The 55,484-nt window shown below is 51.6% G+C and overlaps 1 protein-coding gene and 1 long non-coding RNA gene across 10 annotated transcripts; one reads left to right on the top strand and one right to left on the bottom strand.

Moving 5' to 3' along the window:
• Positions 1–9,621: 9,621 nt before the first annotated feature.
• Positions 9,622–45,213, bottom strand: FGD2 (FYVE, RhoGEF and PH domain containing 2). 9 transcript variants are annotated; one of them, XR_009597563.1, is made up of 18 exons: positions 42,282–42,505; positions 36,703–36,934; positions 34,263–34,343; positions 33,437–33,585; positions 31,544–31,700; positions 31,184–31,322; positions 30,601–30,659; positions 30,206–30,352; positions 28,719–28,811; positions 22,916–22,995; positions 22,796–22,826; positions 22,069–22,161; positions 21,265–21,396; positions 18,202–18,348; positions 16,932–17,078; positions 10,413–16,602; positions 10,251–10,285; positions 9,622–10,166 (listed from the first exon to the last, which is right to left on the bottom strand). XR_009597563.1 is itself a non-coding variant. In XM_027958941.3 (16 exons), exons 1-16 carry the CDS (start codon positions 42,347–42,349, stop codon positions 16,387–16,389), a joined length of 1,971 nt encoding a protein of 656 aa, XP_027814742.1. In that variant the 5' UTR covers positions 42,350–42,505; the 3' UTR covers positions 9,622–16,386. The 9 variants fall into 9 exon arrangements, 1 of the variants encoding a protein (XP_027814742.1); XR_009597562.1 differs by having other exon boundaries at positions 9,622–10,285; positions 10,413–10,565; positions 11,580–16,602; XR_009597564.1 differs by lacking the exon at positions 42,282–42,505 and adding an exon at positions 45,190–45,213 and having other exon boundaries at positions 9,622–10,285.
• A 3,781-nt stretch (positions 45,214–48,994) lies between these two features.
• On the top strand, positions 48,995–50,762 carry LOC105603679 (uncharacterized). The gene is made up of 2 exons (XR_001022939.4): positions 48,995–49,138; positions 49,923–50,762. It is a non-coding gene; the product is annotated as an uncharacterized LOC105603679 (long non-coding RNA).
• The last annotated feature ends 4,722 nt before the right edge of the window (positions 50,763–55,484 follow it).

Genomic DNA, 55,484 nt, shown 5'->3' with positions numbered 1-55,484 from the left:
CGTGCGTGCACAGAATGTGGCCTGCCCTCCCTCGGGGACCCGCCAGGTGGAAATTTATTTCCTCAGCCCTCCCAGCCGACATCCTCAGAGCCCTGCTTCCTAGGGGCTCTGCTGGGCGACCCAACATCTGACCCAGACCAAGACCCAACAGGTGACTCCAGCTTCTTGCTGATGCTGGGTCACGGAAGACCTCCAAACTTCTCTGAGGACACACTGTGGGAGCCCCAAGAACTGAGAGCCTGCCTTTTTTTAAGAAGGTTTGGCTTGGTGGCAAAGCAGAAGTCCTGATGTGATTATAAACAAGAGCCACCACTGAGGCTAAGCACTTAGCATATGCTAGCATTTTACATGAATATCCTCCTGTAACCCCCATCCCAGGGGGCAATCCCATGACGAAGACTCCTGAAGTTAAGCAACCTGCCCATTCACCCAGCCCACAAGCCCGTTCTTCCCAGTAGACTGCTTCTCAGAAAGGTGGGGAAGAAAGACTATCAGGCCCTCAAAGAAGCTGGCTGGGAAGGTGTGATCTCCAGTATCGCCGATCCTCAAAGCAAGCTCTGAGTGGTGACGAGCCAGCGATCTAGTTACTGCCGGCTTTGCAGCACAGCCACGGCTGGGGGGTCTCCCCAGGACATCACACACTCCTGTTGCCTCTTCTATTTTCCTCTTACAGGCATCGTGTTAGGGTTTCTGCTTTGCCAACACATGCGTTATGGGGACAGTGTGGGGATTCCCCCAAACCATGATGCTGCTCTGCTCAAAAACATTTGCCTAGAAGTCCACAACTGTGTGACTCACGCTGTTGAGGTGTCAAGAAAACTCACAGCTGCAGGGTGGAGGGGCCGGACCCAAACGGAAGGGGGCACTCAGAGGGTGAGCAGTTCGGCAAATAAAAATACAGGACACCCAGTTACATTTGAGTTTCAGATCAACTACAACATTTGGGATGCCCTGATACTAAAAAAAAAAAAAAAGTTTTGTTTATCTGAAATGAAAGTGTGTGTTAGTTGCTCAGTCGAGTCTGACTCTTTGCGACCCCATGGATTGTAACCCAAATCGGGGACTGAACCAGTGTCTCTTACATTTCCTGCGTTGGCACTCGAGGTTTTTTTATTTTTTTAACACTGGCAGCACCTTGGAAACCCCAAGGACCTCCTAGCCCTTGGTTTCTGGCCTCGTTGAAAATCTGCTAGAAGCAAGAAGAGGTGGGAAGTAGCCAAAGAACAGGTTTAGAGACAAGGAAGAGACAGCTCTGCTGGGAAAAGTGCTGTCCCTCCTATGCTACAGCACCCAAGGAGACTGGGGCCTGTGTGGCTGGAGGGGTCCTCTGGGGTCAGCCGACCCAGCTTTTCAAACACTCATGGCAACACCTGGGCCACAGCTGGGATCACTGCTAGCTCCCAAATTAGAAAAGTATATTGTAAGGATGAAATGGCTAAACGGTCTACAAAATATTAACTACGCAGTTGTAACTCAGCTCCTGTACTTAATGTAAATTATATGCGCTGTGGCACGTGGGTCCATTTGAATACATTTAGGGATGCTGTTCTTTTTCAGTCGCTCAGTTGTGTCTGACTCCTTGTGACTCCTTGGACTGCAGCACTCCAGGCTTCCCTGCCCTTCACTATCTCCCAGAATTTGCTCAAATTCATATCCATTCAGCCAGTAGAGCTATCTAACCATCTCATCCTCTGTCACCCCTTTCTTCTCCTGCCCTTAATCCTTCCCAGCATTGGGGTCTTTTCCAATGAGTCAGTTCTTCGTATCAGGTGGCCAAATTATTGGAGTTTCAGCTTCAGCATCAGTCCTTCCAATGAACATTCAGGGCTGATTTCCTTTAGGATGGAGTGGTTTGATCTCCCTGCTGTCCAAGGGACTCTCAAGAGTCTGCCAGTGATGTACCCTCCGAGAGTAAGATGCCCAGGGCTTTGAAACTGAGACCCAGCAGGGGCCTCGGGGCCAGGCGGCAGCTACCAGTAGGGCTACAGTCTTGGCAGGGAACTGGAGGTCACATCCTGGCGCAAGCCCTGGGTGCTTCTTAGGGGGAATGAGCACTGGGATTACTTCCTGACATTTGTGTGCCTGAAAGGCCAGGGATGCTCACATGTAGCCTGCAGTAGTGGCAACTAAGGGCTGGGGTTACTCGAGGTCCCCTGGTCACCATCAGCTCCATCTCTCAAAGCCACCACCAGAAGGTAATAGTCTTCGCTGTGGACAATGCACGTTTTCTCAGTCTTGTGTAAAAGTATATCTTTAGGAAAACTGATGAATTATAGTTTGTTCAGGCTGCTGAAGCACAGGACTCCTGCTGCAGAGGTTTCAACAACAGAAATTAATTTTCTTGCAATCCTGGAGGTTAGACATCTGAAATCAAAGTGTCAGCAGGGTTGATTTGTTTTAAGGTCCCTCTTTCCCACTTTGTCTTTTGTGGCCTTCCCCCTGCCTAGGTCCTAGTCTCCTTTCTTTCTTTTGGCTTTTTGTGTTTTTGACCGCTCCGCAGCTTTCAGGATCTCATTTCCCCAACCAGGAATTGAACCGGCGCCCTCAGCAGTGAGAGCATGGAGTCCGAACCACTGGACTGCCAGGGAATTCCCTAGACAAGGGGCTTTCTCTCTCTTTCTAATCTTTTCTTCTGATAAGGACACCAGTCATATAAGAGAAGGGCTCACCTGCTGACTTCATTTTATCTGGTATTTTGCTCAGTTGCTCAGTCGTGTCCGATTCCTTGAGGCCCCCTGGACTGTAGCCCACCAGGCTCCTCTGCCTGTGGAATTTTCCAGGCAAGAATGCTGGAGTGGATTGCCATTTCCTCCTCCAGGGGATCTTCCCAAACCAGGAATCGAACTCCCGTCCGTCTCCTGTGTCTCCTGCATTGGCAGGTGCGTTCTTCACCACTAGCACCACCTGGGAAGTCCCCATTTTACACTAATTATCTCTTTACAGACCCAGTATCCAAACACAGCCAATCTGAGGAACTGGGGACTGGAACTTCAACATACAAGTTTGGGGGAGGACACAATTCAGCCAACAACGCTCGCTGATTTTTAACTGAAATTGGAAGTGAAGACAGTGCTGGCTTTGGAAATGCAGGTTGGAGACTAGTCCCAAGACCACTCCTCAGAGATGACCACCTTTCCTTAGACATTCTGGGGCCTCCCCTGCCCACCCAGTTGCTTTGTTGCTGTTTTTTTACAAGCCTACCCAGTTATGATCCTGGTAGTTTGGGGATGCAGCTTCTGGATGTGGCCCCCACTGGCCAGTGGACTGGGAGGGGTCAGTGCTGCAACCAAAATGCTGGGACTTAGAATAGGGTGAGCGGCTCCCTGCTCTGTGATAAAGGTCTGGTAATCATTGTGCTTGAACAGATGTGGTCTTTAAAAACAAAGTTTCAAACTCTCTACCCTGAGCTGCTATTTATAGGATCATTCCAGAGTCTCTTTTAAAAAGAGATGAACTCTAAGTGCTCGTGTTTTCACAAAAGTTGTTTTTTAATTGCTAAGTCATATCTGAGCCTTTGTCACCCCCATGGACTGTAGCCGGCCAGGCTCCTCTGTCGGTGGGATTTCCCAGGCAAGAATACAGGAGTAGTTGCCATTTCTTTCTCCAGGATATCTCCCCAACCCAGGGAAGGAATGAACCCAAGTCTCCTGCTTGGCAGGTGGATTCTTTACCACTGAGCCACCTGGGAAGCCCTTTTACATAAGTAGTATGTGTTTATCATTAAAAACAGACAAAAAACAAGGAAAAATTAACGATAATCAGTAATCGGGCCTCCCAGAGATAATCACCGTTAACATTTGGGTTTCTGTATACATCTGTATCTATTGATGTGTCTTATTAATCTCCATCTTCATCTACATTTATATAGCTGAATTTAAAGATAAGAGTAAGCTGTACCATTTCATAACTTCGTATCCATTACTATATCATGATCACCTCACTAGGCATTGAATTGTTTTCTAAAATGCTATTTTATATGGTGGCAGATACACACCATAAGCTACTGAACAAATTTCTTATTGTTGAATAATTGGGTTATTTTACCATTTTCATGATATTGAATGAAACTGCAACAACATCTTCATAGTTAAATCTTTGCCATGATTATCTACTATGAATAAATTCCAAGAGGTGAAACTTCTGAGTCAAAGAGAGAGCCCTGTTTAAAAATTTCAACTTTATTTTTAAATAGATAGTATACTCACAAGGATATGGTATTATATCCAGACTTAAAAGGTATATCCTGTTCTGAGGTCAACCAGTTCCCCTACTCAGAGGCGATTGCTGTTACCAATGTCTTATGTTCTTTCCAGAGATATTTTACACACATATATATATATGCACACACACATACACATGTATGTAGTATGTGTTTATGTGTAGACACACACATAAAATAATATGCATATGTATCAAACCCAGGCTTCCTGCATTGCAGGCAGATTCTTTACTGTCTCAGCCACCAGGGAAGCCCTCTCTACATATACATATATGTATATGCATAATTTTTTTTTTCACAAATAGTAGTATCCTCTATGTACTACTTTGCACTTTGCATTTCTCACCTGAACCCTCTTGGAGGGCTGTCCCATATCAGAACATGAAGGACTTCCTCATTGTTTTGAGCGGCTGCATGGCTGCCATTATGTGTATGGACTGTAACATATTTAAATAATTCCCTATTGATGGACATATAGACTGTTTACTAATTATATATGACTATATAACAAATTACCCCCCAAATATACTGACATAAAACTACAACAAAAATTTATTTTCTCTTATGGTTTCTCTCAGTCAGAAATTTGTGAAGGACTCCGTTGGGCACCTCGCACTTGGGGTCTCCCACGAGGCTTTAGTCAGGTGTTGACTGAGGCCGAAGTCATCAGATGACTCAGCTGGGACTGGAGGATCATTTCTAAGGTCACTCACTTGTATAGCTGGCCAGTTAGTGCCACCTGTAGGCAGCGTGCCTCAGTGCCTGTCCACATGGACGTCTCCACAAAGATATCAGAACATCACTGCTGCCCTGTCTTGCTGGCTGAAGCAAGTCACCAGGTCAACCTAGACTCAAGAGGAGGTGAAATTGGAAATTCCATCCAGTGATTAGGACTCTACACGTTCATTGTAAGGAGCCCAGTTTCAATCCCTGGTTGGGGAATTAAGATTCTGAAAGCCAAAAAAAAAAAAAAAAAAAAGAGAGAGAAGAGGTGAAAGAGATTCCACCTTGTGGTAGCAGATGCAGCAAAGTCCAGTTGCAAAGAGGCATGAACACAGAGGTGGGGGTAATTCTCTGGGGCGCCATTATTGTAAGAACACTCCCTAGGGATGGTGCACAAAGTTCACACACTGGGTCAGCACGCCCCGCACATGTACCCAGAGATCTTCGAACTCTGGTCTCACTCTTGGCAACAGCCTGCTGCCTCCCAGCTTGCTCTTCACTCCCTTCTCAGCCCGTCCAGCTCCTGAGATCTGCCTGAGCATGCGCTGTGTCTCCGGTCTGGGGTCCTGAGATCTGCCTGAGCATGCGCTGTGTCTCCGGTCTGGGGTCCTGAGATCTGCCTGAGCATGCGCTGTGTCTCCGGTCTGGGGTCCTGAGATCTGCCTGAGCATGCGCTGTGTCTCTGGTCTGGGGCCCTGTTTATGCCCTCTGGCCTTGCTGATGCATGTGCGGACTTTGATTCAGGTTACCTGCCAGTCTTCCCGCTCAGCCTGGCCTCCACTCTGCTTCCTGGAACTCACGGCCCCACCCCGTCAGCTGTCCTCTGGCAGGGTCTGGTCTGCCTCCCCGCTGGGAAAGTTCATACACCTCCAGTGGATTCTTCTTGACCAATTTCCCAAGAAAACTGCTTAATACATCTGAAAGTACAGTACGTGTCTTTCACTCACCCTTCCATTCGCCCCAGCCCAATAAACTCCAGTAATTCGGACCATTGAGAAATTCCAGGATTTATGCTCCAAATTTTAGTCTTTTTTTTTTCCTGTCCTTTAGAACTCAGGAGTTACTGAGAATATAAACCCATAATATTATTTAATAAGAGCTATAAAAGGAAAAGATAATACCAATAAGATAGAATCTCACAAAATGGTTTATTGGTTGGACCAGGAAGTTAACATGAATCACATTTTCCTCATTGAATCATACTTTTTGATGTAGTAGCTGGACTTGTTGCCTAAGGACCCTCAGAGGGCTGTAAGACTGAGAACAGAATTATTTAGTAATCATAGTTCAGATTTTTTGTAAGGGGAAGCCTTTTGGTAAAGATATTAATTTGCTGGTTGTTAAAATGATTTTAGTGTTTCAAAGAAACAAGGTGTACAACAATTGCAACTTTAGTGAAAAAAGATACGTTTATTGTAAAAAGGGGGAGAATCTATACAACAAAACATAAAACATAATATGATGTGTGTGTATCTCCTTTCTTTGGAAATATCTATAGTTTCTTATAGAAACTGGTTTCTCAGTAATATTGACTCTTAGGAGAAAAAGAATGGGTGTGTGACAGCAGAGTGGGAGGAAGATTTTTAGATTTATCCTTGTTCCTTCTGAATTTCGTACAAAAATTAAACCAAAACTGTGGGAGCAGATATCACCTGGGAGGGGACACAAGGGAGTTCTCCAGGGTGCTGGAAATATTCTGGTTCTAGATGTGAGTGGTGGCTATGTGGATAAACACACACGAAAAGTTGTCAATCTGTACACTTAAAATCAAATGTACTTTATTATGCTATACTTTCACGAAAGCGATGTCTATCAGCGAAAAAAAAATATTACAAATAATTTTTTACTTTGTGTTTTTTTGGCAGGGCACATGACATGGCACGTGGGATCTTAGTTCTCCAACCAAAGGTCGAACCCACGCCCCTGGCAATGGAGGCACAGAGTCTTAACCACTGGACCACCGGGGAAGTCCCCAAAATAATTTTTTAAGAAGAAAAATAAAGCCAGACCAGGCAGGCTGCCAAAAGATAAAGTCAGACCTTGCCTTGCTCCACAAAAGTATGTTTCTGAAAATTTACTTCAGCCAGTTTCTATAAAGTGAAGCGTAAATTCCAGTTGGCTTCCGTGATAATGTCTGAGATGTGTTTGTGGACTTACTCTGGTGGTGGTCTTGATCTGAGCATTGGAATCCTGCCGTGGTAAACTCCCTACCCTCTGAGTCTGGGCTTGATGATTGTGAGAGAGGGAAAGGTGATGAGTCTCCCCGAAAGGCCTGAAGAACAGGAGCCCAGCAGAGAACAGAGGAAAAGGTTATTAACCGAGCGCCTCTGTGTCTGGGCCCTATACGCACTGGCACAACCAAGGCAGACAAAGACCGCTTCTGAGAGGCAAGAGAGAAAATAAAAACTGGAAAACAAAACCACATATGAATAATCCACTCACACGCTCCGCACGCTGACATTTTCAAAGTCCTTTGACACCCATTATTTCGTTTGACCCCGAAACAGCTCTATGAATGGACAGGGCACATGTTGGTCACCCTGTTTTATGAAGGAGGAAGGAAGCCAAGGGCCCAGAGAGCGAAGTCACATGGAGGCAACAGAGTCAGAACTCAAACCCGTGTTTTACAATTCTAAGTCCAATGTGATCACTGCCGCTTCCCAGAAAGGTCACAGAGCGTCCGGAGTCAGTTCCGGCTTCCCCCACTTACGGGCAGTGTGATTTGGGGTGAACTGCTGAATCTGCACCTCCCTATTCCCGTCTGTACAATGGGGCAGGTTTGCATTAAATGCACTGGCACCCTGAAAGCGTATAATAAGTGTTCATTAAAACTGATCCCTTGTTTTTGTTCCCAGAGATAAAGAGAGACACAATTAAAGTGCCAACAATGAGAAATAAGAGAATCACGGAGAGAAGAGGGTGAGGAGAAAAAAATCAGAGGCAGAACTGGCTCCAGCATGGCAGTGACAAATGGCTCCAGCGTGTCAGTGACTCAGGCAGTAAGAACAGGAAGGGCGAGACCAGGTGGAGGCCGGGGTCAGGCCAGGAGCACCAGCAGCTAGGTGCCCTCACCTCTACCTTGGCCTTCAACTTGCAGAAGCTCATTGTTTGCACAGGCTGAGGCCAGCTAGCAACTGGCCCAGGACAGAGCGTGAGGCCAGAGGAGAGAAGAGATGGCATCTGGGCCACCTTGAGGCTTGGGCAGGTGAGCAAGGTGGCTTCGTTCAGCTACTTCAGGATGCCAGACCCTGTGGACAGCGGTGTGCTGGCAAAGAGTAGCAACCAGATCTTTGTTGAGAGGTGAGGAGTAAGAGAGGGACTGATTTGCCAGTTTCCATGGTGGGAACGGTCCCACCATGGCCGATTGCATGAAGAAGTGGGGCCCTGGGGTCCAGTCATGGGGGAGGGACAGGCAGCCAGGAAGAAAAGGCAAAGGTGGGAGGCCACGGTCAGGGTTAGGAGACCTTGTCCTGGGCCCTAGGAGAGTTGGTGGACATGCCACACGACCTCGCACCCACCCATGGCACCTCTCCGACCTCCACTCACCTCGGTGGAAGAGGAATCTCACCTCTAAATGGCTAAATAAACCATGCTGGTGACCTGAGAGTGCTAGCGAATCCAGGCCAGAAGGTATTTCTTGGGCACTTACTAGGTGCTAAGTTCTGGGATACAGAGATGCATAAATGAGCTCTGAGAGGTGGCCAGGGCCCAGATCACAAAGGACCTGGTGGACTGTAGGAGGGAGGCAGCACAGGGATTCTAACCATGACGCCACCTCTGGAGGGTTGGGACCAGGCCCCTGGATTGGAGCTTCAGGTGGGAGAGAATTCCTATGTCTGATGTTTGGAGCATGACCACCAAGGCGCTTCCCAGGTGGCGCTAGTGGTGAAGAGCCCGCCTGCCAATGCTGGAGACACAACAGACGCAGGTTCGATCCCTGGGTCGGGAAGAACCCCTGGGGGAGGAAACAGCAACGCATTCCAGTATTCTTGCTGGGAAAATCCCATGGACAGAGGAGCCTGGTGGGCTACAGTCCACAGGGTCAAAAAGAGCTGGACACAACTGAGCGACTAACGCTAACGCTGAAGGCAGAAGTAACTAGACTCGCTAATGGAACGCGTTCTCCCAGGAATGTGGCTACTGAGCGGGCATGTTTACTCAGCTGTGTCTGACTCTTTTCCACCCCATGAACTGTAGCCCACTAGGCTCCTCTGTCCATGGGATTTTCCCAGCAAGAATACTGGAGTGGGTTGCCATTTCTTCCTCTAGGGGATCTTCCCGGCCCAGGGATCAAACATGGACAGGTGGATTCTTTGCCGCTCTGCCACCTGGGGCGCCTACACAAAGAGCGTAGTTAATCACAACTCCCAGCTATTGAACTCCTTCTGTGGACCAGGAGCTTTCCCTGCATCATCTTTGGTTTTCACACCAAACCTGCAAGGAAGGGGGCATTGCTCAACCTATTTACATAAATAATTTGGAAGCTCAGAGGGTGATGTGCCCAAAGTCCCACAGCAAACCCACCACAGAGCTGGGATCTGAGCCTTTTACACTGTCATGGTGCCCTTCCCAACATACCAGCTGCCCCTAGGACTTTGGAAGAATTAGGATACTGTCTGGCACATAATAGACACTTAAAATTATTATGTTTAAAAAATATTAATTATTACAGGCCCTTATTTCATTACATTTATAAACTTCCGCCAGCTTTATTGAGGTATAATTGACAGCAAATTGCCTAGATTAAGGATGTACAACATGATGTTTTCGATACATTCGTAAACTTAAAAAAAAAAGAGTTATAAATACTACACCCTCACCAGAATGATGAAAATTATAAACAAGCAAAAACCAAAAACCCTGACTGTGCCAAGAACTGGTGAAGATGTGAGCAAGGGAGGTCTTGCTGTTGATGATGGGAGTGCAAAATGATACAGGAAGGCAGCTTGGCAGCTTCTTTTTCCTTCTTTTCTATACCCCTTTTTTAAACTATATTTTTAAAATTGATTAGTTTTTTGGCCGCGCTGGGTCTTTGCTGCTGTGTGTGGGCTTTCTCTCGCTGTGGCGTTCGGAGGCTCTTCTTCATTGCAGTGCAGGGCTCCTCATTGCCGTGGCATCCCCTGTTGCAGTGCACAGGCCCCAGGCACCCAGGCTTCAGTAGTTGCTGCTCAGCTGCTCTGCAGCGTGTGGAATCTTCCCAGAGCAGGGCTCGAACCTGGGTCCCCTGCATTGGCAGGTGGATTCTTAATCGCTGGACCACAAGGGGAGTCCCGGCTTGGCAGTTTCTGAGAGTTAATCATACACTTACCATATGACCCCGTGATCCAATTCTAGGTATTTACCCTAGAGAAATGAAAATGTATGGTCACAAAAAAAGAACACAAATGTTTATAGTTCATAGCAACACTATTCATAATTGCCCCAAACTGAAAATAACCCAACTTCCTTCAGCTGGTAAAGGTAAACAAACCGTATATATCCACACGGGGGATTCTACTCAGCAGTGAAAGGGAACAAAGTCCTGGTCCATGAACAATGTGGGTGAGTCTCAGATGCACGAGGCCAAGTAAAAGAAGCCAGACTCAAAAGTCTCCATACTGTGTGACTCCATCTAGATGACTTTCTGGAAAAGACAAAGCGATAGGTCAGGGGACGGAGCAGTGGTTGCCAGGGGCCAGGGGGTGAGGGCAGGGGGTGGCTACAAAGGCGCAGCGCAGGGAACCTTCTCAGGGAGACAGAGTTGTTCTATGTCATTGTTTTAAAGGCCATGTCGTGTGGCAAGAGTGATCTTAGTTCCCCCACCAGGGATTGAACCCACACTCTGCGTTGGAATCGTGGCATCTTAACCACTGAACTGTCAGGGAAGTCCCTGTCCTATTAATAAGTCTTGATTGCGATAATGGTTTCATGACTCTACCTTTTGCCAAAACTCTTGGAACTATTTTATACAGGGTGGGTTTTACTGCATGTAAATTACAGCTCAATATATCCTAACTCACATAGTGCCATAGTAAGGCCACTTCCCACACACCCCACTCAGATTCACCATTGCTGGGAACACTTGGGGACCAGAGTCAGGGCTCCCGAGCTCAAGAACTGGTCCTGCCCTTTCTGAAGGGACTCTTCTTCAGAACCACTGATGAACTTTAAAAGGCTGATGTCACAGCCCAGTCTGAATCAGGGGATTCTCATTTAACAGCCTCGGGGTGCAGGCTGGGCACTGGGAGTTTTTCAAAAGCTTCCCAGTTGATTTAAATGACCTGGACACTGAGCTCCCTAAGAGTAGGGATTACAAATTATTCAACTTTGTATTCCCAGATTCTCCATAAATATGTGCATTGCAGCACGTAGAAGCAGACAGCGCAGTGTGACACGGTGAAAGTCTTGATAAGCACGTGTGGCCACCACTGCTCTGAGTGTTGGACACATAGTCATTCAGCTGACTCCCCCGAGCTCCCCAGGGAGGTAGGATTATGGTCACCCCCGCTTTACCCAGCCCAGAGTAATGAAGTCTCACCCAAGACAACACAGCCAGTAAGTGGCAGAGCTGTGTGGAGGCCTGGGCCCACTAACCACGGGGCATACTGCCCCCCAGTGTTGGCTAGGAGGAGACTCTGAGTCTGAGTTCATTACTTACAGGCTGGGTGACCGTGGACAAGTTATTGAGCCTTGACTGGTTTCACTGTCCTCATCTGTAAAATGCGGACAGCTGAACTGCTGCCAAAAGGCTGTTCCTGAATGAATGAAATGACGTGTGCCAGGGCTCACTGTAGTGTAAATACTCAGTAAGTTGAGCAATAATGGATGTGAGAAGCAATGAGTGAATGAATGAGTGGATGCCGTTCCCAGAGCCCTGGAGGCAGCCCCGGGTGCCGGAGGAGGACTCCCCAGGAGGGAAGGCAGGCAGAGACAACGTCTTCCATTGACCTGGGGCCCCCGAGGCCCGCCAGAGATGCCCCTGTCCTGGCCTCTGCCAGCCTTCCCTCCCCTTCCACCCTAGATCCTCTTCCACGATCAGGGCACATGGGTACTTTGAGCCACCAGGCTGCTAGGCAAGCCTCCAGCCTTTTAGAAGCAGGGAGCTTCAAGGTGAAAATCCGAATCCCTTAGAGTCATCCCTACCTGACGCAGCCCGTGAGCCTGGGACAAACAGGGTCAACGGGTGAGGGAAGCCAGAGCGAGGTCAGCCCGGGAAGGTCAGGGGCTCCCCCTGCGTCATAAGGGCCTCTCTGAGCTCTCAGGAGATGAGCTGTGGTGTCCCTGGCTTTCTGGTGGGACTCTGAGTTCTGCCAGTCCCAGCTCTCTTCTACTGCCTGGTCACTGCACATTTTCACATCTTCACACTCATTCATGGAGTCATAAGTGACTCCATTCCTGCCGGGTACTTCCAGCTTGCACTTCCTAGTGGCTGCGGGGGCCACTGGAGCATACAGTGGGGCACACAGCCTCTGGGTTCTGGCATTTCTGCCAAGTAACCCCAAGCGGTGGCAGATCAGGTACCCTCCCAGCGAGGAGGGCAGGGTGGGTGAGTCTTCTTTTGGGCCTCCCTTTATTTTCCCCTTAACACAGGAAAGTCACTTTTGTTCTTGTGATTATGGAATAATATCTCATGTTGAAAAAAAAAATTCAAACACCACAGACACAGCTAAAGAAGACAGCAGAACAATCACTTGTAAAATCCGTTGTCTACCCTTCAGTCGGGGCAGATGTAAAATATCTTCACCCAAGCAGGACCGGAACATTCCACCGCCAGTGATTTGGAAAGTTGCCGCTTCCACCCACTGTTATGTGACCACAAGCAAGTTCTACTCAACCACTGACGCTTCAGTTTCCTCATCTGTAAAATGAGGATTTGGATATAGTATCTACTTCTAATGTTACTAAGAATTAAGTGGGACTTCCGTAGTGGTACACTGGATAAGAATCTGCCTGCCATTGCATGGACATTGGTTTGATCGCTGATCCAGGAAGATCCCACATCTGAGGAACAACTAAAGCCACGCACCGCAACTATTGAGCCTTGCCTCAGCTGCTGAGCCCATGTGTCCTAGAGCCGGTGGTTGGCAACAAGAGAAGCCACCTCGTGCAATGAGAATCCCGAGCACCGTGATGAAGAAGAGTCCTCACTCGCCAAAACTGGAGAGAGGACGCACACAACAAGGAAGACGCAGCCGAGCCAAGAAGTAATAATAATAACTTTTTAATTGGAGAAGGAAATGGCAACCCACTCCAGTATCCTTGCCTGGGAAATCCCATGGATAGAGGAACCTAGTGGGCTACAATCCATGCGGTCGCAAAGAGTCAGACACGACTGAGCGATTGACACCTTAACTTTCCTTCCACTTAATGAACTACTATTACCTTTGACATTTTTACAGCAAATATGTTCAAAGGCCTTTTATATACTCATAAAACTACCTTCACAACAGAAGCTGCAGGACTTCCCTGGTGGCACAATGGACAGGAATCCGCCTGACATTGCAGGGGACACGGGTTTGATCCCTGGTCCGGGAAGATCCCACATGCCACGTGGCAACAAAGCCTGCGCGCTACAACTACTGAGCCCACACCTAGAGCCTGTGCTCTGAGCCCACACCTAGAGAAGCCACCGCGGTGAGAAGCCTGCACATCACAAGCCAAGAGCGGAGCCCACCTTCTGCAACTAGAGAAAGTGCGTGCAGTGAAGACCCAGGGAAAGCTAGAAATAAATTTATTTTTAAAATCCAGATAAAAAATAAATAAATAATTTTTTAAAAAAGAATTAAGCGCAATAATCTCCACCAAGGCCTTAACTCAGTGCCTGACATACAGTGAGTGTTTTAAAATGCTAGATCCTTCTGTAGCTATTGTCCATTTATACCTCGCGGGCATCTTCCCAGGTGAGCTTGTTAAGACGGAAGCTTCACTGAAGAGCCGCACGGTTCTCAACTGCGTGGACACAGCACTTTGCTAGTTCCCTCTCCACGGGCATAAGTTTTTTCGCTGTCTCCTCTGGATGGATATTTACATAGTTTCCAGTTTGGGGGACCACCATACATGACTTGCATGAGTGTTTTCTCACTGATCTGCCTCCTTGGGGTAAATCCTCAGAATTGTCTAACCTTCACTGCAGGTGAAGGTTAGAATGTGTGTGCAGTCAGGACGTCAGGGTGCTAACACCCCTTCCTTGTGTTTCACACACTCTTTAAATCCCATCTGTGGATGACCGCCCTCAGACCCAGTGCCTGGGCTCAGATACCTGACTGCTGGCCGAGGCTGTGAGCGGTCACCTCAGCTCTAACTCGTGCACGTCCCAACCTGCCCCTCCCGAGGCCTCCTCATCTCAGTTAGCGGCCAGGTCAGAGGCCGTAGAGTCACCTCTGGTTCCCTCTCTCTCCCGCCGTAGTCACTGTGGAGGGGAGTTTCCACTCTACCTTCAAAATAAACCCAGAATTCAATCCCTTCTCACCACTTTTACTGCTCCAGCCCTAATATAAGCCACCTCCCCTCTCACTGATACAGCTGTGACTGCCTCTCACCTGCTTCTGCCTTCATCCCTTTCAGTCTATTTCAGCAAGCAGCAGGACAGAGTCCGTTCAAACCAATCAGATTCCCCTCAAGACTCCTCATCTCATTCAGCCCTGACCCCACGCTCAGTTTAGTGATGGCCTGACGTCTTCTGCCCTGATCTCCTTCCTGCCCACTCCTCTCCGGCCACACTGACCTCCTCGCTGTTCTTTGCACGCACCAGGCAGGCTCCCACCGCAGGACCTTTCCACTTGCTGTTCCCTCTGCCTGGAATGCTCTCCCCCCACACCCGCTACCTGTGTGCTGCTCTCCCTTTCTTCTCCCCTTGAGCTTGTTTTTCAGACACTGACTTCTCAGTGAAGCCTTCCTTGATTTTCCTTTAAAAACGGACACCCCCCACCAAGACCCCTGCTCGTTTTCCCACTCCTTTTGTTGTCCTACCAGAATGACCAACCTTCCTGGTTTGCTTGGAGCTGAGGGGTTTCCTGAGACTTAAGGTTTTCAGTTTCAAAACTAGGCAAGCCTGGATGGTTTGTCACTCGTCAATCTAATATGATCTACATTTTATTAATATGTACTTACTTTGTTGAATAAGAACATAAACTCCATGAAGGCAGAAATTTTGTCTCCTTCATCGCTGTACCCTGGTATAGGAACTGCATTTGGCCCGAAAAGATGCTCAACAAATACTTGTTGAATGAAGGAATAAACTTACAGCCAGGCCAGGCTGGTCCCCAGAGAGACGGTGCCAAGTAGGTTTTCTTGGGCTTTAAAAAATACCCTAAAGGGACTTCCCTGGTAGTCCAGGAGTTAAGATTCCATGCTTCCACAACAGGGGCTGTGAGTTTGAGTCCTGGCTGGGGAACTAAGATCCCATGTGCCGTGTGACTCAACCAAGAAAATTTAAAAATACCCTACAGAAGGGAGGGGGCCTCAGATTGCAGAGGGAGGCAGGAGCAGACTGCTGGGCAAAGATGTGTGACTTGTCTGCTACGCGTGTCAGGGACCAGGGAGGGGGAGGCCCTGGATGTGGGCTGCTGGTCACTGCCACCCCCCGGTGGTCTCTTATGAAAAAGCAGCCTACCCCACCCTCTGGAGGGTGGGAGATGCTCCCCTGACTTCCCCTCCAGCTCCTATTGCTGTCTCCCCCTATTTTCTTCACTCTTTCCCCCCCTTCTCTGCTCAGCCAACTGCTCTGCTACCTGATGGATGGAGCTTCCACCTTAGTGCACTGTGTTAAAACCTGGTTCCTACATCCAGCAGCTGGGGGGACCTTGAGCAATGACTAACCCTCTCTAAGAGTCAGTGTCCTCATCTGGAAAATGGGGATTATAAATCCTGAGAGTAAAGCGAGATAATCCACATAAAACGAGAACAGTACCTGCCTCAGTAGATGTTTGATATTCATTAGTATTATTACTCTCATGATGGGCACTTGGCAGCTCGCTTGCTTTCTCCTTTATCCAGGTAACCCAGGCTGCACATTGGACTCTTGGGGGAACTCCTAAAATATTCATGTGCCTCCCCATCCCAGAGCAGTCAAATCAGAAATCTTTCGTGAAGGACACCAGCACTGGTATTTTTTTAATTTTTAACTTATTTTTATCTTTATTTTTCTGTCAGTTCATGCACAGCCCGGACTGAGAATCACCTTGGTGACCAACAGTCATGGGTTACCTGGGACTTTCCTAGCTTTAGAGCTGAAAGTCCCCCATCCCAGGAACCCCCTCAGCCCTGGGTAAGCCGAGATATACTTCTTCACCCCCTCCCCAGAGGAACGGACCCATGTTTTCTGAATCTCAAATCCAGACACACGGGCTGAACGCAGAATACTGAAGATGATTCTTTGAAAGCTCAGCTGTGGGTAGCGGGTCAGCCGCAGCCTCAGCCCGCGGGCAGGCATTGGGCTCTGCGGATGAGAGGGGCTGGCACATGGCTCAGTCAGACAGGTCCTTGTCACCGGGCCCCCCAGGGCTCCAGCCGCTGGCCGCCCGCTCCATGGCCTTCACCCAGCGGCCCTTCAGCTCCTCGCTTTCGGCTTTGAAGGTGTAGAGCTGGCCTGACTGCTGCAGCTGGAAGACCCGGGGGTCCGCCTGGGGCCCAGCGGTCACCTGGTAGCCCAGCAGGGGGATGGAGGTGTGGGCCCGCATGTCCTGGGGTGGAAGGGAGGGAGGGGGAGCTGTGGTTGCTGCCTCAGGGTTCCAGCCACACGCCCGCCTCTTGCCTCCCCCAAACACCCACGCAGTGGGGTGGGCTGGCAGGAGGAGCCTCAAAGAAGAAGGCTGGTCATCCCCCTGAGGCAAAACTGTCATGGCTTGGAGTCTGGGCCCAGCTCTGAAAGCTGCTAACCCTGTGACTCGAGGGAACCAGGGCCTCACCAAGCCTCAGTTTCCCCATCTGACTTATGGGACCAGCGGGACTCACCCTCACCCCCCTGCTGACAGACATACATACTGCGAGGAGGGGCAGGGAGTGGCGTTACCTGAGGGGCAGCATAAACGTAGAGCACGAGGGGGTCATCCCGGGGGATGACACACCAGCCCCGGGACCCACTCTTGCCCCATTTGTCCCCCAGAAGCTGCAGAAAGCTGCATATCAGGCTCTGCTCGGACCCCGCCACAGCTCCTTTCTGAAACCAGAGAGAGGGACCGTCAGGGAGCACAGCTCCCACTACCCGATGCTGGCCATCAGAAAGCACTCTTTCTAAACCTTACTGGCAACCCCGCAAAAGGAGAGGCTATTTGTCCCTGAGGCTCTGAGAGGTCCCATCAGGGACTTGTAGTCACATGGCTGGGCAGCCTGAGCTTGGGGTAGGGGCTGGGAGGGCGTATCCCCTGCAAGTAGCCCCCAGGGAGCAGAAAGGGAGCCAGAAAAGGGGCAGAGACCATTCCCTCTTCCAGGAGCAGGCTGTGCGGACCAGCAGTCAGGGAAGGTGTGGGCAGGGTCTGGGCCTAAAAGAACGGGGGAGGGTCGGAAAGCGGGCAGATGTGGCGGAAAGGATCAACTTGAACTTGGGAGCTGAATTCAGGTGGAATAGGCTGGGGTCTTCTCCCACCTCCCAAGGACAGTGGGATGTCAGCCTGGCTTTAATGAGCGGGGGGCATGCAGAGAGCGGTGGTGGTAACCAGTGGCTGGGCTGGGTACCACTGTATGTGGAGCACCAAGCTGAATACAGCTAGTGCCCCAGAGGAGGGAGCAGCCTGGGCAGCCCCAAAGGCAGCAGCGACTACCCGTAGCACAGATCAGAGAGCTGGCTCCTAAGTCGCCGTGTGACCTTGGGTGAGTCACTTCTCTGGGTCTGGGCCTCCCTGGGATAGAACCAGAGGGACCCTGAGGTCCCTTCCAACTAGAATGGAGTCTCAGTCTGCCTCTTCCCTGCAGTGGGACCCTGAGCCTCAATCTCCCCATCTGCAAAATGGAATCAGCGGCACCAGCTCTCTTCACCTCCTGGGACGGCTGGGGCATGGGGACGTGAACAGGAGTGCTCCGGGGGGTCGTGGGAACCACTGGATGGGGAGGCCGGGGAGGGGCAGGAGACCAGGTGGCAGCCTGGAGCCAGAAGTTGCTTCCACTGGGTGACAGGCCCAGCTCTGTTTTATTCGGCAGGGGTAGGGGATGTTAGCGGGGGTGTCCATGCGCAGAGAGAAGGTGGGGGGGTGTGACCACAGCAGGCTAGTTCTTCAGTGCCAAGGACAGCGCCCGCACTTGGGAGGCCCTGCACACGTCTGCCGAGCAGAGGCAGCAACCCTCACCTCCAGGATGCCCCGTCTCTTGTCCTCCTTTTCCTCAGGGAGCACGTTTCCGGTGAGGAAGGTGTAGCAGTCCAGGCAGACTCGGTTGGGCCTGTTGGCATCGTACTTAAGCTCCGCCCGGTAGTCCGAGCACCTGGCACACACCACCTGGGAGGACGGGCAGGGAGGGGCTTGGACGCGGTTCCTGCCTTGGCCCGGGAGCTGGGGACGCGAGAACCACCAGGGACCAAAGAAAGAACAGGCTTCAGGAGAGAGATGGAGATAGAGTGGGGCCTTCCCTGTCCTGTCTGCCGCCTGGGAGGGTTGGTGTCAGGCTCCAGGGCCCCCAGCTGGGGGGCTTGAGATGTGGGCCCCTCTGAAGGAGCTCAGCCTCTCTCCCTGCATGGTCCCCTTTGTGGGGGCAGCTCCTGATCCCGGGGGCTTGACCGGCACTCACCCCTTGCATCTCATCACTTCTCTGAATACTCTCTCTTTCCCTTCCGCCATCTCACCTGCCTTCCTGTGGCCCCAGCAAGGAACCAGCCTTGGGATTTTTACCCTCACTTTGCAATGAGGGAGCAGTGACTTGGCAAGGGCCACACCGCTCACAGGTAGCAGCCAGCCCTCCTCACTCGGAACGTGCCTTTACAGTCCTATGGTTGAGCGTTAAGTCATCCAGGTTTTGCAATCTACTCAATCTTAGAGTCAAGCATGTTCTGATACAAAAATGGTGGGCTGGCAGTTTTCGCCAGGAAGATCTGCCATGTGTAGTCTTTGGAGGGGGGCTGTCCCCCAGCCCACCACGGCTGCAAGAAGGCTGCAGCAGAGCAGGCTGGGGTGACCGGGTGAAAGAGGCATGAGAAAACTTGGGGAGAAACACAGGCACGGCAGGATGCAACTTCCAGGAAGACTAGGGTGTCACAGGGAGTCCAGGAAGTGGGACTGGAAATGGGGGCAAGAGAGTGAGCCTAGGAGAAAGGGTAACTCATCAGGGAGCCAGCCTGTGTGCCCAGCACAGCACGTGGCCTGGGAGGAACCGGTAGGAGAGGGCCTGGGCTTGCCCCACCCTTACCAGGATTCCCGTCTGGCAGGCGGGGAGGCAGAAACTGGGCACCCAACCACCGAAAGGATGACTCACAGAGTACAAAGGTTTGCACGGGCACGAGAAACCCCAGAATTGGGCCAAGGGTGTCTCACAAAGCCCTTACACACAGGGCTTCAGCCTTGGGAATATTTAACTAGATTTTTTTTTTTGAGATTTAATTTTTTTAAACATTATTAGAAACTTATTTTCTTCTCTCTCCTCTACCAACTTCTTATTTTCAAAACTTTCAAACCTGAAGACAAGTTGAAAGAATAATACAGATACCCCCACCACCAAATTCAGGGATTGTGAACATGTATTGCCACGTTTGATGTCTCCCTCTCTCCCTTTAGGAGAAGGCAATGGCACCCCGCTCCAGTACTCTTGCCTTGAAAATCCCATGGACGGAGGAGCCTGGTAGGCTACAGTCCAGGGGGTCGCGAAGAGTTGGACATGACTGAGCAACTTCACTTTTCACTTCACTCTCTCCCTTTCTGTCTCTCTCCCTCGATCTATATTTCCTTCTGAACCATTTAAGTTACAGTCATTGTGTGTCTTGTCACTCTTAAATATGTAGCTTGTAGCTCCTAAGAACAAGGACATTCTTCTCCCTACCCACAACGTCATGACCACACTCAGGAAATTTAACATCAATACAGTCTTATTAACTACAAATGCTTCATAAGCAAATATCACTCAATGGTCCCAGCAATGACGTCTGTATCTGGTTCTGTCTTTTCCCATCCAGGCTTCGATCAAGGATCATCTGTTCAGTTCTCAGAATACTTTATTTCTTCCTCATACCCGGAAGGCAGGTACACGGGTGTCACTGTATTGTTCTTTGGGCCTCTCTGTATTTCTTAACTCTTGTAAATAGTTTTTTAGAAACGACTTACAAAGTTACAAGTGCGAGTGGACTCGACTCTCATTTCCTGATGTGACTCACGGAGAAGGGAAGTTCATCCCCAGATCCTGTCTGTTTGGCTCTGGGATGGAATGCACATCTGAACACAGGTGTGTCCCAGTCCTGGAAATTTACTTTTGTTCTTATTGCAGTTTAACACATTTTGGGGACACCTCCCTGACTGGCCCCAACCTGCCCAGCTGGTCTCCTCCTGTTCCCCCCCCACCCGCCGCATCCCCTGCAAGGTCATTAAAGACTGAGGTCATTAAAGGGCTCCCTGTGTTTGCGGAGTGAATGGAGAGGGTTGTAATGTCAACAGAGAACAGCTCAAGTGCAGCAGGTGCTTAAAAAGCAAAGCAAGATCTGCCTCTGATAACTGGGCCTGAGCCGATAAGACGAAGGAGTGGCCTGGTTCCTTCCTCCATCAGCTGGCGGCTGCGCCTCTGAGTGGTGCTGCCCCCGTAACGGAGGAAGGGGAAGGAAAGGAGGCCAAGGAGAGGGAAGGGGTGAACCTTCCTTTGTTGAGGTCTCACTACCGCCCAGGTGTTATTGATTCCCACTGTACAGGTGAGGAAACAGGCCTGAACGTGGCAGGCAGAGTTAGCCCCAGAATGAGTAGGTGCTGCAGTGAGTGCTGAGGATCCACCAAGCAGAGGAGGGGACAGTTAGCTGAGGTCGGTCAAGGAGAGCGGACAGAGCGGGGTGGGGGCGGGGGCGGGTGTGTGTAGCAGGCCTGGGGCTGATGAGGAGGTGGGTTCAAGGCCTGCAAGGGGCTGAAGGGTCTGACACTAGAGGCTGTTCCCTGGTCCTGGGCCCTGGGGTCTTGGGAAACGGTGGTAAGGAAGCAGGGGAATGAATAGGGTCAGCTCTGGGGAATGTCTTGAGCTGGTGGCTTTAACCGGCCTGGGCCTCAGGTCGCATCTGCAGACAGGGGATTAGGGGTTGGGGGAGACCTGCTTCACATGTGGACGCGTGAGGTCCGAACAAGGTAACGCACATGTCTGGCCGGGTTAGCGCCCAGCGCTTCTGCACTGGCTGAAGCGGGCAGGGTGGGCAGGGCCGGGCTGGCAGATGGGGGCCGGGGGGCGGTACTCACATAGCCACAGGCCCGGCAGTGGTGGCGGCGACGCGTCAGGGCATTGAAGGGTTCCTGGCAGCGCATGCACATGGTCACCATCTTGTCCCGCACCCACTGGGGTGCCCGGAGGCCCAGCTCCTCGGACTGCAGCTGTGGGGCAGCGGGGTGGGCACCTCAGGACCCCCTGCCCACTCCCTGGGGCCCTGGGCCCTCTGCCCACCGGCTTGTGGCAGAGAGTCTGCGGGCTGTGCTTCCCAGTGGCTCCCACATGAAGGGGACCGAACGGATAAAGACCACACTTGGGGAGGTCAATCTCTCCACGTCCTGCATTACAAGTGAGGAAACTGAGGCCCAGAGAGGTCAAGAGACTCAGCAAAGACACCCAGCAGGCCACGGTTCAGAGCTCAGAGCTGAAATAGTCATAGACACTCTCTGTAACTGCCACCCCACCTGCCTTCCACTTGCCCTTGGTCTCGTGTTTTTCAGGCAGTTTCAAAACCCCAACCTGCACACACACCCACACACACACACCCCACCCCCCACAGCCAGAGTTATAGCCCTGAAATCCTTTCTGGGAGCAGCTGCACAAAGAGGCTCCCAAAGGACTTTCTTGCTAATGAGGGAGTCTTTGGCACTGAGTTTCTATGAGTAGGGTGATGCTGGGGTGTGGGGCTTCCCCTGATCCCTCCAAATTATTCGTGATGGGTGACATGCCCCCACCCTCCAAGCTACCTAGGTAGAGCCAAGAGAGGGAGTCATTCCTGTGTGAAGCTGGCAGCTCCATGCGGGGTCGGGGGGTAGAAATACAGAGCCTGAATTTACCTCCTGCTCTTGGGGGTCTCCCTCAGGGCTCTGGACTGCAGCCTTGAAGGTTTCATTCCGTTTCTCAATTTGGTCAATAGCGTCTTGGCAGGCCTGGTGCAGGGTAGGGGTGGGGTGCAGGGCAAAAGGAGGCGGTTGAGGGGGAGGCAGAAGGGGTTTGCTCATCTGTGAATCCATCCACACATTCCATAAGCACTGCTAAAAGCCTATTGGGTGTTGGCACAACATTTCAAGCGTCCAGTGTCTGATTAAAGGGAGGAGAAACTATTTGGCCACCTGATGCGAAGAGGCAACTCATTGGAAAAAACCCTGATGCTGGGGAAAGATTGAAGGCAGAAGGCGAATAGGGCGACAGAAGGTGAGATGGTGGGATGGCAGCACCAATGCAATGGACATGAATTTGGGCAAACTACGGGAGATAGTGAGGGACAGGGAGGCCTGGTGTGCAGCAGTCTATGGGGTTGCAAAGAGCCGGACACAACAGAGCAACTGAACATAGAACAGATGCGAAAACTGAGGCTCAGAGGTGATAACTGACTTGTCCCAGGCCATTCAGCGGCAAGATCTGAAGCTGTCTGACACCTACAACTACTACAGAGCTGAGGAAAAGCAGGTGGGTGCATGTGTGCTCACACGTCCACACACACACACGCACACGCACACACTCAGCACCCCTCCCTCCCCCACAGTCACAACCCTCGGGGCCCTGGAGCTTTTGTTCTGATACCTGCAACCAGGAGATCATTTCCTCCTGGGACCTGCTCAGAAAGAGAACACAGGTGTTGAGGGGAGCGGCCCCTCCCAGCTTTCCCGTCTCTCCCCTCCCCACCGACCCGCCCCTGCTTACCGGGCTTGCAGCTCCAGGGTTCGCTGCTTCCCGGACACCAGGAAGGAGTGGGGGAACTCTGCGTCAGTCAGCTCCCGCACCTGCTCCAAGGGGAGGGAGAGATGGCTCAGGCTCCCGCCCGCCCCCCCCCCCCCAGGCACTGTGGTGGGGAGGGAGGAGGATCGTGCCCCAGGGACAATTCAAACAGAGAGACAAGGATGGGGAGCTTGTTCAGTGGCTCCCCGTTCCGTCTAGCCCAGCAAAGGTGCCCCGAGCTGGCCTCGATCAACAGAGCAGACGGGACCTGGGGCTCCCAGAACTTCAGCAGATAAGCCTGCCCAGGGTGAGGCGGGGACTCCCGACAAAAGGGTCACCAAGATGGAAACTGGCTCACACGCTGGGTTTGGGGACACGGCTTTTCCAATAGCAGACATAGGGCCTAGGATGAGACCCTCTGCCCCATATCGTGAATGAAGGACTTGATCAACAGCTCGACAGATCGGACAGATCTCCACCTCCTGTCCTCCACCCCCCTCATATCAGAACTCCGCAGGTTCCGAGGCCGCTGTGAAGGCTGCCGGTCACAGAGCGCTTCGCTGAGCACCCGCACGTGTTCTCATTTAATGGGCACAACTGCTGAACCCACTGATCAGTTCTAACACTTAACGGCCACCGCGTGTCCCTGAGGGCACTGCCTGCCACCGGCTGCAGTCCTCTGGCACAGCTGAACCCGTGGTCATCTACCAGTTTCTGGGGAATATGGGGGCCCATGGGACACAGTGAATGACACCACTGGGGTGCAGTCAGCAGAATCCAGACTGAGAGCGACTCTGCCAGAGAAACGATCTGATTTTCAATTAATAAATGAGAGGAAAGTAGGAGAGGGAAGTATGATAGATAAAGGGCATGTAAGAAGCATATCAGAAATGATTCACACAGATCAGCTGTGAGAAGGCAATTACGACCCAGCCAAGGAGAACCAAGGGATCTGTTATTAAATAAGTATCATTAAATTGTTAGATGTAATCATGGTACTGTTGGCATCTTTTAGGGCAAAAAAAAAGAGAAAAGAGTCCTTGGGCCTTCACTGGAGGTACAGTCTGAGTTTCCACTGCAGGAAAGGGTTTGATCCTCAGCTGGGGAACTAATATCCCACATGCAGCATGGAATGGCCAAAAAATAAAATAAAATATCTTTTTTAAAAAAGAGTTCTTGTCTCTTACAAAGACATACTGAAGTATTTATAGGTGAAATGATTGTGTGTCTGAGATTTGCTCTTAAATAATCCATTGGAAAAGGGGACTAGAAGGGGGGTTGCTGAAGAAACCAGTTTTGAGTTGACAGTCATCATAACCAGGTGATGAATATATGAGGTACCATTTTCTCCCCTTAAAAGTGTCCATAATAAACAGATGTGAAAGAAAATTTTTGCAGCAATCTTGAGAGGCAGATATTATCACCCCTCATTTGGGAGATGAGGAAATGGAGATCAGAGAGGACAAGAGACCTGCTTGGGGTCACAGAGCATCTAAAGAGCAGAATGAAGATTCAGACTCAGGGTTTCGGTCCTCACGGGTAAGGTAGAAGCACGTCTCTTTCTACTCTACCCCAGAGCCCGGTAAACACAGATGTCTCCCAGGTCGGGTGAAGACAGGGTCATGAAAGGAAGTGAAGACACAGACCTGGAGCCCAGGGGCCTAGCATGGAGGGACGTGAGCCCACCTGACACTTGGCTCCTTTGCAGCTCCCTGCCGCAAGGTGAGCAGGCCTTGGCACACTTTCAGGCCGCCCACCGCTCCTGCAAGAGCATGACTTGCTCACGAGAGGCCTGGTCTACTCACTGGGCCCACAGAACCTGTCCGTTGCCTCTAGAAGGGGCTGGATGTGACCTGCTCTTGATACCCTTGACAATGCGGAGGCTCAAAGGGTCTATATCAGGAATCTGGCAAGACTCCATGACTGACTGGGGGAGGGAGAGGGACAAGAAGGGAGAAATCTAAGGCTTGGAGGCCAGAGCTGGGAAGAAACATGACGCTTTTCATAGTAAAGGGGAACTGGGGAGATCCCTGACCTGAGGGACCACCTCTGCAGGGGTGCAGGATGTAGGTTTCTGAAAGACAGTTCCCCGAGCTGGGCTGTGCCCAGGCTCAACCACCAGACTTGGCAGTCAGGTCCCTGCCAGCCCATGCAGCGCCTTTGTGCTAATTAGAAAAAGACACCTCTTCCTCAAAACACTTTACTGACATCTGTTGGCAAACTGATGTAATAGTCAAGAGTCTGGTTTGTTGAACCCGAGACTTGACTGCCATCTGCCGGACAATGAGAACTGTCCGTACGCAACCTGTGCTGTCTGCTGTGGCTGCAGAGCGCTCGTTTCAGCTGGGGGGTGCTCATGCAGTGCCCAACCTGCACAGCTGTCCATGGAGACACAGTTGTCTTGGGTCCATGAGTACCCAAGGGCCCACACCCCTTCCTTCTTCCCAGGATGGCCCTGTGCAGAATGGCGCAAATATAGGACCCAGGCAGGCCAGGAGGAGAAGGGGACGACAGAGGATGAGATGGTTGGATGGCATCACCGACTCAATGGACATGGGTCTGAGTAAACTCCGGGAGTTGGTGATGGACAGGGAGGCCTGGCGTGCTGCAGTCCATGGGGTCGCAAAGAGTTGGACACGGCTGAGTGACTGAGCTGAACTGAGACCCTGGGGGATGGAAATCAGCTGCTGAGATCCAGGGCTCCCTGACACTCAGGAAGGAGAGAGGCCAGGGGGGTATGGGCTAGTGGGAGCCATCATAGTGGTCAAAGACCAGCCCTGCCTCCAAACCTCAGACTCAGAAAATGATTTCTGTACAAACGCGGCTGGGTGGACAGCTCTGCACCCGCCAGGCCCGCGCCATCCAGGAGAGGGCGCTGTGTGACTACCAGAGCACCAGACACGCCCTGCAGTGATTGTGTTCGCCGAGACCGGCAGACGCCGGGAAGCCGGCGCACACATCCTGAGCGTCAGACACTCTAGGGAACATATTTATGGATTTCCTCTTAACGACTCTGTTTTGGTCTCTATATTTCTTGGCCTTTCTGTCAATCGTTGCCTCCCTTTTTCTATGCCTGGGTCTCTGCCAGTCCTAAGACAGGGCTGCCAGTCTCCAATTTCTCTAGTCTCAATTTCTCAGTCTCACCCACCACGGCTCCCAGACATACAAGCACATGCCCGCTCTGGCCTCTGGGACATTCTGGCCACATTCAGTAAGAGAAGCTGGATGAGACAGAGTAGGGAGCTGCGTTCCCAAAAGACCTCAGTCTGCTGAGGCATGGGGGGTGGGCTGGGAGCCCCCAGAAGCTGCACATGTCCTGCCATCAGCTCTCATCACCCTCAGGCTACACCCCACCCCCAGCCCTTGTTTCAGCCCCAAATGCCAGGCAGTCCAAGTCAGGAGCAGGGGCAAGGCCCTCCTGCAGGGGCTCTCAGAGCTCAGGAGGCCTCCAGGGTCAGAATTGGGCTGCCTCCTGGGGCAAATCCTGGGAGATGTCATGTGGGGTAAGGAGAGGGAAAGGGGAGATGGAAAGGTACTAAGATGGGCCAGATCTGACCTCTGTTTCTTCCAGCCCCGGCCACCGGGACTTAGGAGCCATCAGAGAGGGGTGGCCCAGAGGGTTTTCTTCCCATTTCCTCCACTATGCCTGCAGTTCCACCCTATGCTTTATCCCTCTGGGTTGAAGCCTTAATAGGAGATAGTATAGTATGCTGGTTAGATACAGAGGCTCTGGACTCTGTTATATCTGGGCTTGATCATGCAAACAAGGATTTGCTGTGTGACCCCCAAGCAAGTTACTTAATCTTTCTGAAAGAGAAAGTGAAAGTCACTCAGTCGTGTCCAACTCTTTGTGACCCTATGGACTATAGAGTCCATGGGATTCTCCAGGCCAAAATACTGGAGTGGGTAAGCCTTTACCACTGAGCCAGCTCTTTACCAGCTGAGCCACAAGGAACCCCAAGAATACTGGAGTGGGCAGCCTATCCCATCTCCAGCGGAACTTTCCGACCCAGGAATCGAACCGGGTCTCTGCATTATAGGCAGATTGTTTACCAACTGAGCTATCAGGGAGGCCCTAACCTTTCTGGGCCTTGTTTTTGTTTTTGTTTTTTATCAGTGTTTAGGTTCACAGCAAACCTGAGAGGAAAGTACAGAGATTTCCCATATGCCCCCTGTGCCCATACATGCACAGCCTCTCCATTAACAACGCTTCCCCACCAGAGCGGTACATATGTTAGAATTACCCAAGGTTCATAGTTCACATCACGCTTCACTCTTGGTGTTGTACACATTCTGTGGGTTTGGATAAATGTATAATAACTGATATCTACCATTATATAGACAGAGGAGTCCATGGGGTCACAAAGAGTTGGACATGACTTGGCAACTAACCAACAACAACCATTATAGCACCATACAAAGCAGTCTCACTGCCCTTAAAATCCTCTGTTCATCCCTCCCTTCCCCAACCCCTAGTAACCACTGACCCTCTCACTGTCTCCATCCAGAGAGAGAATGCCTCTTCCAGGATGTCACAGCGTTGGAATCAGACAGTAGGCGTGCACCATATGTATGTATGTAGAATCAGACAGTAGGCGTGCACCGTATGTATGTATGTAGCCTTTCAGATGGGCTTCTTTCACTGAGTAATACGAATTTAACCTTCCTCCATGTCTTTCCATGGTTTTATAGCTCACTCCTTCTTACCACTGAATAATATCTCACTGGATGTATCACTTTATTTCCTTATTTTTGAAAGTGGGATTAACTACAGATATCCTCAGACTGTACACAGTTACTCACTGCAGTCTCATTTGCAGACACTGACAACTGAGAACAGTCTAAACGTCCATCAGTACTGGACTGGTTGAATGAATCATGGTACATCCACACACCAGGACACTATGCATCTATGCAAAAGGATGAGGAAGCTCCAAATGAACTGAGTTCTAATCATCTCCAGAATAAGTAGCTAGTTTAAAAAGTCCGCCACAGAATAGTGTATGTGAAAAACACTGTTTATGTGAAAGAAAAGTAAGGATGCCATAATGAATACACTACCTCTGGAAGGCCTCACAAGGAGCAAAGGCTGCCTCTAGGGAAGGGAACTAGGGGACGGAGAGCCTATATGTGCAATTCATGTTGCATATATTTTTTTACGTAGTTTGATTTTGGAACGTGTATTATTTACATTTTTAGGTAATAAAATTATTTTATTTTAAGATTTTTTAAAAACTAAAGAAATGCAGGGGATAATAACAGCCCCTACATCCCAGGGCTGTTATGAGGGTCCAATGGGAGTGATGCCGGGCCTAACCTATGGGGACCACTCAGGCACTATTATAGGCTGCTGTCCCTGCTCATTCGTGGCCGTCTCTGGGTGTGGACACACCCAAGTCGGCAACTGAGCTGACAGTGGACACCCTTCCTGCTCAAAGTTGCAGTGCTGGCATCAACCAGGAGCGGGCAGAAATGCAGAATCTCTGACCCCACACCAGACCTACTGACTCAGAACCCATTATTTTAACAAGCCTCCCAGGGGATTCATGCAGTCATAAAGTTTCCAAAGCCCTGGTCTAGATGGTAGAGAAAGCAAAGTGAAGCTGGGCACTGGGAAGGACCCTGGACAGGAAGGCTGGGAGTCCAGATGGGAGAGATCTAAGCCTCATCTTTTCCGCCTTCACACTGCCCCAGACCTGCCGCACCTGGGTTCCTGGACTGAGTCGCCGGTCGGCCCCTCCTGCTGCTCCCCACCCTTGGTCCGACCCTGGGGGTGAAGCCCTCTTACCTTCATGCCCGCCACATCGATGCGGGTCCTGACCTGGAAGTGGGCGCCCACCTGGATGACCCTGGGCACACAGTAGAGCAGCATGTTGTTGAACTGCAGGAGACATGAGCGAGCGTGTGTGCACAGCGGCAAGGGCGGCAAGGACGAGCGGGCAGGCTCCGCTGGATGTGGGCTGAGCCCCTCTGGGCCTCACTCCCCTCTCGTCATGCGCTGGGCCAGCTCACAGGACAACACAAGTGTGATGAGGAAGGGGCGGTCTAGCCCCACTCCACCTGGGGTGCTCACCGAGGGGCTGCCCGACCTGTGGGCTTCAGGGGACCAGGGCAGACTTTGGAGACCTATGAGGCCTTTCTCACGGGGGTCAAGGGTGAGAGATTGTAGCTCCCGCCCCAGGTGGGACCAGTTTCCAGATCTCCAGGAGACGCCTTGGCTTCCTCACTGCACACCGGGGCTGTTCTTCCTAGCAGCCAACCTAATTCCCTCCTGACGCGCAGCCTCTAGGGCTTCCCTGCTGGCACAGTGGTAAAGAATCTGCCTGCCAATGCAGGAGATGCGAGTCCAATCACTGGGTCAGGAAGATCTCCTGGAGAAGGACATGGCGACCCACTGCATTCTTGCCTGAAAAATCCCATAGACAGAGGAGCCTGGCAGGCTACACAGTCCATGGGGTCACAAAACAGTCGGACACGACTTAAACGACTCAACAGCAACAATAGCCTGCCCTCTCTAGAGCACAGATTGACATCACAGGTTTTGGAGCCAAACAGACTCGGTTCAGATTCTGACTCTGTGGCTTCCTAGGACATGTCTGGGAACCCCCTCAGCTGGAAATCCCTGAGGCTTGGGGGCAGCATGTGATTGGTCCCAAGTCAAGGCTATGGTTTTTCCAGTACTCATGCGTGGATGTGAGAGTTGGACTATAAAGAAAGCTGAACACAGAAGAATTGATGCTTTTGAACTGTGGTGTTGGAGAAGACTCTTGAGAATCCCTTGGACTGCAAGGAGATCCAACCAGTCCATCCTAAAGGAAATCAGTCCTGAATATTCATTGGAAGGACTGATGCTGAAGCTGAAACTCCAATATTTGGCCACCTGATGTGAAGAGCTGATTCATTTGAAAAGACCCTGATGTTGGGAAAGATTGAAGGTGGGAGAAGAAGGGGATGACAGAGGATGAGATGGTTGGATGGCATCACCAACTCAATGGACATGAGTTTGAATAAACTCCAGGAGTTGGTGATGGACAGGGAGGCCTGGCGTGCTGCAGTCCATGGGGTCGCAGAGAGTCAGACATGACTGAGCAACTGAACTAAAACTGAACTGGCCAGGGTGCCAGAGCCATAAGGATAGAGAAGCAGGCTTGTCCCTGCTCTCCTGCAGTGCCGGCCAGGTAGATGCCAGGCGGGCAGGACCTGGGGCAGAGGGCCCATGCCTGTGGACTCCCCTCCCCAGTGTGGAGCGAGCGGGCCCCCCAAGCGTCCCCTTACCAAGAAAAGGTAGCGCTCCATGGGGCCGCTGCGGCGGAAGGAGATCTTGAGGACGGGACCCTCGCGGAGCAGGGTGTTGGAGGGGTCGACTATATCGTCCTCCAGGCCCAGGCGCTGGTACACGTCCCACAGTTCCTGCAGCCGCTCCTGGGGGCGGGAGGGCCACCCTCAGCCAAGGCCAGGCAAGACCCTGCCTGCTTCTGGAAGGCTAGTCTCTCATGGGTGGAGATGGGGTGTGGGGAGGAGGGCAGCAGGGGGCTGGGTGTTGTGGGCAGGGTCAGAGGAGGGGCAGACACAGAGACCTGGGTGGGTTGGCGGGGGCTGAGAGCTGCAGGAGGAGGTGACAGGGCCCTGGGGATGCCCACAGCTCCTTCTTGGAGGACTGGGGTGCTCACCATTTCAGTGATGGCTGCGTTGGAGTGCTGAGCAGCCGAGAAGATCATGTCAAGGGCTTCTGAAAAGGGGGCAGGGTCGGAGTCACCCCTGAAAGTAGGGGGCTGGTGGCTGAGGCAGGAGGCCCCTGAGGCTTAACCCAGTGGCCTCAGAGCCTGCCTGGAGCACCCCAGGGGCAGCCCTTCCCCTGTAGCCTGGCGCATCCAGTGTCTGGATGATGGGGGCCATTTCCCAAGCAGGGGGGAAGGGACTAGAGGTCCCTGAAAGACAGGGCCGAGGTGGTTGGCCTCTGTGACTTTCACTGCCCGCCATATCCAGGGGTGAAGGCACGGTTTCAAATCCTAGCTCTGCTTCTTTTTGGCTGTGTGACTTTGAGCAAGTCACTTAATCTCTCTGGGCCTTAGTGTCTGTAGAAAAAAGAATGACTAATGCGATAGACGATGTCTATGAAGTACAACAATGTTAATGGTTGACGGTCATCAAAACCATCTTCAGCTGGTGCTCCATAAATTAGGGGAGTGGCTTGAGCCTTCCCAGTGCCGCCCCCTTGCCCCCCGCCCCCCGATTCACTGGGGGTGTCCTCACTCTGGGCATCAGCCAGGTCTGGGGCCTGGCCTGGCAGCTTCTGGACATACTCCTTGAGCAGCAGCTCGTAGCGTGGGATTCTCTGCACAGGTTCCAGCATGTGGTGCTGCAGGGTCAGGCTAGCTGAGGCCTCGCTGCTCTTGGGGAGGGAGGAGGGGGAGAAGAGGAGGAGGGGTCAAAGGGGGAAGGGGTGGGTCAGGCTGCCCCTGAGGGTCGGGGGAGTGGGCAGTGCTGTGAAAGCCGCTGAGCCGGCAAGGTGCCCCAAAGCACTTGGGGAACCAGAGCACTTGGGGAACAGCAGGCTGGGGGCGGCCGTGCAGGGCCGTGCAGGGCTCTGCCCCGCGCCCACCCCAGCCTCACCTGGATGCGGGTGATAACCTCCTGGAAGGGTGGAGATTTGTCTGTCCAGGTGGCCAGCAGCTCGATGGCTCGCTCAAAGTTCTTGACATACTCACTGTACATCTTCAAGAAGGGCGCCAGCTTTTGGATCACATCACCGATGCGGGGGGTGGTGGTCCTACCGGAGGGGTACCAGGTACTGCCCTCGGTCTGGGGACCTCTTCTCTTGACTCCACACGGGGTCAGGAGAGGCGAGGCTCCCAACAAACCACCCCCCCGCCCCGCAACACAGCCATTCTGCAGCACTCCTGGGAATAGGTATGGGGGGGCGGGTGTCATGCTGGCACAGGTGTGGTTCACCCCTCCTTAGACTGGGAGCCCCCGGAGGGCAGATGCTGACCTCTCCCAGGGACAGAAGCCCCCTAAAGGCCCAGCACAGGGTCAGGCCCACAGCAGGTGTTCAACAACCACCTGATGCTTGTTCTCGTAACAATAACAAGGGCCACATGCCCAGCACTGCCCAAGACAAGCTGCATGTCTCATCTCATTTAATCCTTACAACCCTGTGCGGGGGAGGAAGGACAGTCAGTCAGTGGCCCATCTTAGAGAGGAGGAAATCCAGGCTAAGAGAGCTAAGAAAAGGTCATTCAACCCTGGAATTGTTACAGCAGAGCGTCAGCAATCTGGAGCTGGCCTGCCTGAGTCTGATTTCCAACCACACCACTTACTCCAGCTGTGTGTTCTTGGGCCAATCACCTAGCCTCACTATATCTCAGCTTTCCCATCTGAAAAAATTGGGCATGATGGTAGGCAACCTTAGAGGGTTGTCTTTTGGGGAAAAAATTATTGAAAAAAAAATGGATCGATCATAAAGTAAAAAGAATATAATAATGAACCCTTATAGATCCATCAGGTTCCCTGGTGGCTCAGATGGTAAAGAATTTGCCTGCAGTTTGAGAGACCTGGGTTCGATCCCTGGGTCGGGAAGATCCCCTAGAGAAGGGGATTGGCTACCCACTCCAGTATTCTTGCCTGGAGAATTCCAAGGACAGAAGAGTCTGGTGGACTACAGTCCATGGGGCTGCAGAGAGTCAGACACGACTGAGCATCTAACCCTAACTATAGACACATCGCAGGATTTAACAATTACTAAGATTCTGAAGCTGAAACTCCCATACTTTGGCCACCTGATACGAAGGGCTAACTCATTTGAAAAGACCCTGATGTTGGGAAAGATTGAAGGTGGGAGGAGAAGGGGACGACAGAGGATAAGATGGTTGGATGGCATCATGGACTAAATGGACATGAGTTTGAGTAAACTCTGGGAGTTGGTGATGGACAGGGAGGCCTGATGTGCTGCAGTCCATGGGGTCGCAAATAGTCAGACATGACTGAACAACTGGACTGAACTGAACTGAACTGAAAGATTCTTTTTTGCCAAGAAATTTTAAAGGACATGCCAGACATCATGGCATTTCTTTGGCAAGATACTAATTTCACCACTACATACTTTCGTGGGTATCTCTGAAAGCAGAGAGGGTTTCTGGCCTAACCACAAGGCCATCATCACACAGTGAGCTGATCTGAAGACTAAGCAAGTTAGTAGGTGTGAAACCCAAGGCAAGGCAAGTAGGAAATCTTCAGTTAGTGCTGGTGGTTTCCACTGCCTCGTAAGTCACTCAGCCAAGTGAGGACCTGATCCATCTCCTTCTCCAGAACACACACACACACACACACGCGCACACGACGCATTCAAGCCCTTCACCGTGCAGACAGAGCAAGCCCAGAGGAGTCGAGTCACGGCCACGTAGCAAGCGCAGAGACCTAACAGGCCAAACTAATGTCCTGGAGGCCGCACCCCGACTTGGCCAGGGCTGCAGCCAGGGGGCCTCAGGGGCTCCTGCTGGACCTCACCAGTCGTCCAGCCGCCGCTGCAGCTCTGGGAGGAAGAACTGTGAGTGGAACTGGTAGATGGAGGAGATGTTGGAGAAGATGAGCCTGACCACGTCCTCAGGGAAGGCCTTGCTGCCGCGGGCCTCCTTCAGCAGCTCCTGGAAGAAGACCTGCAGCCGCCGCTGGGTCACTGAGCGTGTGGCGGAGAAGGAGCCCCCCACCCCTGACACCAGCCCAGGGGAGACGAGCACAGTCCGGGGGACTGCGGGGTCCCTCCCCACCCAGCTTCCAGAACACTTCCACATCCTTAATCTCCCATCATCCTCGAAAAACCCTGGGAAGAAAGACAGGGATTATTCTGGCCACTTTACAGATGGGCAAACCAAGGGACTTGGCCAGAGGCTGGCAGCTGATGAATGTCAGGAGCTGGCCCATCTTGTATCTGTCAAGACCTTGGACTTCGCCAGGCTCAAGATCCCACTTCAGTGATTTAACCTTCTTGCCTTAGGGCTCCTGAGGACAGTGTGAAAGGCTAAGAATGGTGAGGATGCTGGGAGCCGGGGTGACAGATGAGGATGCTGTGTGGGGCCTGGAAGGACCAGCTGGTGTGGTCTCTGCTCTTGGGAGACCAGCCTAGGTACCAAGTGTGGAATCAGGAGTGGTGCTAATGAGCTGTATCCCGATTTCTGCCCAAACTCCAGTCATCAGTTAAAGGACTAAGGCTTCCTAGAATCAGACCTGAGGTCCTAACTCTCAGCTTTTATGAGGTGGGCCAGAAAGGAGAGCAGGGTAGGGTGAGGACACCCAGGTGCCAAAGAGTGGGGCGGGGGGCTCCCTGGCCACTGGCCTGGTCCAGCAGGTGGAGGCGGGCCACGTAGGCCTGCTCGGTCTCCAGCAGCTCCTGGACAATCTTCTTCTCCTCAGGCTCCTGCAGGGAAGTTTGGAGAAGGAGAAGGAGAGATTTGGTCTCCTTTGATGCGAGCAGGATCCAAAGATGCCCCAGTGAGTGTAGCTCCCAGGACTCACGCCATGCTGCACGCGCATCTGGGTTTGTGCTGGGATTGAGAGAATGGGACAGAAAGAGGCCTGGAAGCTCCCACCTGTGCTCCCTTGGGAGCCATGAACTACCATATCCAGAGGTCTAGCTGGCCTGAGGGAGAGGCCACAGGGAGAGGAGAGGCCCTGGGACCTCACGGACAGGAAGCCAGGGGCCCAGCCATGCCAGCATCCCAGATGCGCAAGCTTTCAGCTGTCCCTGGCCAGGTACTAGGCTTGGGAGATGAGCTATCAAGGGCATTCCTGCCTCAGCCAAGATCTGCCTGCAGACATGTGGGAGGCCTTGTTATGGACTAAATTGGGTCCCCAAGTTAATATGTTGAAGCCCTAACCGCCCATGTGACTATATTTAGTAATTAAGTTAACTGCTGTGGAGGGTGAGGCCCTAACCCATCAGGACTGGTGCCCTTAAAAGAGGGAGGGACACCAGGAGAGCATGTGTAGGAGAAAAGGTCACGTGAGGACGCAGTGAGAAGCTGGCCATCCACAAGCCAGGAAGGGAGCCTTGCCAGAAACCAACCCTGCCAGCACCTTGACCTTGATGTCCCATCTTCAGAGCTGTGGGAAAATGTATTTCTGTTGTTTAAGTCACCTGTGCGTGCTAAGTTGCTTCAGTCATGTCCGAACTCTTTGTGACCCCATGGACTGTAGCCCACCAGGCTCCTCTGTCCATGGGATTCTCCAGGCAAGAATATTGGAGAAGGGTTGCCATTTCCTTCTCCAGGGGATCTTCCTGATCTTAGGGATCAAACTCACATCTCTTGCGTCTCCTGCATTGGCAGGTAGGTTCTTTACCGCCAGCACCACCTGGGAAGCTCTTCAAGTCTCCTATACTGTGCTGTGCTTAGTTGCTAAGTCGTGTCTGACTCTGTGACTGCTATAGCCTGCCAGGCTCCTCTGTCCATGGGAACGCTCCAGGCAAGAATACTGGAGTAGGTTGCCATGCCCTACTCTGGGGATCTTCCCAACCCAGGGATTGAACCCAGGTCTCCCACATTGCAGATGCATTCTTTACTATTTGAGCCACCAAGAAAGCCCAAGAATACTGGAGTGGGTAGCCTATCCCTTCTTCAGAGGATCTTCCCAACCCAGGAATCAAACCGGGTCTCTTGCATTACAGGTGGATTCTTTACCAACTGAGCTACCGGGGAAGCCCTTAAGTCACCTAGGCTGCTCTAGTTTGTTACGGCAGCCCGAGCTAAGCGAAACCAATCCCAAGTGAGACCAACAGAAAAACTATCCAATAACATTCCAACCAACCCACAAAACTGTCAGAAGCAGTAAGCTGCTTGGCCACTACCTTTGGGGGTAGTTTGTTACATAGCAAGCGATAGCCAGTAGACATAGCAGGCACCACTATGATCACATCTCCATTCTCTAAATGAGGAAACAAGTACACACAGTAGGGTTACAGAGACTTGCCCAAGGCCTCATGGTGAGCCGAAGAACTGGGGCAGGAACCCTGGTGGTCTGGCTCCAGGGTGCAGAGCATCCTGCAGCCAAACCCTTCAACCCCATAGACAAGAAAACTGAAACCCAGCAAAGGGAGATGACCTCCCTGGAACCAGCCTCAGGGCAGGGATCAGCGCTGACCTCTATTTCTAGTCGGCAGAGCTGTCTCCTTCAGTAGGTAACCTGAGGCCACACCTGGGAGGGGTACCAGGTCCCAAGTTGAGTAGTCTCGGACAAGTTCCTTACGCTGTCTGAATTTCAACTCCATGCCTTAAAGACTTCTACAGGACTTCCCAGGCGGTTAAGAATCCGCCCACCAATGCAGGGGACATAGGTTCAATCCCTGATCCAGGAAGATTCCACATGCGTGGAGCAACTAAGCCTGTGCGCCTCAACTACTGAAGCCCATGTGCCTGGAGCCTGTGCTCCACACCAAGAGAAGCCACCGCAATGAGAAGTCTGCTGCACCACGACAGAGTGCTAATTTCTCCGCAGCTAGAGAAAGCCTGTGCATGGCAACAAGAGCCCAGCACGGTCAAAAGTAAAGAAATGCCCCTTCAGCGAGGGGTATGAGAAATAACGTCAGCAGCAGGCTGCATAGTAGGCACTTAATCAAAGGCCATCAACGGTGGGGGGACGTGAATCTAGCTTTCAGCTGATCTCTGGTCACAGAAGACCCCCGCCCAGGGGAGGAGTTGGCTCCGGCCGGGAGAGAATGCGTGGGAGGAGATCAGTGGCTGGCCCCCCAGTAACCCACTTCTTCCCCAGCCCTCCGGCACCTGTGTCCCTGAGCCAGGGCAGGTCCTGGGCTGGTAAGACTTCCTCCAGGCTCCGCTGGACAGCTTGTTCTTCAGGGAGCTCAGGTACCTCCTGCTGACGGTCCTGGGCCCGGACTCCAGGGCCTCCTCCTCAGTGGGCTTCTCGCAGGGCTCTGCAGACGTAGGAGACCTGCACCCAGGCTGCTGATGCCCAGCTTCCAGGCCGTGGACTCTGGGCACTGCTCCTGCCATCCTGAGGAGAAGAGAACAGTCAAGGGTAGGGAGAAGAACTGCACCTCCCTCGTAGGGATGTGGGGCAATCAAGGCAAATGCACGGAGAAGGCAATGGCAGCCCACTCCAGTACTCTCGCCTGGAAAATCCCACGGACAGAGGAGCCAGGCCATGGGGTCGCTAAGAATCGGACAGACTGAGCAACTTCACTTTCGCTTTTCACTTTCCTGCATTGAAGAAGGAAATGGCAACCCACTCCAGTGTTCTTGCCTGGAGAATCCCAGGGACAGGGGAGCCTGGTGGGCTGCCGTCTATGGGGTCACACAGAGTCGGACACGACTGAAGCGACTTAGCAGCAGCAGCAGCAGCAACAGATGATGAGATGGTTGGATGGCATCACTGACTCAATGGACAGGAGTTTGAGCAAACTCTGGGAGATAGTGAAGGACAGGGAAGCTTGGTGTGCTGCACTCTACGGGGTCACAAAGAGTCAGAAACGACTTAGCCACTGAAAAATGACAACAATGCAAATTGGAGATGTTCACTGGCCTCTGAGTGTCTGGCACACAGAAGGAATGGACAGAGACATCTACTTCTCCTCTGGATACCTTTCTTGGAGGGAACTCCAGTCTTCAAAATGAGTCAGCGTAGACTGTGTCTTGTTTTCTGGGTAACTACACACTTCCCTTTTTAAAATGCAGTGAGGAACCCTTCCTTCTGCACATAGAGGATTTTTTTTTTAACTTTTTGTTTTGTATTGGCGTATAGCCGATTAACAATGTGATAATTTCAAGGAGACAGCAAAGGGACTCAGCCATACATATACATGTATCCATTCTCCTCCAAACTCCCCTTCCATGCAGGCTGCCACATAACATTGAGCAGAGTTCCTTGTGCTATACAGTAGGTCTTTGTTGGTTATCTATCTTAAATAAAGCAGTATGTACATTTTGATCCCAAACTCCCTAACTCTCTCTTCACCCTGCCCTTCCCCCCTGGCAAGGATAAATTCATTCTCTGTGAATCTGTTTCTGTTTTGTAGATAAGTTCATTTGTATCATTTCTTTTTAGATTTTGCATGTAAGGGGTGTCATACAATATATCTCCTTCTCTGTCTGACTTACTTAGTTGCACATAGAAGATTTTATGTACCCTCCCAGATCACCCTCGCCTGTGAGCCTCACCCCAGGTTTTAGTCTCTCTATACCAAGAAATCCCCTAAAACCCTAGTAACTGATATATCGAGGGAAGGTAGGGGCCATGGAACACTCTAAAGGGAGGGCAGAGCTGATAAAGCTGGGACTTTTCAGTGGGATCCTAAAAGATGATGCTGTGAAAGTGCTGCACTCAATATGCCAGCAAATTTGGAAAACTCAGCAGTGGCCACAGGACTGGAAAAGGTCAGTTTTCATTCCAATCCCAAAGAAAGGCAATGCCAAAGAATGCTCAAACTACCGCACGATTGCACTCATCTCACATGCTAGCAAAGTAATGCTCAAAATTCTCCAAGCCAGGCTTCAACAATATATGAACCATGAACTTCCAGATGTTCAAGCTGGTTTTAGAAAAGGCAGAGGAACCAGAGATCAAATTGCCAACATCTGCTGGATCATGGAAAAGCAAGAGAGTTCCAGAAAAACATCTATTTCTGCTTTATTGACTATGCCAAAGCCTTTGACTGTGTGGATCACAATAAACTGTGGAAAATTCTTCAAGAGATGGGAATACCAGACCACCTGACCTGCCTCTTGAGAAATCTGTATGCAGGTCAGGAAGCAACAGTTAGAACTGGACATGGAACAACAGACTGGTTCCAAAGAGGAAAAAGTACGTCAAGGTTGTATATTGTCACCCTGCTTATTTAACTTATATGCAGAGTACATCATGAGAAACGCTGGGCTGGATGAAGCACAAGCTGGAATCAAGATTGCTGGGAGAAATATCAGTAACCTCAGCTATGCAGATGGCTGCACACCACCCTTATGGCAGAAAGTGAAGAGGGACTAAAGAGTCTCTTGATGAAAGTGAAAGAGGAGAGTGAAAAAGTTGGCTTAAAGCTCAACATTCAGAAAACGAAGATCATGGCATCTGGTCCCATCACTTCATGGAAAATAGACTGAGAAACAGTGGAAACAGTGTCAGACTTTATTTTTGTGGGCTCTAAAATCACTGCAGATGGTGACTGCAGCCATGAAATTAAAAGACGCTTACTCCTTAGAAGAAAAGTTATGACCAACCTTGACAGCATATTGAAAAGCAGAGACATTACTTTGCCAACAAAGGTCCATCTAGTCAAGGCTATGGTTTTCCAGTAGTCATGTATGGATATGAGAGTTGGACTATAAAGAAAGCTGATCGCCAAAGAATTGATGCTTTTGAACTGTGGTGTTGGAGAAGACTCTTGAGAGTCCCTTGGACTGCAAGGAGATCCAACCAGTCCATCCTAAGGGAAATCAGTCATGAATGTTCATTGAAAGGACTGATGTTGAAGCTGAAACTCCAGTACTTTGGCCACCTGATGCAAAGAGCTGACTCGTTTGAAAAGATCCCGATGCTGGGAAAGATTGAAGGCAGGAGGAGAAGGGGACGACAGAGGGTGAGATGGTTGGATGGTATCACCGACTCAATGGACATGAGTTTGAGTAAAGTCCGGGAGTTGGTGATGGACAGGGAGGCCTGGCGTGCTGCAGTCCATGGGTTCGCAAAGAGTCGGACATGACTGAGCGATTGAACTGAACTTTCACTGAGAACTATGCCCTCCACACCTCTCAGTTTAGTTCAGTTCAGTCGCTCAGTCATGTCCAATTCTTTGCGACCCTGTGGACTGCAGCATGTCTGGCTTCCCTGTCCATCACCAACTCCTGGAGTTTGTTCAAACTCGTGTCCTTCGAGTTGGTGATAAAAAGCCAGCCTAGTCCTTCTCCCTCCAGGGACAAGCTTTCATAGTGTAGCTTTCTTATCCTACGTACTGGATCTGCAGACCAGTTAAATTCTTCAGATAACAGAGGCCAGCAGCAAGGAATATATCCAATGACGTACGATGTGCCCCATTCCCTTTGGTGTGGAAAGGCTTGTGGTGACAGTGGGCAGCCTTATAAGAAAGGCAGACTGGGAAACGGAGAACCAGACAGGTACAAAATCTTCAAAACTCTGTGACTAAGTTTTTCATTACCCCCATTCTGCAACTAAAGAAAGAGAGGATCTTGCAGAAGGAGGGGGGCAAAGGCGGGATTCAGATCAGGCTGGCTGGCTCCTGAGTCTGAGCCCTAAACAGCCCTTCCCCACGTGAGTCAGGGAGAAATGGGTGCAGAGAGTCAACGTGACTTGCCCCACATCACACACTGGCTGGTAGCAGCGAGAAGATTGTGACCCAGGCCCCCGTGGTTCCTCACGGGCTCTTGCACCCCAACACCCGGTTCCTCAGCCCCTGGGTCTGTAGCTCATGCAGTTAGCTGAATCTCAGGCTTTCTGTTCTATGTTTGGTTTCAGCTTCTGCATTTCTCCCCCAGGGCTCAGACCAGTTTCTGTTTCCTCTTCATTCCCTCAGTTTCACATCAGTTAAGGCACTGAAAGACCTCACAAGAAAGCCCAGGCAAGGCAGCTGGCCTTGGCCCCTCTCATGAGAGTGAGGGGTGACTCTCATCCTGCTGACAAGACCTCCTCTGATCCCACTGTGGTCAAGGGCTGCCTCCTCCTGCAAGGGATATTCCCAAGGCATAGCACATGTGCTGAGTCTCCACTGGGCATGCCTGGTGTGTTGAGTGGGGTTGGTGCTATCTCTGCACACCCCAGGGGATGGTGGTCCTGGAAGGTGGCACCTAGAGCTGTCCTTGGTGCTGAACAGAACATGCTGGCCGAGGCCTCTAGGAGAGGCGGGGCGAGGGTACCTGCTGAGGAAGCTGAACGGCCCCTCCAGGTCCGCATGCTGCTGCCTCCACCAGGAAGCCCACACAGGAGGTTTTGTCTGCTCTGAGTGCCCTCAGCAGAGTGTCTAGGCCCCTCTCAGGATATCTGTTGGTCGTGACCTGGCATCATGGTCTTTCCATGAGCTTAGCACCAAAGACAAAAGTCTTCTGGGTGGGGATCTTCCTTTAGGCTCCTGAGTCTGGTACAGGTCCCATGCGATGCGGTGCTTGTCACCCACAGCCCTCAGGACGGAGGCACTCTTCCCCTAGCTGCTGGGGGGATGGGGGCTGAGAGGCTACTGACTGGGTCCCTCCCTGGGAACTGCCCTCTCTGCAAGAGAGCAGCCTCATCTAAGGTCAAGTCCACATCCAATCACTAGTTCATGTGTGGGTACAAAGACCTAGCCCTTTGACTGGAACAGCCAGAGGGGCCTCCAGCTCCAGAACTCTCTGGAACAGGCTACGTCCTCTGGCCAATGCACAGCAGTTCAATTTTTACCTGTGCCCAGTGCTGCCTCCCGTCAACCCCAAACCCTCCCCAGTAAACCTCCTGAAGCAAATCTCTATCCAGAGTCTATTTCCAGAAAACCCTACCTACAACAGTCACAACTTCTAACACAATCCCAGGCATAAGAAATGCCTGGAGAGTGGATTAATGTCACACACACACACACACACACGCAATGACCTCCAGCCTGTTTCTTTCAGAAGGAAGCCCCTGCTTTGCTCCTTGCCCATGAACTTAAAACACTTAAACTGCCCCCCCCCAACCTCTCTGTGCCTCCCCTTTCTCACCTGTAATATAGGAATAGAGATAGAACCTACCCCCAATAGGCTGATTGATAGGTGATTAAATGAAATAAGTAGCAAACACACTCAGAACACTGCCCCATAGATAGGCTGACCACACAGTCTGCTTTGCCTGAGATGGTCTCAACCTCTCCTATGGCGCCCTCCCTCCCACCAAAGAGATCTAAGGGCGTCCTCTTTCAGTTTCAGTTGTGTCCTGGTTTGAATGATAAATTGTTTGGTTATCCTCCTCACAGGGAGTAAGCTCTTAATAAGTAGTAGCTATAAGTATTTCTGCTGGAGGGATAGTAGGTGGAGTTCTGCAGTCCAAACAGGGCATCTGGTCCACCCACACTCACGCACCTAATTACACACGTCTGGACTCTCCCCAACACACCGACGCACACACTCTTCCCTGCCCAGACCTGGTGCCCCAAACACTATTCCAGGCCCTGAGGATCCTGTGATCAAAGGATGTGGGCACTGTCCGGACAGGAGGTGGGGTCCAGGACAAGGACACTGCTCCCTGTCAGGGTTCAAGGTGGCCTTACGCCTGCTTCTCAGCCAGGAGACTGGGAGGGTCTGGGCTGCCCAAGGGCCCAAGGGCAGGCAGCGGAGCTCAAGGGAGACGCCAGACAGCCCTGATGACCCTCCCCGTCTCTACTACCCCATACCTGCTATTCTCAAACACAGTCACCAGACTGGATACAGATGCCAGAGTTTCCTCACTCGCCCCCTCCATCCTGCAGGCTTCCAGGGCAGCCCTCAGCTCCCCTGAAGCAGGGCGGGGGTTCTCCAGCCAGCACACTCAGTCACCCCCACCTGGGGTCACAGGTGGGCTCCGGCATCCTTGGAGTCCCGTCTCTCCCAAGGGCTCAGCAGACCTGCTCCCTGCTTCAGAGAGAAGAAAGAGGAAGTGGTCCCAGAGCCACAGCCCTGAAGGGGAAAGGCCAGGGCTCCCGCAGGGGAGGAGCCTGCTTGGGCTCCATCCCTCCCACCATGGGCGCTGACCTTTGACTCCTGTAGACCCCTGGTCCCAGAAGCCACTCCAAGGGGGGAGTGAGGGGCTAGAGGTGGCTTCCAGAGCTGGGCTCTAGGCCTGAGACGCTCACCACTCTGGCCAACCACACTTTCTTTCTTACAAGGTTCCCGGGGGATTTTATTCTGTCCTTTCTCCACAACTTCTCTGCGTCTGACCCTGTTCACTGTTGTAAGAAAACAGCTTCTTTAATTGAAAATAAATCACAAGCCTATTAGGGGCTGGCAGAGAGAAGTAATGTGCTGTTCCTGCCTCCTCCCTCCCTGGGCTTCTCTCATTTTAATAACTGCTGTCTCCACCTTCATGCCCCAGGGGAAGGCAACTTCCTCCCCGAAACTCTGATGTTAATAATAACAAACACACACTCTTTCTTAGTGCTGTGCAAGTATTTTCTCATTTCACACCACAACAATCTTATGAGGTGGGCCCTATTATGACCTCCATTTTACAGAAGAAAAAACTGAGGATCAGAGAGGTTAGGTAACTTGCCCAAAGTCACCCAGTAAGAAACACAAAAAAAGAAGTCAGATTTCTAAAGCAGAGAAATCAGCGTCCTACAATTCCAGCAGATTTGGTTGGAAGCCTGGATGACTAGTTTCTGCTGCTCCATCCTCGAGCTTCACTGCTCCCAGCCCACTGGGTTGTCTCTGCCTCCCTCCTTTACAACTTGGTCTCCCAGCCCTCCCTGAACAATGATCTCTGCTTCTCTTCCCGTTATTCAAGTCTTACAGGCCCTTCAGGGCTCTCCCACTGGGTTCTGGTCTCACTTGCCCTAAGCAAGGGCCCTCCACTGAGACTGGTCTTTGTCCTGGAGGGTAGGGGCTGAGCCTCATTCATTCTGGTACCCAAAACGCCTGGCAGTTTCACACTCCAGCGCCTGTGAAACACTGGGGCCTCCCACACCCAAGAGCTTCCCTCCCTCAGAGTTTCGCCTGAGCAATTTCTTCTAGCAGATGCCTTCTCCCCTCATGTCTGCTGCTGCTGCTAAGTCGCTTCAGTCGTGTCCGACTCTGTGCAACCCCATAGACGGCAGCCCACCAGGCTCCCCCGTCCCTGGGATTCTCCAGGCAAGAACACTGAAGTGGGTTGCCATTTCCTTCTCCAACGCATGAAAGTGAAAAGTGAAAGTGAAGTCACTCAGTCGTGTCCAGCTCTTCACGACCCCATGGACTGCAGGCCTCCCAGGCTCCTCCGTCCATGGGATTTTCCAGGCAAGAGTACTGGAGTGGGGTGCCATTGCCTTCTCCGCCCCTCATGTCTAAACCTCACTAACTCTCCTCACTTTCTGTCATGGAGAATTCGGAACATATGCAAAAGGAGACAGAATAATATAACACCCCCCGCCCATGAACTCATAACTTGGACCCAGCAACCATCAACTCATGGTCAGCCTTGTTCCATCTACAGCCACATTCGCCCTGCCCCTTCCCAGACCAGGCTGAAGTCAAGCAGGTGACTTCACCCACAAATATTTCGGTGTGCTTCTATGATAAAAAGTAAGGAAATATATATACTCACACACAATATATACGTTGGGAATATTACACTCTACATGCACACGCACTTACATATATTTCATGCATGTTATGCACACGTATCCCTGGAGAGGGAAATCATAACCCGCTCTAGTGTTCTTGCCTGGAGAATCCCACGGATGGAGGAGCCTGGCGGGCTACAGTCCTCAGGGTCGCAAGGAGTCAGACATGACTGAGCGACTTCACTTTACTTCATGCATATGTATATGTATATGTATATGTATATGTAGGAAACACTAATACCATTATCATATCCCAAGAGATATGTGCGTGCTGAGTCGCTTCCATCATGCCTGACTCTTTGTGACCCAAGGACTCTAGCCCGCCAGGCTCCTCTGTCCGTGGGATTCTCTAAGCAAGAATACTGGAGTGGGTTGCCATGCCCTCCTCCAGGGGATCTTCCCGACTCAGGGATTGAACCCGGGTCTCTCATGTGTCCTGTATTGGCAGGTGAGTTCTTTACCGCTAGCACCACCTGGGAAGCCCATCCCAGGAGACAATTTGTAGTAATTCCTCAATATAATCAAATGTCTAGTCAGCAAAGTGCCAATGCCTCACAAATGTCACCTGCTGTGAACTGACTTGTGTCCCCCCTAAATTCACATATTGAAGCCCTAACTTCCCGGGTGGCTGAAATTGGAAATAGGGCCTTCACCAAGTAATTAAGGTTAAACAGGGCTTTCCCAGTGGCTCAGCAGTAAAGAATACGCCTGCCAGTGCAAGAGACACAGGAGACCCGGGTTCGATCCCTGGGTTGGGAAGATCCCCTAGAGGAGGGCATGGCAACCCACTCCAGCATTCTTGCCTGGAGAATCCCAAGGACAGAGGAGCCTAGCAGGCTACAGTCCATAGGGTCGCAGAGTCAGACGTGACTGAAGCGATTTAGCACAAGCAGATTTTTAAAGGAGGTCTTAAGAGTGAGGCTGGAATCTGATGGGACTGGTGGCCTTTCAAGAAGGGGAGGAGCCCTCTCTCTCCCCACCCCACTCCCCCCCGCCACATACACACCTGCACACTCCGCGGGAAGGCCACCTGAGACTAAGTGGTCGTCTTCAAGCTAGGAAAACCATCCTCACGAGAAACAGAACAGTTTCTCCAGAACTGTGGGAAATACATTCTGTTGTTTTTAAGCTTCTCAGTCTGTGGTATTTTGTTATGGTAGCCTGAGCAGACTAACTGATCATCATTTAAAAAAAAAATCAGGATCCTAATAAGGTCCACATGTTACAATGGGCTGTTGTGTCTATCAACTCTCTTTTCATGCATAGGTTCACCTCGTTCTTTCTGTTTTCCCACACCACTGGGTTGGGTCGCTGAGCCTACAGCTCCCACGGTCTGCTGACTGCAGAGCTGGCCCCTGAATCTCCTGTCCCCATGGTTAGATCTAGGGGCTTGATGGGAAACATATGTAAATACCACTTCTTTCTGGATTCCTCCCACGTCTGGGGAGGCCTCCGTCCTTGGCGTTCCTCTCCCCTCCACAGCAGGGCCCAGTTTCCTCCTCTGCCTCCCACCAGACCGTTTCCAGGCTCCCGACAGGCAGGGCCCCGTCCCCAGCAAAGCCCAGTGTCCTGCACGCAGTGGGGCCTCAGGAGGCATGCAGGAAGGACAAACGTCACACCCTGAGCCCAGAGGCTTATCTCACCCTTCAGCTGCCAGAGCCTTGGGCTTCCAGAGCAAGGACTGAACATCTGAACCTGCCCTTCACACCGGGGCGGGGGGAGGGGGCGCAGAGTGGGCCAGGGCACCGGCAGGAGGTCACACTAAATTGGCCCAAGTCCAAACAGGGCCCAGGCACCATCCGAGCTGCCCAAGAAGGAGGATCCGAGACACCCGCACACCCCTGCCGCCCCCAGATTTTCCAGGACCCTGCTTCCCTGGTCCTCCCACCTCCCTGACCTCGGCCCGTACCATTCTGCCAGCCTTTCTGCCTGACTTGCTTCTCGCCCGCGGGCACCACCCGAGGCTCAGCTTCTGGCCCCCTTAGTTACCCGCAGCCTCTACCATCCAATTTAGAATCTATCCCAGGGATCCACGGGCATCTCATCTTGCCTCCCACCCCAGCCTGAGTATGCCCAACACCTTCAGGACATCACTAAGGGCTCGTCCCACCTTCGCTTCCAGTTCGACACACAATCTCAAAAACCAGCACGGTGATTACACGGAAGAAATCCCAAAGTCTTCAGCGTGCTGCCAAGACCCTCCTGGTTTGGCTCTGATCGACTTCCCAGGCATCTCTTCCTTATACACATGAGGTCTGGGTCGGGACCCTGACCTGGTAGCTCTGGGCTGTGCCAGCTGAGCTAAGCTGAACCATGGCCCCAGGACTGCCTTTCCTGTAAGCTGATCATGGAGGCAGGGTGGGACACAAGAACCTTGCTCACTCCTGTGGCTGGGGCAAGGCTCCAGCACTGCTGCAGCTCACGTGTGTTAATGGAGATCTGAGGACCTTGCTCACTCCTGTGGCTGGTGCAGGGCTCCAGCACCGCCGCAGCTCACGCGTGCTAATGGAGATCTGGGGCTTCTCCATGAACCTCCTTCAGCTTGTCTGGTCCTGGGCCGCGTGTGTGTTTAGCCCCAGGACAGAGGATGCCAACTTCTCCTGGAGGTCACCTGTGTCCCTGAAGTTGCTGTCTTGGCGTGGCTGCCTGCTCATCCTCTAGAGTCCCAGCCTTTTCTCACTGGTTCTTCCTTCTTGTTCCCCCCAACTTCACATCCATCTTCCCTTCCCCACTGCTTTTCATGAAGGTTTTAAACTCAGAAGCATCAATTCTTTTTTTTTTTTTTTTTTTAATTTATTTGGCTGAGCCAGGTCTTAGCTGTGGCATGTGGGATCCAGTTCCCTGACTAGGGATCAAACCAGAGTAACCTCTATTGGGAACATGGAGTCTTAACCATTGGACCACCAGAAAAGTCCCAGCATCAGTGATTTAAGAACCTGGCCCCTTGTATAAAGTCAAATTTCATATTCTGTTGATCTCTTCTGGTTGATCTGCTTCTCTCATCAAATCTAACCTCAACACCTTGGGCCAGTAGTTAAATTTCACTTTCCTTATCTGTGAAATGGCGATATTTATAGCACCAATCTCCTGTGGTTGTTCGTGACTATTAAATAAGATAATACCAGGTGTAAGGGTTTAAGAGGAAGGCCTGGTACAGAGGAGGCGCTCAGTGAATGTTATTTCTGACAGAAGACCTCTTCTATGGCTCCCCCACTCCCCTACTCTTGATTAATCTGTTCCTTCAGCCTGGAATGTCTCCACCTAGTAAATAACTTGTTTGCTTCCTCCAGGAAATCTTCCTTAATATCCACTGCTGGAATTCCCTTCCCTTCTCAGAGACCTGGTGCTCCTCTCTGTTCACTTTGATCTCTTCTGCCCCATTCATTAAATTCATGCATTCAGTAGGCAAGTATATCTTGAGCATTTACTACGGTAGAGTCTATGAGTGTCAGCCTTAAGGTTGAGGTTATGGATTAAACACTGTCAACCCTGAGGTAGAGGTTATGGATTAAACTGCCCCTTAACTCATAGCTTGATGAGGAAGCTGGGCCTGTTAACTACTGAAATACAGTGTGGGAAATGCTTTGAACAGGGAGCTGCGAACATTTAGAGAAGGGGCACTGAAGTCTGCAGAGCACAGAGGGCGCCATCAAGGAAGTCTTTCAGCAGAGACAGCCTGAAAGATGAGTATACTCCCCAGGTGGACAAGGTGGGGAAAGGCACTAAAAGCAGAAGAGATATGGGCTTGAGAGACCAGGACAAGACCAGGAAAAAGAGCAGGGAGTCCCGCACAGTGCGGTGTCTAGGGCCTGGGGAATGGCAGGACCTGGGAGGAGGGGTCCACGGGAGCTTGGCCCTGGCAGGCTTTGTTTGCTGAGCTAAGGTGCCAAAGGGAAGTGGACACAGAATTTTATTTATACACAGGACACTCTGATCCAATGGTCATGAACACATCTCCCTCTGAGTACGGGGGCATCCATTTCAGGGCTTTTGGGGGTCCTTGGCATGGATAAGCCTCATGGTTTTTTTCTCTTCTTAGTTCTGCTTTCAAGCCGTAAGAAAAGATGGAAGAACTTAGTTCCCTGTAGCCCACACAGCAGGAAAGAGGGAGGGACGGGTGCCCAAGCAGGAACTGCAGGGCTGAGCAGTCACATGACAGGCAAGCTGGCTCTCTGGCAAGAAAGCTCTGCCCTGGGATGCAGAGGCGGCTTTGTGTGCAGATCGGGGGCACCAGGAGGGCTCCTCGTGGGCAGTCCTGGGGCATCAGAGGGCACTTGGGGGCTGCTAGGGAGGAAATGTCAACATTTGGGACCTGGATGGTGTGTGTGTGTGTGTGTGTGTGAGAGAGAGAGCAAGAGAAATACCCATGAGATCTCCAGGGGTTTGTGATGGGGTTTTTCAGGGGCAAGTGAGGACTCTCCGGAGAAGCATTTATCCTCAGTGAGCCAAGCCCGGGAGGGGACAGGCTGCCGTGATCCCTGGGACTCCCCTGCCACCCAACCTGGCCTGCAGCCTCAGTCAAGCACAGCACCTGCCAAGAGCCTAGTCGCCTGTGACTGTCAGACCTGGGAGTGGGGGCTGACGTGGCTCCAGAGGAGATTCAGGCAGCTGGCTGAAACCTGCTCCTGCGGCGCTGCCCTTGCTCCTCCTCCCCTCACAGCCTCCCCTTCCCCGCTGCAGTCTTCTAGCCCCCCCGACCGGGCCCAGACGGGGGTGAGGGGGTGGGCTGTCTGGGTAGTCACGTGATGGGCAGAGGCCAACCGCTGGTGCCAGTGGAGGGGTGGGTGTTCCCCTCCAGCCCCTGGCTTTGGAGGAGGAATGAAGAAAGCTCGCCTCCCTTGCAGACCAGTTCCTCCTGTTCCCTCCTCCAAACGGCCAGGATTTCGCATCCTGTTCCTCCAGTATTGACCTTCCCGTCTCCTGGGAGGGCTTGGTGCCGCCAGCTGCCCGTCAGCGTGAGTGTCAGGCTCAGGCAGCCCTGCTTCTGCCCTTCACTGCCCCAGGACGCTCCCTACATTTCCCCTTCTGTGCGCCCCGGCCCCTTTCTGCTCCCAGTGCTCCTAATGTGATTATTCCCAGAGCCGACTGGCGCCTGGAGGGACCCAGGGCGGCAAACCACCCGCCCTCCGCAGGGGGAGACTCCCTCTGAGGGCGCGGGGACCTGAAAGGCAAGTCAGCAGGCGTGTCAGTCCTGACGCGGGTGGCCCGGAGGTGTCAGTGGGGACCGTAAACAGCTCTTCTTTGGCGTGCGAACGATCTAGTTTCAAAGCCAGCAGTTCCCGGGGACTGGGCCAGGCTTGTGCAAGGCCCAGGCCCCGCCCCTTCTTTATTCCAGAAGCCCTCAAGGTCACCAGAGGCTGGCCCAGGGGTGGAGAGGGGGTCCAAGGTGGCGTTCTGGGAACGATGACGGAGAGCCTTGTGTGAAACAGCAGCGGGGTGGGGGCTGGCCTAACAGGGAACAAGCAGGAGGCTGAGCTACGCCCCCAGCCCCTGGGAGAGGGGGGCCGGCCGGGAGCAGAGGGAGGGATCATGTTTCTTGGGGAGGACAGCCCCTCCACCCCTCACCCTCAGAGCCAAGGCAGGGGTCTGGGCAGAGAGGCGCCAGATGGGAGCCAGCAACGCAAGGCCTGAGCCCCGGAACGGTGCCAGGCGGCGCCTTCCCAGGCGCCCGGAGGGCGAGCACACGCCGGCAGGTGGGGCCTCACACCCCAGATCAGGCTCTCTTTTATCTCCAAACAGCTATGGGCCTTTCTTGAGGCCCGAAGGGCCCTCAGCAGCAGCGCATGGAGAAACATGAGCAGCCTGGAGGTTTCCAAGTGGAGAAAGGACAGATTGTTTCCAAGCAGCCAGCTGCCCTGCCTGTCCCGATGACCTTTCTCCCGTGATCACTTCCCAGCCTGAACTACTCTGCCGGTCTCCTCCTGTTTACCAAGTCCAAGCTCGCTCTGCTGGCTGCACAATAGACCAATGAATCTGAGACAGGTGTTGAGGCAAGGAAGAGACTTTAAACGGGGAGGTGGCAGGCTCCGAAAAGATGGCAAGCTAGTGCCTTAAAATAACCATCTTATTGGGGTCTGGATGCCAGATTCTTTTATAGATCAGAGGGAAACAAGCAATGAGGAACCAAAGTCAAAAGGCAGTGGGGAAGTAAAGTGAAAGGGTCTTCAGACTTGCAAAACATCTCTAAGGGAATGGCCAGCCTTTGGAAGGGATGTGCTAATCTCTTCTATTCACAGGTGGGGAGGGACAAACCATCTCTCTAAGAGCTGAACAAAGACACTTTAGTTTATAGTCAAGCAGAGGGGCAGGGTCCTCCAGGCAAGCCACGGAGTGTGATTATAGAAATAAAAGCGATGAAAAGCAAGTCAAAGAAACAGTTTCCAACATGGAGTCAGAATTGGCTTCCTCCCTGCAACAAACCCACGCCAGCCTCCATCCAAGAAGCAGTGATTCTCCATCTGAGATATACCATCAGTGCATCTTCTCCATGACAAAGCTCCTGTTTTTCCTCTTTCTGGGAGAGCTGTAACTCTGGGAGAGTTACATAACAAACCACTAAAATCCACTCCTTCCATCAAAGAGCTGTGTGATTTCTTCTTTCTTCCCACCAGGATTCTCTCTTCCTTCTTTTCTTTTAACAAATAGGCACGGTGCTAGGAATGCGAGGAAATGCAACAAATGATGCTTATAAAAAAATCTTTTTGGCTGTGCTGGTGTTTGCTGCTGCATTCGGGCTTTCTCTAGTTGCGGTGAGAAGGGGCTACTCTCTAGCTGTGATGGGCGGGCTTCTCATTGCGATGGCTTCTCTCGTTGCAGAGCGTGGGGCTCTAGAGTGCAGACTCAGTAGTTGTGACACGTAGGCTTAGTGGCTCTGCAGCATGTGGGATCTTCCTGGACCAGGAGTCAAACCCATATCCCCTGCACCGACATGCAGATTCTTAACCTCTGGATCACCAGAGAAGCCCCACAAATGACGCTGTTAAATCTCGCCAGAGGCTTTAGTCCTTATAAGACCAAGGGGGACAGAACCTTGGCTTCTGTGTCTCTGTGTCCCCACAAGATAGCACAGTTCCCACCACAGAGTAGGCCCTCCACTAATCTTTCCTGAATAGGAAGCAGGACGCTCGGAGTGCGTAGGAAGTGCTTGTGGGAGAGTAGAGGGTCCTCTTTCCTCCTTTACCAGACTCCAAGGAGCCCCAGCCCGTCCAGCCTCCTCTGTCAGGCCCCACCCTTCAGGGTTACACATACACCCACCCTGCAGTTTTCCACCCATCTCAGGGCTCAGCAAGCCACTACCACAGTCCCAGCCCCCTATATTGTCCCAGCTGACCCTTCTGATTGCTATAGGGCAAATTGGAAAGAAAGCCGGCTGAATGTCCATGACTCTAGCCTCAGTTTCCCCAGTCTTTTCAAGGGCCACCTTTGTCTGGTCTACATGAGGGATATATCCGGTGTATGTCTCTGCTGCTCCTGTGCCGGGCTCAGTCATGCCCAGCTCTGCTACCCCATGGAATGTAGCTCACCAGGCTCCTCTGTCCCTGGGATTCTCCAGGCAAGAATACAGGAGTGGGTTGCCTTTTCCTTCTCCAGGGGATCTTCTTGACCCAGGGATCTTAAGTCTCCTGCATTGATAGGCAAATTTTTTTACCACTGCACCACCTGGGGTGTCATAGCCAAGCCCACAGCCAGTAGCCTACAAGGCTCAACTCCCTGACCTCCTTTCCACTGTTCTCCCTCCTCTCCCTCTGCTTTAGGCCTCTGACCTCTTTCCCTCCAACCTTCCAGACTACCTTCCACCCCCAGGGCCTATGCCTGTGTCATTCTTCCCATCTAGAACTTTCTTTTGCCGTATACCTGTCTGGCTCACCCTCTCACCTCCTTTACATATTTGCTTATGTGTTACCTTCTCACCAAGGCCTTTCCTCATTCCCACATACTCCCCAAAGTGCGATACCACAAGGTGTTCCCAGACCCTCTCCCTTGCTTTATTTGTCTCCCTTATTGCTTTCCGTTATATTGATTTTCTCAACATGTTTATTGCCTCCCGCATTAGAATGCCAGCTCTGGGATTTCCCTGGTGGTCCAGTGGTTAAGAATCCATCTACCAATATAGGGGACACAGGCTTGAGTCCTGGTCCAAGAAGATCCCACATGTTGTGGAGCAGCTAAGCCCATGTGCCACAATTACTGAGCCGGCATTCTGTGCCACGACTACTGAGCCCAGGCACCCTAGAGCCTGTTCAGTCAGTCGTGGTCAACTCTGTGACCCCATGGACTGCAGCATGTCAGGCTTCCCTGTCCATTACCAACTCCTGGAGCTTGCGCAAATGCATGTCCATCAAATCGGTGATGCCATCCAACCACCTCATCCTCTATTGTCCCCTTCTCTTCCTGCCTTCAATCTTTCCCAGCATCAGGGTCTTTTCCAATGAGTCAGTTCTTCACATCAGGTGGCCAAAGTGTTGCAGGAAGGGGGACCCCTTCCAGGGCCTGAAACTGGGCTCTTGTCTAACACTCGGAAATGAACTGTCCGAGGAGACACATGTGCTGACAAAGCAAGAGATTTTATTGGGAAAGGGCACCGGGTGGAGAGCAGTAGGCAAGGGAAACCAGGAGAACTGTTCTGCCACGTGGCTCCCAGTCTTGGGTTTTATGATGATGGGATTAGTCTTTGGCCAATCATTCTAATTCAGAGTCTTTCCTGGTGGCGCATGCATTGCTCAGCCAAGATGGATGCTAGCGAGAGGGATTCTGGGAAGTGGACGGACATGCGGTGTCTCCTTTCGACCTTTCCTGAACTCTTCTGGTTGGTGGTGGCTTATTAGTTCCGTATTCTTTACCAGGATCTCCTATCATAAAACAACTCATGTGAATGGTTACTAAAAGGCCTGACCAGGGTGAGAAGTTTCAGTCAGTCCTAACAAAAGTATTAGAGCTTCAGCATCAGTTCTTCCAATGAATATTCAGGACTGATTTCCTTTAGGATTGACTGGTTTGGTCTCCTTGCAGTCAAAGGGACTCTCAAGAGTCTTCTCCAACACCATAGTTCAAAAGCATCAATTCCTCAGCGCTGAGCTTTTTTTATGGTCCAACTCTCACATCCATGCATGACTAGTGGAAAAGCCATAGGTTTGACTAGATGGACCTTTGCCGACAAAGTAATGTCTCTGCTTTTTAATATGCTGTCTAGGTTGGTCATAGCTTTTCTTCCAAGGACCAAGCATCTTTTAATTTCATATGCTCCGCCAAAAAAAAGAAGCTATCGCAACAAGAAGCCTATGCCCTGCAACTAGATAGTAGCCCTTGCTCGTCACAACTACAGAAAGCCTGTGAGCAGCAATGGAGAGCCCCTGCCCTGCAACAAAGACCCAGCACAGCCAAAATTAAAAATAAATGAATAAGAATGCCAGTTCCATGAAGGCAGGCATTTTTGTCTGTTTTGCTTACTGCTGTATCTCCAGCATCTGCACCAGTGCTTGGCATACAGGAAGTGTTCTATACATATTGGCTGAAGGACTCAAGGGGCATTTTTACTTTCTGTCCCTCCTGAACTCTCACAGGGCACCTAGCTTCACTGTGAGCCAAAGTTCATTCTGCCTCTGTGTTCTGCTGGAATCCTGGCCCTACTCCTCTGTACAAGATACAACTTCTACCTGGTTCCCCGCAGAGGTGGGGTGAGCAAGCCACACCTCCCTTACTTCCCTGTCCCTCTCTTTGAGGAAGGAACAGGAACTACAACCTGGGGAGGAAAGAGAATGTAAGCTGGAGGCTACATGTGATTCTTCCTTTGGTCCAAGGAAAAAGCACCTTTACGTGGTGCCTTACTTAAAACAAAACAAAACATATCATGATCGTCTGCAGAGCTTCTCTAAAACATTTAAATTTCCAGACTCTATCCCCAGAAATTCTTAGGCAACTGTGTGGGCTGAGAGCTAAGCTTTTTTTTTAAAAAAAAAAAACAAAACTCCTTCAGTGATTCTCCATCCAAGTAATAGCCTGGTAGGCTACAGTCGATGGGGTCACAATGAATCTGACATGACTGAGTGACTTCACTTCACTTCAGTGATTCTAATGTTCTGCCAGAATAGAGAATGGGGGCTCCAGGCAATGCCCTAGTCACGTGCTGCTGTTCCTTGGTGTCCCAAGAGCACCCAGAGTGAACATGGGTACCCTAAGACATCAAGTGGACATCTAGATCCTCCAACTGGAGAACTGTGGCTGTGCATGGGTATTCTTCTGTTCATCCAGTAGGTAACCATCTACACAAACACAGTTCTACCAGAAACCAATTCTCAGAGGCGGCACAACCTAAAGCAGGATTTACAAACTCATGCCAACCAGAGCCAGGCAGGCAAACCCTGGATTGCAGTAGGTATGGTGTTGAGATGCAGCTTTTACCCTGTTATGACCTGTTCTTTTCAGGAGGGAATGCAGGCCCCACGGTGTCAGATGTTCCTCTCTGTTCTTCCAAACAGAAACCAGAATTCAGGAACTTTAAATGAACTAATGCATGTTGTTGCTGTTCAGTCGCTCAGCCATGTCCGACTCTTTGGGACCCCACGGACTGTAGCACGCCAGGCTTCCCTGTCCTTCTCCTGGAGTTTGCTCAAATTCATGCCCACTGAGTCAGTGATGGTATCTATTAATCCATATGTTCATTTAAAAATCCTGATGCTGCCAACAGGTTGCTAACCCCAGTTACGTGGCTGCCAAACCACCGTATCCAGCAAGGCTGACCGCTCTTACAAGTGGGTGGTCTGTCACACCACCACTTTGGTGCAGTGTCCCTTCCTCCTGCCACCCTTCACGTTCAAGCTAACAGGCAATGACTGCTTGCCCCAGAGCCTCACACCACTTAACAGCTGCTCCCTCAGCATTGCCAAGACTCCCCTGAAGTTTTGCAATACAGGCTTGTTGCAGGGTTGTGCTGGAGCTGGCTCCTACTGGCTTGCGAAATTCAATTGTACCCATTTCTTCCCAAGTCCACGCTTGTTGACATCACATCAGCAGCAGTGAAATCAGCCCTGGTGAGAGTATTTACACCACATTCATCAGCAAGGGCTATGAATCAGGGTTTTTCTTTTCCTAGAAAGCTAGTTCTTAAACACTTATCAGGACAGCCCTGCACAGGATTTAGACTCTGCCATGGGCTGGTAGGGAAGCAAGGGAGAAAGGAATGGTTTTGTTTCTCTAGTTACGTAAGAATTCACATGAATGTATCCAATAGATGCTGTGACAGCACCTTTCCTTTAAAATCCTTAGATACCTCCTAAAAGGAAACAGCAAGAATCTTAGTTCTAA

This window comes from Ovis aries, chromosome 20 (genome assembly GCF_016772045.2).
Source record: "Ovis aries strain OAR_USU_Benz2616 breed Rambouillet chromosome 20, ARS-UI_Ramb_v3.0, whole genome shotgun sequence".
NCBI classification, from domain to species: Eukaryota; Metazoa; Chordata; class Mammalia; order Artiodactyla; family Bovidae; genus Ovis; species Ovis aries.
Note: the sequence above shows the minus strand (reverse complement) of the source record. Positions and strands in the feature narration are given on the sequence as shown.

What these genes read in the sequence shown, in the direction of transcription:
- FGD2 (XM_027958941.3), bottom strand. Translation starts at nt 42,349, where the DNA reads ATGGAGGGGGCGAGTGAGGAAACTCTGGCATCTGTATCCAGTCTGGTG. An exon ending in ACTGTGTTTGAGAATAGCAG is followed by an intron (nt 36,935 to 42,281) that starts GTATGGGGTAGT and finishes TCTTCTCCTCAG; the next exon opens with GATGGCAGGAGCAGTGCCCA. An exon ending in ACGTTTATGCTGCCCCTCAG is followed by an intron (nt 16,603 to 16,931) that starts GTAACGCCACTC and finishes CTTCCACCCCAG; the next exon opens with GACATGCGGGCCCACACCTC.